This window comes from Rana temporaria (genome assembly GCF_905171775.1).
Source record: "Rana temporaria chromosome 2 unlocalized genomic scaffold, aRanTem1.1 chr2l, whole genome shotgun sequence".
Taxonomy (NCBI): Eukaryota; Metazoa; Chordata; class Amphibia; order Anura; family Ranidae; genus Rana; species Rana temporaria.
Window position 1 is genome coordinate 634,804 of NW_024404416.1, and position 62,697 is coordinate 697,500.

The window sequence follows — 62,697 nt, forward strand, 5'->3', positions numbered from 1 at the left end:
TTACTCTCTATAGCAACATACATGTATATAACTGGGTGCACGTTTCCTCTCCCCTACATCCGCTGAAGAAGTCCCGCCCTTGGGACGCAACGTTCGGTAGGGAAGTACGTGACGTCACCCGCTGCCATCTATCGGACCATGCTGTGTGCGTTTTTGTTTGCATTTGATTCCTAGCACTGGATATAGTGCTTTTTATGTAAGTGTATTTTCACTATTAAATGTTATATTGGTTATTGCGGAGAAACACTATGTTTTGTTTTTCTTACATCGGATTCCATGGCTGCTATCCATGTTGATATTACTTGAGATGTATTCCTTTCCTGCTTGGATTATGCTGTTACATGCCTGGGATTGACCCTTATGGGAAAGCGATTTTTTATTATCAGTGAGGTGAGCGGCCATTGTTACTATTGGTGGAGGTCTCCTGTTAACCCACGCTATATCACCTGCATGCCTCATATTGTCAGTCACTTATAAGAGAATCACCTGGATGATCTTTATTTGGACTTTTCCTCTAGCGCTGCACTATCTACTTTACATTGACTCTTAAGGAATTTATAAATTGAATCCTAGTGCATAGCTGCTGATTCTGTTTTACCTGTATATTGCGCTGATTTTTTTACTATTTCAAGACCACACTATACCTAGAGAACAGTGGAGGGGGTTAAAGCCTAATGCCGCGTACACACAACCGTTTTTCGGGTTGTAAAAAATTACGTTTTTAAGGTTCTAGAAAAAAACTAAGTTTTTTTCAACCCGATCATTAAAACGGCCTTGCCTACACACGATCGTGAAAAAAAATGCTCTAGCAAAGCGCGGTGACGTACAACACGTACGACGGCACTATAAAGGGGAAGTTCCATGCGGATGGCGCCACCCCTTGGGCTGCTTTAGCTGATTCCGTGTTAGTAAAAGACTATTGCAGAGGGAGTGACAGCAGCACTGCATCTGGTGGCAGGCTATGGGTGGCAAGCGACACTGCCATCCCATCAGTAAAAAAATGTTGGATTTCCAGACGGGATTCCTGGCAAGCTTGCCTTGCCAAGCCCTGTGTACAGACAGCCACTCCAAAGAATCGCCTTTCTTTTGAATGGCAAGAACGCGGTGACGTCATCGACTATGACGAGCCGGCGCTCGTCACTTTCGATGCCGTCGCTGCCATCTTGCTACACCCCACACTAACCTTGTATGCTACTGCGCATGCGTCGAAGTCTTATCGAGCATGCGCGGTTTCGTTACCAGGCAGGTAAGCATACAGACGACCGGTTTTCTCGGCAGAAAACACTGTCGGGAATCCCGACAGGAAAATAGAGAGCAGGGTTCTCTATTTTCCCATCGGGATTCAGGAAAACTGCCAGGTTGCATACACATGGCTGGGATTCCCGGCCAAATGCTCTCCTGGCAGTTTTCCTGCCGGGAAAACCGGTCATGTGCACAAGGTTTCTGACCATCTCCTGTACTATGTCTGCAGTCTCTGACCATCTCCTCTACTATGACTGCAGTCTCTGACCATCTCTTGTACTATGTCTGCAGTTTCTGATCATCTCCTGTATCATGTCCACAGTCTCTGGCCGTCTCCTGTATCATGTCTGCAGTTTCTGACTGTCCTCTGTATCATGTCTGCAGTCTCTGACCATCTCCTGTATCATGTCTGTAGTATGTCTGGGGCTCTTTCTAACAGACTCTCTAACAGAAGCCCTCTCTGTTGCCCCCCCCTCCAGGTCCCAAAAGTACTCTGCTTCTCTTCCTGTATTTTGTTTATTGTTAAGAGATCGTGTGAGGATCCCAGGATAATGAAGTCTCCTTTGGGGAGCATTTGTAAAGGGGAGAAGTTATCAAGATGACCACACCGGAAATATTTCTGCACCCAGGCGCCTGTGACCCTAGGATCGGCCCTGCCTGGGCACAGTGGTTTATTACAGGGATGGGGGCGCCCTAACCCCAAACCTAAGGGAAGGGGGGTGCAGTTTGGCATCCTTGCAATGGGCGCTAGATGACCTTTCCCCGGCACTGGTGTAAAGCATTGATGTGTGCCCATAGGAGATTTCCCTCTTCCATATGTGAAGAGTGGTGGGAAGTCGGGTGAAGTACAAAGGCTTGCTTGGTGTAAAATGTGCTCAGCAACATGCAGGAGACAACAAAAAAAATGGCTGCAGATAGATGGTAGATGTCTAAACACGCACAAAGAAGGATTTACTGCACTCACCTTTCCCTATACGATACATCATGCCCGCCATGAAGATAAGAAAACAAATGACTATAACCACTATGCCAGTGATAGCGTATCCACCCAATGCAGACCCTGCAAGGCAAAACATAGGAGGACATTGGTTCTTATCTAATGTCATGTCATTCACCATGAGCCTCTAATACGAGATGGAAAAACATGATGAACCAATCACAAGGGGCGGAAACTGCACTCCCTGCAGGACATCATACACCCCCCACTGCTAGGCATGGTGTTTGCAGCAGAAGGGTTTATACAGTGCTGGATTTATAAGGGTCAAAATGGAAAATTGCCCGGGCCCCCCAGTCTGCCCCCCAATACAGTCGCCCCCCCCAGGTCAGTCTGTCCCCCAGTACAGTCCCCCCCCCAGGTCAGTCTGTCCCCCAGTACAGTCCCCCCAGGTCAGTCTGTCCCCCAGTACAGTCCCCCAGGTCAGTCTGTCCCCCAGTACAGTCACCCCCCGGTCAGTCTGTCCCCCAGTATAGTCCCCCCCAGGTCAGTCTGTCCCCCAGTACAGTTGCCCCCCCCTGGTCAGTCTGTCCCCCAGTACATTTGCCCTCCCCCTGTCAGTCTGTCCCCCAGTACAGTCCCCCCCAGGTCAGTCTGTCCCCCAGTCTGTCCCCCAGTACAGTCCCCCCCCAGGTCAGTCTGTCCCCCAGTACAGTCCCCCCCAGGTCAGTCTGTCCCCCAGTACAGTTGCCCCCCCCCAGGTCAGTCTGTTCCCCAGTATAGTCCCCCCCCAGGTCAGTCTGTCCCCCAGTACAGTTGCCCCCCCCTGGTCAGTCTGTCCCCCAGTACATTTGCCCTCCCCCTGTCAGTCTGTCCCCCAGTACAGTCCCCCCCAGGTCAGTCTGTCCCCCAGTACAGTCCCCCCCAGGTCAGTCTGTCCCCCAGTACAGTCCCCCCCAGGTCAGTCTGTTCCCCAGTACAGTCCCCCCCAGGTCAGTCTGTCCCCCAGTACAGTCGCCCTCCCCCGGTCAGTCTGTCCCCCAGTACAGTTGCCCTCCCCTGGGCCAGTCTGTCCCCCAGTACAGTTGCCCCCCCCTGGTCAGTCTGTCCCCCAGTACATTTGCCCTCCCCCTGTCAGTCTGTCCCCCAGTACAGTCCCCCCCAGGTCAGTCTGTTCCCCAGTACAGTCCCCCCCAGGTCAGTCTGTCCCCCAGTACAGTCCCCCCCAGGTCAGTCTGTTCCCCAGTACAGTCCCCCCCAGGTCAGTCTGTCCCCCAGTACAGTCGCCCTCCCCCGGTCAGTCTGTCCCCCAGTACAGTTGCCCTCCCCCGGGCCAGTCTGTCCCCCAGTACAGTCGTCCTCCCCCAGTCAGTCTGTCCCCCAGTACAGCCCCCCCAGGTCAGTCTGTCCCCCAGTACAGTCGCCCTCCCCCGGTCAGTCTGTCCCCCAGTACAGTCCCCCACAGGTCAGTCTGTCCCCCAGTACAGTCCCCCTTAGGTCAGTCTGTCCCCCAGTACAGTCCCCCACAGGTCAGTCTGTCCCCCAATACAGTGTCCCCCAGTACAGTCACCCTCCCCAGGTAAGTCTGTCCCCCAGTACAGTCGCCCTCCCCCGGTCAGTCTGTCCCCCAGTATAGTCCCCCCCAGGTCAGTCTGTCCTCCAGTACAGTCGCCCTCCCAGGTCAGTCAGTCCCCCAGTACAGTCCCCCCCCCCCAGGTCAGTCTGTCCCCCAGTACAGTCGCCCTCCCCCGGTCAACCTGTACCCCAGTACATCCCCCCCAGGTCAGTCTGTCTTCCAGTATAATCCCTCCTTGGTCAGTCTGTCCCCTAGTAGATCCCCCCCCCCCCAGGTCCGTCTGTCCCCCAGTATAATCCCCACCAGGCCAGTCTGTACCCCAGTTAAAGCACCCCCTGCCAATATAATTAAAAACACTGGAAGCCAATTTGGAGGCGAGAGGGGAATAGGAGGACTGGTGCTGCAGGGCTGCAACTAATGTGTCCGGGTTTCAGGTGGACTTAAACCTGGACATAGGATCTAAAACCTGCACTGTCTGGGTAAATCCCAGGGGGAAACCCTACATTTAAAGCACCTGTGCAAGATAAAGGAAAACCTCTAAACATGGCCTGTTGGGTAGGGTGACCACATTTCCAAACTACCATTCAGGGACGCCCTCCCTTCCCAAAAATCAGCTTGTGGTGTAACAAATCACAGCACAGTGATTGGACACAAGAGGCGGAATTTATGATTTCTCCAATCACAGGCAGGGGGGCGGGGACTGTGCTCCTCCAGACATTCCCGGCTAGGATAAGTACTGTCAGTGAGTAAAGCGGTGATGTGGCGGCCTTTTTTGGGGGCATTAGTTTGGCTTAGGGGGTGGCTGTGTCAGTTTCATTCCAGGACACTGTGGGCCAGATCCTCAAAAGAGATACTCCGACTTAACTGCTGTTCAGTCTGTGTGTAACTTTGGAAACGATCCTCAAAAGGCTTTTTCCAAAGTTAGACAGAAGATCCGGCATGTGTAATTGAATTACACTGCCGAATCTTAGGATGCAGTACCGCATCCGCCGCTGGGGGCATTTCGAGTCGAAATGCCGTTGCTAGTATGCAAATTAGCACTTAAGGCGATCCACAAAGCTTTCTAGCTTCATTTTTGCGCCGTAAGTGTTATTTTGCAAGTGTAAAATTAGGGCTGGTTCTACAAAGTGTAAACTAGTCACACCTTGTAAAAGCCCATTCCAGCGACGGCATTTGGTATGCTTTCCCGAGGGAGAACTCCACGGCAATTTGTAAAAACAAAACCGGCATGGGTTCCCCCCCAGGAGCATACCAGGCCCTTAGGTCTGTTATGGGTTGTAAGGAGACCCCCCACGCCGAAAAATCGACGTAGGGGTCCCCCTACAATCCATACCAGACCCGTATCCAAAGCACGCTACCCGGCCGGCCAGGAAAGGAGTGGGGACGAGCGAGCGTCCCCCCCCCTCCTGAGCCGTGCCAGGCCGCGTGCCCTCAACATGGGGGGGTTGGGTGCTCTGGGGCAGGGGGGCGCACTGCGGGCCCCCCCACCCCAGAGCACCCTGTCCCCATGTTGATGAGGACAGGACCTCTTCCCGACAACCCTTGCCATTGGTTGTCGGGGTCTGCGGGCGGAGGCTTATCGGAATCTGGGAGTCCCCTTTAATAAGGGGGCCCCCAGATACCGGCCCCCCACCCTAAGTGAATGGATATGGGGTACATCGTACCCCTATCCATTCACCTGGAGGCAAAAAGTAAAAGTTAATAAACACACAACACAAGGCTTTTTAAAATATTTTATTATTCTGCTCCGGACGCCCCCCCTGTCTTCGTTATTAGCTCAATTACCAGGGGGGGCTTCTTCTTCCGCTCTCCGGGGGTCTTCCACTCTCCGGGGGTCTTCCACTCTCCGGGGGTCTTCCGCTCTCCGGGGGGGGCTTCTCCGGACTCCGGGGGGCTTCTTCCATCTTCTCCCCTCTTCCGCTCTTGACTCGGCGAACCCCGGTTCTTCTGCAGCTCTCCGGTGCCTTCTTCTTCAGCGCTGGCTGCCTGCTATGTTTGTGTGTTAGCTCGATTTCAAACAGGCAGCCGGCGCGGTCTTCTGTGGCGTCAGGGTCTTCTGGTCTTCTGTTCTTCCGATGTTGCCTCGTCGCCTGTTGTCGCTGTAATGATGGAAGCGCGCCTTGCATCACATTTATATAGGCATCACCGTCCCATCATGCTCCGGTAGGTACCCACGTGGTGGGTGCACGTGGGTAGGCACCCACCACGTGGGTACCTACCGGAGCATGATGGGACGGTGATGCCTATATAAATGTGATGCAAGGCGCGCTTCCATCATTACAGCGACAACAGGCGACGAGGCAACATCGGAAGAACAGAAGACCAGAAGACCCTGACGCCACAGAAGACCGCGCCGGCTGCCTGTTTGAAATCGAGCTAACACACAAACATAGCAGGCAGCCAGCGCTGAAGAAGAAGGCACCGGACATCTGCAGAAGAACCGGGGTTCGCCGAGTCAACAGCGGAAGAGGGGAGAAGATGGAAGAAGCCCCCCGGAGTCCGGAGAAGCCCCCTCCGGAGAGCGGAGAAGACCCCCGGAGAGCGGAAGACCCCCGGAGAGTGGAAGACCCCCGGAGAGCGGAAGAAGAAGCCCCCCCTGCTAATTGAGCTAATAACGAAGACAGGGGGGGCATCCGGAGCAGAATAATAAAATATTTTAAAAAGCCTTGTGTTGTGTGTTTATTAACTTTTACTTTTTGCCTACAGGTGAATGGATAGGGGTACGATGTACCCCATATCCATTCACTTAGGGTGGGGGGCCGGTATCTGGGGGCCCCCTTATTAAAGGGGACTCCCAGATTCCGATAAGCCTCCGCCCGCAGACCCCGACAACCAATGGCAAGGGTTGTCGGGAAGAGGTCCTGTCCTCATCAACATGGGGACAGGGTGCTCTGGGGTGGGGGGGCCCGCAGTGCGCCCCCCTGCCCCAGAGCACCCAACCCCCCCATGTTGAGGGCACGCGGCCTGGCACGGCTCAGGAGGGGGGGGGGGCGCTCGCTCGTCCCCACTCCTTTCCTGGCCGGCCGGGTAGCGTGCTTTGGATACGGGTCTGGTATGGATTGTAGGGGGACCCCCTACGTCAATTTTTCGGCGTGGGGGGGGTCTCCTTACAACCCATGCCAGACCTAAGGGCCTGGTATGCTCCTGGGGGGGGAACCCATGCCGTTTTTTTCTTTGAAAATTGGCATGGAGTTCTCCCTCAGGAATGCATGCCGCTGTCATTTTTTTTTTTTTCCCCGACGCAACTTTTTTAAGCCGTCGCGATCCTCAAAACTCGGCGTAACGTAACTTCGCGCATGCGCAGTACGGCCGGCGCGGGAGCGCGCCTCATTTAAATGGGACTCGCCCCATTTGAATAGGAACGCCTTGCGCCGGCGGAATTTTAGTTACACAGCCTGAAATTTCTAGATAAGTGCTTTGTGGATCAGGCACTTAGGTAGAAACTTTAAGGCAGTGTAACTTAAATTGGATTTTTTAAGTTACGTCAGGTTTTTGTGGATCTGGCCCTGTATTGTCCTGGAATGAAGGTGCCCCGGGACAGACCTGCAAAATGTGGGCCTGTCCCGGGCATTCTGGGACATGTGGTCACCCTACTGTTGGGGGGTACTTGAGGACAGGGTTGAGAACCACTGCCCTAGACCAGGGCTCAAAATTTCAAGTCCTGATCTACTAGCCAGGCCTCAAGGGTTACTCGCCAACAGTTGCCCCGCCATACCCTGCCCCTAATTTCGCCCCTAAACACGCCCTCATATATTATCTCATGAAATTACACTTAAATTTTATGCAGAATTTATAAAGTTATCAAAATATTAACAACAATTTTATCCATACCCAAAAATGCAGCCTGCCCGTGTCCGCCAGTGCAGCCTGTGTCCGCCAGTGCAGCCTGTGTCCGCCAATGCAGCCTGTGTCCCGGTCCTCAGTGCAGCCTGTGTCCCCAGTTCGGCATGTGTCCCCAGTTCGGCATGTGTCCCCAGTCCAGCATGTGTCCCCAGTTTCAGTCTGTGTCCCCCCCAGTTTCAGCCTGTGTTCCAGCGATCGTAGGGGATGAGAGGGGAGAGCCGCCACCGTCGCCTGGCTAATTAGAGCGCTAGGGAACATGACAGCTTTCATTACAATAGCTGTGTGTTTCCCCGCCGTGCGGCGCCATATACAGCCCCTCCCCAGGATTGGACGGTGACCTTTCTATCAAAGTGCCCGGACAAGGGGGAGGGGCTGTATATGGCGCCGCACGGCGGGGAAACACACAGCTATTGTAATGAAAGCTGCCATGTTCCCCAGCGCTCTAATCAGCCAGGCAGCGGCAGCGGCTCTCCTCTCTCTTCCCCTACGATCGCTGGGATAAAGGCAATACAACCCGGGCCGACGGCGGTGCTCGTCCTCCCGCTCCCAGGCAGCCCACACTCGCCCCCTCTCAAAATCCACTCGCAAAATTCGAGCAGGCGAGTGGATTTTTTGAGGGCTGCCCTAGACGATATAGTCCCCGGTGTTGTTTTACTGGTCTCTATAAATGAGTGTATCACCTCATCTTCCCCCATAGAGTACAATGCAGTGTGGTCAGAAGGTTCATGCGGTATATGGACTCTTACCTACATGGATGTCTACAGAGGAAAGTTCACGTGTTTGGTTGAAACGACGAAACCCTGTAATATACACACAGGAGTCTTTCTTCCCAGCCCGGGTCAGCTTCCAGCAGCCGCTCCGTGTGTCCAGGCGAAGTCTGGACATGTGGTAATTTATGGTAAGATTTTTGCCACAGTGAACCTCCATTAAAGTGTGTTCAGAGCCTTCACATTGTCTGTACAGGTCCAGGACGCCAGAAGACTGAGGACACGTCACATTACAAACGGTGATATGTGATCCAGCCGGTATGTAGACGTTATGTGATGACACTAGGGAGATTAGGATGGTCAAACGTCCTAGATAAAAACAATAAAGAGTGAATTAGAAAAAAAAAATAATAATAAAAAAATACATTTACCATAAGCTGAATGGTGCAACAAGGTCGCTAAATCTAAAAAAAAAAAAAGAAAATATCAGGTTCCTATAGCAGAAGGCAGTATGGCCACTTCCAAATTATCCCAAATAAAAACTCAGATGTGTAGGAAGGACCTCGACCATGGTACCCACATGGGAGGGATGGCACAAGTTCAAGCCTCAGCCAGGTAGAAACTTTGCCCGATGGTTCTCTCCCTGATGTGTGGCTGGTGGGTGGGCGGAAGACTGACCCCCAATCCACTCAACCACCTGTGTGCTTCACCCCCCTCACTCCCAAGGGTTCCAGTCCAGACCCTGGGAACCTTCTCCAGGCCCGGACACCAGTAGAACTCAAACTCTTCTAAGCAGCATTCTTACCAAATAAAGGCACTGCAAGGATAGATGTGGTTAGTGTTCGTTTACTGAAAGTCTGTCAGGGAAATGGCCGTGGTGTGGGTAATTCCACCAGTAACAATCATGGTCGCACCAGACGAATCATTGCACGCACGCAGGTGTGCGACGGCCCGTACTTGCCGGTCTTAGCGCGCCAAATCGTGCAGACACGCGCGCACAATTTGACAATTGCCAATGCATTCCCCGGCCTATTTAAACCTGCCACTAGAGCTTACAAGTTGCGGGATTATACTGTCAAGTCCCTGGTGTGGGGTTGGGTTGCTGAGAGGGCTCCCCTTGGGGCTGAGTGCAACATTCCCCTCGGAGTGATACTGGAGATACGGTGCCCAAAAGTGCACGTGTTGCCAGTAATGTTGCAGACTGGGCTGATTGGCATAAGGTAGCTGGGGTGCGCTGGGTAGCGGTGTTGGCAGCCGTGCAAGGAAAAGACCGGGTATGAGATGGCAGGGTAAACCAGGAACGGAGTCTGTAGCCAGACCATGGGTCATATACCGAGAGACAGTCCGAGGTGAGTACAGGAACAAGCCGGGTCATACACGGTGGGCAGTGGATCGAAGAAAGGTCAGCAAAGCCGGAGTCAGTGCGAGGAGATAGACGGGATCACAGGCAGGGGTCAAGTCTTGGGGGGAAAAAAGTGTGGGAACTCCCATCCAAAATCCACTCCCCCACCAAAAAAAAAAAAAAATGATACGCTCATATGCATAATTACTAAACCGCATGTTTTTTTTTTTTTCTCGATCCACTGTACCTTAGTAATCCTTTATGTTACTGGCCGCTTCCTGTATATGGATTCATCAGGTAGTGTGTGGGTATTCCGTCACTTCCTCTATGCCGCAATGTCTCCTGGGAGCTTTTGTCATTGTTCCCAGGAGACATTGCGGAGGTCTGCCGCGGGTTATCGCTGGATTTAGAAAGAACTTTAAGCAATTTCTTTCTAAATCCTGCGATAATTTGCGGCAGAACTGCCCCTGACAGTGACTCGAGCTGGGCATCGCCGCTTAGTGAAGGATTGGCTCGGCTGCTCTCGGTTGCTCTAGTCCTGCAAAGGGAACTGCGTTCCTGCTGTGAAAAAAGTGCAGGAACTCCGTTCCCACGCGTTCCCGCAGGACTTGAGCCCTGATCACAGGTCAAGATTAAGGCCAAAGGGTCAAGCCAGGGGTTCCAGGATATACAAGGCACAGGAACACAGGAAGCTGACGATTCTCCAGCAACTTGTAAGCGCTAGTGGCAGGTTTAAATAGGCCGGGGGAATGCGTACGCGTCTGACCCTAAAAAGACCCTAAAATGTGCATCATTGCATCAAAATAAAAAAATAAAATAAAGAGTATACCAGCACATTGCACAGATGTAATTCACCGCCATATAAAATAATGGCTGACCTGTGTACACGTGCTAATATTTGGTAAAGCATGTTCAGTGGGGTGGGCCCTAAAAGCTTTTTATTTAAAAAAAACATAAATAATCACATAAAATTAAGAAAAAATTGACTCAATCCCATTTCCACCACCGTACCCTCTGATGTGACCACAAAATATAAGTGTTGAATCTTCTGACTTCATAGATTTTTTTCAAAGCACAGGAAAGCTTACACATTGACTTATTAAACCACTAATTACACAATGTAAAAAAAAAAAATTGATATAAAAATTAATCTTCTGGATTATGGTGGTGAGGTCGGGTTCACAAAATCAAACCAAGGCAACTTCCCGTCTATCCTATAATCAGGCTCAGGAGCAGCACTGTGGAGGTCATCAGTGAAAATACAGGAAGTTGGTGGTGAGCACTATGAGTAAGTATCGGTTCTAATCTAAGAGCTGGAACCTCAGCTGATCACACATTCCACTTGTGATGTTCTTCTGAAAAGGAAATATCGCCCTAATCTTCTAACCACATAGCTAAACAAGTAATACACAGGATATGCTGGGTTGTTATGTCTCACTGCACATACGGCATGTTAAATCGGTGAGGAGGTCATCTTACAGAGGGTAGACCTTAATCAAATGTGTGTTCTGGATGGATCCAGGCTCTGGATGGACAGTTGGAAAAATGGCAGGGGCGGACTGACAACTCAGGGGGCCCCCAGGCAATAGAAGATTATGGGGCCCCCGGGCTTACAGATGGCCACCACGCCAGGAGGCAGTGCAGAGGCAGGGCAGCTAAAATCTCAGGATTTTCACATCAAAAGCATTTCGGTTTCAGACATATCAGGGACAGATGTAAAAAAAAGACAGATTTTTACATACTGTCCCTGGTTTTATTGAGCCTGGCAACCAAATGGTTCTATATTTAGGATGTATCCGGTCTATAAACCAGAGGCTCTGGATTAGGGTGACCAGATGTTCCCGGGTTTCCAGGGACAGTCCCCGGATTGAGGACTCTGTCCCCAGTTTTGTCCCTGGATTCAGGGATGATCCTGGACAGGTGCACCACGAGCTGGTGCAGAGAGGGATGCCCAGGGCCGACCCTATCATGGGCCATCTCGGACATCGAGGGGACGAGCGCCACCAGATTATACAGAGCCGGGATCTCCCGCTTATTCTGCTGTCAGACGAAGTCCCGCCTCCTGGGTCGGCTTCTATGATAGGCAGCACACTGGTGATGTCTATCATATTAAGCGGTACTTCGCCTGAGGACAGCGGCCATGCGGGGGTAAACAGGAGATCCCCGCTCTGTATAATCCGTCTCCTCTCCTCGATCGCTTTGCACTGATCAAAGGTAAGGATCGGCTGCTGGGCACTGAACAGGCTTGGCTGCTGGGCACTGAACAGGCTTGGCTGCTGGGCACTGAACAGGCTGGGCTGCTGGGCACTGAACAGGCTGGGCTGCTAGGCACTGAACAGGCTGGGCTGCTGGGCACTGAACAGGCTGGGCTGCTGGGCACTGAACAGGCTGGGCTGCTGGGCACTGAACAGGCTCGGCTGCTGGGCACTGAACAGGCTCGGCTGCTAGGCACTGAACAGGCTCGGCTGCTGGGCACTGAACAGGCTCGGCTGCTGGGCACTGAACAGGCTCGGCTGCTGGGCACTGAACAGGCTGGGCTGCTAGGCACTGGACAGGCTGGGCTGCTAGGCACTGGACAGGCTTCGGCTGCTGGACACTGAACAGGCTGGGCTGCTGGGCACTGAACAGGCTGGGCTGCTGGGCACTGAACAGGCTGGGCTGCTGGGCACTGAACAGGCTGGGCTGCTGGGCACTGAACAGGCTGGGCTGCTGGGCACTGAACAGGCTGGGCTGCTGGGCACTGAACAGGCTGGGCTGCTGGGCACTGAACAGGCTGGGCTGCTGGGCACTGAACAGGCTGGACTGCTGGGCACTGAACAGGCTGGGCACTGAACAGGCTGGGCTGCTGGGCACTGAACAGGCTGGGCACTGAACAGGCTCGGCTGCTGGGCACTCTTCAAATGTGCTTTAAAATGTATGGTTTTCCCTTTTATGAACAAGAAAATGATGACGTTATGTGGTTGAGCTTGTATAATCATGCTATGGGGCTGGTATAAAATATTCTCAACAATTCATAGATCACCTATAGCAAATAAATATCAAGAAAGAAATTATACAATTGCGATGAGATGGTATTGGAGTCCAGTAGCATTAAACAAAATAAATAGTGAACAAACAGATATTTGTTGGAGATGTAAGGTCGAAAGGGAGACCATGGACCATATTTGGTATGGATGCCACTTAGTGAGAAATTTATGGGGAAAAAGTACGTGAAATATATTGGCAAGTGTCGGGAGTAGAGAGGAATCCAGGTTTAGATTTTTCACTGCTATCCCTGACTCCAGATTCAATAGGATATGCTTCATCATATGACAACAGCAGCTAGAACAATTATAGCTCATAATTGGAGAGAAAATATAAGCCCAAACATAGCAGATTGGATATGTGAACTGAGCGAAATACAATATATGGAAAAACAGATAAGAAAAGAAGGTTATATAAATAGTCAAATGTCAGAACTACAGAAAAAATGGGATGAGTATTGGCTATCGGAAGAAATGAAAGAATATTTATAAAGGTATAGTAGGATAAATATATATATATATATATATTGGCCCGGATTCAGAGAGCAATTGCGCCTGCGTAACCATAGTTATGCAGCGCAATTGCTGACTTGCGCCGGCGTTACGAATGCTCCTGATTCAGGAACATTGTAACGCCGACTGCAGCCTAAAATCTGCGTGGCATAAGGCTCTTATGCCACGCATATTTTACGTTGCATTCTTTCGATGGCCGCTAGGGGGCGCTCCCATTGTGCTCAGTGTATAGTATGCAAATTGCATACTAACACCGATTCACAATGTTGTGCGAGCCCTGCGTACGCAAGTTACGTTGTTTCCGTACGGCGTGTTTAGCGTAAGACTGCCCCTTCTAATAGTAGGGGCAGCCAATGCTAAAGGATACCCGTCGTTCCCGCGTCGCCAAATTTGAATTTCACGTCGTTTGCGTAAGTGATTCGTGAATGGCGCTGGACGCCATTCACGTTCACTTGGAAGCAAATGACGTCCTTGCGACGTCATTTGCCGCAATGCACGTCGGGAAAGTTTCCCGACGGAGCATGCGCTCTACGCTCGGCGCGGGAGCGCGCCTAATTTAAATGATTCCCGCCCCCTACGGGATCATTTACATTAGGCGCCCTTACGCAGGGCAATTTTAAAGAGCGCACGCGCAATTTACGGAGCTACTGCTCCGTGAATCGCGCGCAGCGCAGATATTTTGCGGGGGCGCAGGGCAAAAACGCTGCCCTGTGCCTCCGTAAAAAAGGGGCAAATCTCTTTGAATCCGGGCCATTAATTTTTTTTTGTATGAATGAGGGTATGAATGGGAATGGAAGAGAATGGGAGTATATATATATATATATATATATATATATATATATATATATATATATATATATATATATATATGGTAAAAGGTATTGGGTTTTAAGAATAAAGTAGCTAATATTTATCAAGATTCCGTATATTGAAAAAAGGAATGATGTAAATTTTTAAGGAATCATGTATAAATGTATAATTTTTTGTATTTGGTAAAAAGATTAATAAAAATAAATTGAAAACAAGATAATGATAATAAAACAACCCTGCATATTGTATATATCAGCCCCCCCCCGATTTCCCCTCCCCCCATATAGCCTGGACCTACCTAAGATCACCCCCAGGAGAAGGATTTTGGGCTCCATACCGTCTCCAGATAGGGGAAAAAATTCTGATACAATGTGGCTGATATCTCGAGTAAAAACAAACTCAAAACCACAGAGAAGCCAGGAAACAAAACAATCATCACACCAGATCCACAGAGAGGATGTATCATGTACTTGTATCTTCCGGGGGGCAGATCTGTCTCATTAGACGCACGCTAATACATATCATTAGATAAAATTGGACAAAGTTAATGGTTTCTTAGAAGTAGAAGCACTCAGGTAATAATTAATGCCCGGGACCTGCAGTGTCCAATCACCAATTGACAAACAACTCTGTACAGAGTCAAGGATCTCTCTGTTTCTTATCCCTGCTTTGGAGGGGCAGGTTCTGTAGAGGGAAGGTGGTTCTGTAGTTCTCAGAGATTGAGAACCAGCCACTCGCATGTAATCTCTCATGCAGCGATTATCTACACGTTTAACGGCTTAAGGACCGCCTCCTGCCCATTTACGTCGGCAGAATGGCACGGCTGGGCACAAGCACGTACAGGTACGTCCTCTGCTAGTGCCCAGCCGTGGGTTGCGACCCGGTCCGAAGCTCCGTGACCGGGACTGCGGGACCCGCGGACCCGATCGCCGCTGGAGTCTCGCGATCGGTCCCCGGAGCTGAAGAACGGGGAGAGCGGTGTGTAAACACGGCTTCCCCGATCTTCACTGTGGCGCCGTCATCGATCGTGTGATCCCTTTTATAGGGAGACACAATCGATGACATCACACCTACAGACACACCCCCCTACAGTTGTAAACACACTTCAGGTCACACATAACCCCTTCAGCGCCCCCTTGTGGTTAACTCCCAAACTGCAACTGTCATTTTCACAGTAATCAGTGCATTTTAAATGCATTTTTCGCTGTGAAAATTACAATGGTCCCAAAAATGTGTCAAAATTGTCCGATGTGTCCGCCATAATGTCGTAGTCGCGAAATAAATCGCTGATCGCCGCCATTAGTAGTAAAAAAATAAATAATTAATGAAAATGCAATAAAACTATCCCCTATTTTGTAAACGCTATACATTTTTGCGTAAACCAATCGTTAAACGCTTATTGCAATTTTTTTTACCAAAAATAGGTAGAAGAATAGGTATCGGCCTAAACTGAGGAAGAAATATGTTTTTTATATATTTTTGGGGGATATTTATTATAGCAAAAAGTAAAAGATATTGCATTTTTTTCAAAATTGTTGCTCTATTTTTGTTTATAGCGCAAAAAATAAAAAACGCAGAGGTAATCAAATACCACCAAAAGAAAGCTCTATTTGTGGGGAAAAAAGGACGCCAATTTTGTTTGGGAGCCATGTCGCACGACCGCGCAATTGTCTGTTAAAGCGACGCAGTGCCGAATCGCAAAACCTGGCCGGGTCCTTTAGCTGCCTAAATGTCCGGGGCTTAAGTGGATAAGAATACAAATATATAAGGTCGTGCTAATCAGTCATGTTTATACAAGTAAAAATAACTGAAATGATTGGAAACGGTCCACAAGTGATGTGACGTATTAAATGAAATCCTGATGCCAGTCTCCACCATCCACCACCGTAGTGACCTTTAGACATGTGCGGTTCGTTTCGTACGAACCGGAAATTTGTACGAATTTATGGAAATTCGTACATTCGGAAGCATCCGAAATCCGAATTGCTATGCTTCCAAATTTTACGAGATATGACATTTCGTTGACGAATTTCTTACAGAACGGGTCGAACGTTCGTTTATTATGAGGGGCTCCCACCATCCCTGTTCTGTGCTGACTTCCTCCTGGGGCTGTACCCCTGCTGTGCTCATTATGAGGGGCTCCCACCATCCCTGTGCTGTGCTCATTATGAGGGGCTCCCACCATCCCTGTGCTGTGCTCATTATGAGGGGCTACCACCATCCCTGTGCTGAGCTCATTATGAGGGGCTCCCACCATCCCTGTGCTGTGCTCATTATGAGGGGCTACCACCATCCCTGTGCTGTGCTGAGTTCCTCCTGGGGCTGTACCCCTGCTGTGCTCATTATGAGGGGCTCCCACCATCCCTGTTCTGTGCTGAGTTCCTGCCGGGTTTGTTTGTAGCCCGTTAGTTTGTATTTCGCAATTCGTGTCCGAAATTCAATTTGGATTAAATATGAATTTTCGTCAGGTTCGTTAACTTTTTGTAACAATTGCAAACATTGGTTGTGATGAGCTGCTAACTTCCTGGGTTTGCTTTTTAAATTCATCATAACGAACGTTCGTAATTTTACGAAAATTTTACGAATCTAACGAAAATTTGTATTTCGTACGAATCCAAATTGCATTTCGGACACAAATTTCGAAATACGAATTAGTGGTGTGACAGGAAGTCAGGTAAATCTGTGGGTGTTGTCACAGACGGGACATACATTTCTGCCTTGTTTAGACAATACACCAATTGTTATTAGGCGTCGGCTGCAAAAGTATCTAAGGCAGAAAAGGTCTAAGGGCGTTGGAAAACTTCAGCTGTTCAGAATGAGGCAATTAAGGCCTCTATAAGTAATCCAGAGGATTACCAATGAATTGCTGCATCCTGAGGCTTTGTGAGGAAGGAGAAGCAGTGTACTGAAAGTCTTCTGAGGAGGTGAGGAGAGGATTGATTTTTCTGTGTGATAAAAATCAAAAGACTATTGTTTTTCTGCTGTATGACCAGCAGTGTCTGCCCAGCACTAAGCTGTGCCAGACTCCATAGATAGGTTCCTGTGTGGAAGGTATACGCCCCAAGTGGCCAGGGTTTATTTTATGTTTGATTTTGTTTATGCTGTTTGGATGCTTGCACTTGTTTCCAGCAAGATGGAAGAATAAACCCAAATCTTTGTTTTCAACCGTCTTCGACTGCCAGTCTGTATAAATTCAGTGTGTGGTGAACCCATCCAAGGGGTAACACACCCCGCTACCGAGCTAACCCCTTACAGTGGCTAATACGGAACGGAATGAAACAAAACAAATTTATTGACAGCGCCCATGTCTAGTGACCTTTTAAACATCGGTGCCTTCACCAACAGATCAAAGACTCGCTTACCAGCTCCTGTTGATCCCTCATTACAAGGGATCGCTAGCGCTTGTGGCTTTAGCCCAGCCAAGGCCTTTCTTCAGGTCCAGATGGTCTGCTACACAGGATCACCCAGCTGCCGCTAATAACATGCGCCTTTTGATTTTAGTGTGTCGGCCGACACACAAAACAAACCCGTCCTTCTAGGGCACGCGTGGGATTGGTGACGTCGGTGCGTCGCTCCGCCATATGCGTTTCGTCGTAGGATGACGTGGTCCTATACAAGTGATTGGCCCCGGACATAGACTGACAAAGTACCCAAATTAACCACTTCACCCCAAAGGTTTTACCCCCTTAATGACCAGGCCATTTTTAGCATAAAAAAATAATAATTCCAGTATACACTGGGTATAAAAAAAATAACTCACCTTTAAAATAATCACATTTTGTCTTCTCCCCCAACCACTGTGTGCTCATTGGTGGACATTCCACGCCTTCTCCCCCAACCACTGTGTGCTCATTGGTGGACATTCCACACCTTCTCCTCCAACCACTGTGTGTTTATTGATCGACATTCACCACCTTCTCCTCCAACCACTGTGCACTCATTGATGGACATTCCCCGCCTTCTCCTCCAACCACTGTGTGTTTATTGATCGACATTCACCACCTTCTCCTCCAACCACTGTGTGCTCACGCCCAGAGTGGCCAAACACTGAAGCTCATTGGTGGACATTCACTGTCTTCTCCTCCAACCACTATGTGCTCATTGGTGGGCATTCCCCGCCTTCTCCTCCAACCACTGAAGCTCATTGGTGGACATTCACTGTCTTCTCCTCCAACCACTGTGTGCTCATTGGTGGACATTCACCACCTTCTCCTCCAACCACTGTGCACTCATTGATGAACGTTCCCCGCCTTCTTCTCCAACCACTGTGTGTTTATTGATCGACACTCACCACCTTCTCCTCCAACCACTGTGTGCTCATTAATGGGCATTCCCCACCTTCTCCTCCAACCACTGAAGCTCATTGGTGGACATTCACTGTCTTCTCCTCCAACCACTGTGTGCTCATTGGTGGGCATTCCCCGCCTTCTCCTCCAACCACTGAAGCTCATTGGTGGACATTCGCCGTCTTCTCCTCCAACCACTGTGTGCTCATTGGTGGACATTCCCCGCCTTCTCCTCCAACCACTGTGTGCTCATTGGTGGACATTTCCGCCTTCTCCTCCAACCACTGTGTGTTTATTGATCGACATTCACCACCTTCTCCTCCAACCACTGTGTGCTCATTGGTGGACATTCCCCGCCTTCTCCTCCAACCACTGTGTGTTTATTGATCGGCATTCACCACCTTCTCCTCCAACCACTGTGTGCTCATTGGTGGGCATTCCCCTCTTTCTCCTCCAACCACTGTGTGCTCATTGGTGGACATTCACCGACTTCTCCTCCAACCACTGTGTGCTCATTGGTGGACATTGCCCGCCTTCTCCTCCAACCACCACTGTGTGCTCATTGGTGGACATTCCCCTCCTTCTCCTCCAATCACTGTGTGCTCATTGGTGGACATTCCCGCCTTCTCCTCCAACCACTGTGTGCTCATTGGGGGACATTCCCCGCCTTCTCCTCCAACCACTGTGTGCTCATTGGTGGACATTCCCCGCCTTCTCCTCCAACCACTGTGTGCTCTTTGGTGGACATTCCCCGCCTTCTCCTCCAACCACTATGTGCTCTTTGGTGGACATTCCCCGCCTTCTCCTCCAACCACTGTGTGCTCGTTGTTGCTGTGTGCTTTGGGTCATTGTCATGTTGGAAGTTAAACCTTCTTCCAATTGATAACTTTGCCAGCAGAGGGCAGCAGATTTTCCTTGGGAATTTGATGGTATTTTGCCCCACCCATTTTTCCTTCTATCCTGACAAGTGCAGCAGTCCTTGCTGCAGAGACACACCCCATCACAGGATATTACCTCCCCCATCACATGAAAATTACCCCCACCATATCAGGACATTACAACCCCCCATAACGGGACATTACCATCCCCTTCATGCTTTACTGTAGGAATGGTGTTATTTGGATGGATTTCCGTCAGACATATCGTTTGGTGTTGAGGCCAAATCGTTCCATTTTAGTCTTATCTGACCAGAACACCTTTTTCCATGTGGCCTCAGAATCTTCAAGATGCACTTTGGCAAAGCTCAGTGGTGACACCATGTGGCCTTTCTTGAGGAGTGGCTTTTTTTTTCTTGCACCCCTCCCCCAGTTCAAGCCACATTTGTGGAGAAGTTATGATATTGGTGTCACATGAATACAATGACGACTCTTTGTCCGGGTTGCTGTAGGCCTCTTTGTGGCCTCTCTGACCAGTTTCCTCCTGGCTCTTTCATCCAGTTTAGAGCGACGTCCTGATCCAGGGAGGGTCTGTGTTGTACCAAATACCTTCCATTTCTTAATAATAGACATCATTCTGCTTCTAGGCATTGATAAAGCCTTTGTATCCATCTCCTGACTTGTACCTGTCCACAACTTTATCCTGGTGGCAGCGCCTTGCAACCCATAAATGATTGTTGGCTTCAGTTGCACTACCAGGGACCGAAATGCTCCAGGAAAGCTCTCTTCATGCTGAGCTAATCAAAATGACCACTGCTGATCACAGTTGAAAATCAAGTGGCTTTGTGTGCCATTGAGAAGGTGATTAGCTACACCTGATTGAGTTTACAAGTCATTTTTAGGAGAGGGGGTGATCCTTTTTCCAACTCAGTGATTCTGTTTTTACATTTTTTACATTTTTTTCTGACATGTTGGTGTTATATCTTTCACTTGGATGCTATACGCTCCAGATACGCCGTCATATCTCTGAGTCTGAGGCGTCGTATCTTGGCGCCTGATTCAAAGAATCAGATACGCCAACATTTCTCTAAGATACGACCAGCGTAAGTCTCCTATGCCGTCGTATCTTAACTGCATATCTACGCTGGCCGCTAGGGGCGTGTACGCTGATTTACGCCTAGAAATAAGTAATTCACGAAATATGCCTATTCACGAACGTACGCCCGGCCGACGCAGTACAGATACGCGGTTTACGTTAGGCTTTTTCCGGCGTAAAGTTACCCCTGCTCTATGAAGCGTACCAATGTTAGGTATGGACGTCGGAAAAACATGTCAAATTTTTCACGTTTTACGTCGATTGCGTAAGTCGTCCGTGAATAGGGCTCGCCGTCATTTACGTTCACGTCGAAAACATTGGCTTTTTGCGGGTTAATTTGGAGCATGCGCACTGGGATACTTTCACGGACGGCGCATGCGCCGTTCGTAAAAAGCGTCATTTACGTGGGGTTACAATAGATTTACATAACACACGCCCACATCTTTCACATTTGAATTAGGCGGGCTTACGCCGGCCTATTTACACTACGCCGCCGCAACTTTGCTTTGTGAATACGGCACTTGCCTGTAAAAGTTGCGGAGGCATAACGTAAATAGGATACGTTACGCCCGCACAAAGATGCGCTCTCCTACGTGAATCCGGGCCATAGTGTTTTGCTTTTAGGCCAAAAAGTTGAATTTTGGTGTCATGTGACCAGAGCCCCTTCTTCCACATGTTTGCTGTGTCCCCTCCCCCACATGTTTGCTGTGTCCCCTCCCCCACATGGCTTCTCACAAACTACAAACAGGACTTCTTATGTCTTTCTTCCTCCAATGTCTTTCTTCTTGTCACTCTTCCATAAAGGGCAGATTTGTGGAGAGACCACTAATAGTTGTCCTGTGGACAGATTCTCCCCCCTGAGCTGTGGATCTCTGCAGCTCCTCCAGAGTTACCATGGACCTCTTTGCTGCTTCTCTGATTAATGCTCTCCTTGCCCGGCCCGGTCAGTTTAGGTGGACAGCCATGTCTTGGTAGGTTTGCAGTTGTGCCGTACTCTTTCCATTTTCAGATGATGGATTGAACAGAAGCTCCGTGAGATCTTCAAAGCTTGGGAGATTTTTTTTATATAACCTAACCCTGCTTTATACTTCTCCACAACTTTATCCCTGACCTGTCTGGTGTGTTCCTCTGCCTTCATGATGCTGTTTGTTCACTAAGGTTCTCTAACAAACCTCTGAGAGCCGGTTCACACTTTCGCGGCACGACTTCAGAGGCGACCTGCAAAACGACTTCTGTATAGATATCAATGCAGGTTAATGCAGAAGTCAATGCAGGTCGCCCCGAGCCGCCCCCGAAGTCGTGTAAGAACCTTTTTCTAAGTCGGAGCGACTTGCGTCGCTCCGACTTAGAACAGTTCCATTGCATTGAATGGGACGCGACTGGGACGCGACTCGTCAGGTGGCTGAGCCGCCTGACGAGTCGCCCCAGTGTGAACCGGCTCTGAGGGCTTCACAGAACAGCTGTATTTATACTGAGATTAAATTACACACAGGTGGACTCCATTTACTAATTAGGTGACTTCTGGAGGCAATTGGTTCCTCTAGATTTTAGTTAGGGGTATTGGAGTAAAGGGGGCTGAATACAAATTCCCTCCCACACACACACACACACTTTTCACATATTTATTTGTAAAGTAATAGGGCCAGATTCACGAATATTTACGGCGGCGTAATGTATCCCCTTTACGTTACGCCGCCGCAAGTTTTCGGCGTAAGTGCTTGATTCACAAAGCACTTGCCTGTAAACTTGCGGCGGCGTAGCGTACAGCCGTCCGGCGCAAGCCCGCCTAATTCAAATGGGGCGTGTACCATTTAAATTAGACGCGTTCCCGCGCCGAACGTTCTGCGCATGCTCCGTTAGGAAATTTCCCGCCGTGCTTTGCGGGAAATTACGGCGCCCCGACGTGTTTTTTGAACGGCGACGTGCGTAACGTACTTTCGTATTCCCAGACGTCTTACGCAAAAAAAAAAAAAATTAAATTCGACGCGGGGACGACGGTCATACTTTAACATGGCTGGTCTAAATCTAAGCCATGAAATAGCAGCTGTAACTTTGCGACGCGAAAAGCCGACTAGCGACGGCGTCAGAGAATGTGACGAACGCGCGTACCCTCGTTGATCGCCGTAAACAGCTAATTAGCATACCCGACGCTGTAAAACTACGCAAACTCCACCCAGCGGCCGCCGGAGAATTACACCTACGACCTGAAGGCGTACGCCTGTCGGATCTTAGCCAAAAGCCGTCGTATCTTGGTTTGTGAATTACAAATAAAGATACGATGCGGCAAATTTGAAAGTACGCCGGAGTATTAGTAGATACTCCAGCGTACTTTTTCTGTGAATCTGGCCCATAGTTTTTTGATGTGACTTTCATATTTTTATAATTTTATTACTGCTTTAGTCATTTTGTAGGTTGACCACTAGAGGGAGTAAATGATAAACTGCTCTCGGTCTATTTGTCAATTTTTTCGCAATTCGCCCAAAATTAACAGACATTCAAACAAAAAGCAATAAAGTTTATAGTTTGGTGTTGTATAAAAAGGCAACTCCTTGCAATTAGCTCTCTAGGATTTTTCTTTCTCGAACCCCAAAAAGTAACAAGCCATGGAATTAGAAATAATGGCGATGTCCCCAGAGAACGAGGACCATGAGAATGTTCACATAGAACCAGGGACTGTTTGTAGACTGCCAGCCTCTGATAGTTCTGCAGCCACGGTTTCCCGCTCTTCTGCTCGCGTTTTTCGGTTTTGTGACGCCTGAAAAACAGAAAAAAAAAAGAGAATCGAGAAAACTGAAAGTCACCAGTGTGTATTTTGTATTGTACATGTGTGATGTCACAGTGGCAGCCAAATCAGACAAACAGCATTGTACAAGGTTTTTACTGAATGAATGAAGGGCGACTTGACAACGCACAAAGAAAGAGTATTTATTATCATTGGGGTAGATTCAGGTACTGCTGCGCACTCTTACGGAGGCGCAGCGTTACGTTTTTACGCTACCCCTCCGTAAATTACTTGCGCTACGCTTGATTCAGGAAGCAGTAGCTCCGTAATTTGCGGAGGCGTTCCGTAAAAGTGGCCGGCGTAAGCGCGCGTAATTTAAATGATCCCGTAGGGGGCGTGGATCATTTATATTAGGCGCGTTTCCGCGCCGAACGTAGTGCGCATGCTCCGTCGGGAAACTTTTCCGACGTGCATTGCGGTAAATGATGTCGCAAGGACGTCATTTGCTTCAACGTGAACGTAAATGGCGTCCAGCGCCATTCACGATTCACTTACGCAAACTACGTAATTTTTAAAAATCGCGACGCGGGAACGACGGGTATACGTAGCATTGGCTGCCCCTGCTAATAGCATGGGCAGCCTTAGGGCAGAAACCGACGAACGCAAACAACGTAAAATGCGAACGCCGGGCGCGCGTACGGTTGTGAATCGGCGTGAGTATGCAATTTGCATAATCTACGCTGACCACTACGGGAACGCCACCTAGCAGCCTGCGTAAGAATGCAGCCTAAGATATGACGGCATAAGAGCCTTATGCCAGTCATATCTTAGGCTGCAGTCGGCGTATCGAGGTTCCTGAATCAGGAGCATTCGATACGCCGGCGCAAGTAAGCAATTGCGCTGCGTAACTATGGTTACACAGACGCAATTGCTTTTTGAATCTACCCCAAGGTTTTTACTGAACGAATGTAGGGCAACTTGACAATGCACAAAGAAAGAGCATTTATTATCATTGGGGTGGATTCAGTAAGCAATTGTGTCTGCGTAACCATAGTTACGCAGCGTAATTGCTTAGTTGCGCCGGCAAAACGACTTTTCTGTATTCAGGAACCTCGTTACGCCGACTGCAGCCTAAGATATGACTGGCATAAGGCTCTTATGCCGTCGTATCGTAGGCTGCATTCTTACGATGGCCGCTAGGTGGCGTTCCCGTTGTGGTCAGCGTAGAGTATGCAAATTGCATACTAACGCCGATTCACAACCGTACGCGCGCCCTACGTGCGCATTTTACGTTGTTTACGTTCGTCGGGTTCCGCGTAAGGCTGCCCCTGCTATTAGCTATTAGCAGGGGCAGCCAATGCTAAGTATACCCGTCGTTCCCGCGTCGCGATGTTTGAAAATTACGTCATTTGCGTAAGTGAATCGTGAATGGCGCTGGACGCCATTTACGTTCACGTTGAAGCAAATGGCGTCCTTGCGACGTCATTTGCTGCAATGCACGTCGGGAAAGTTTCCCGACGGAGAATGCGCACTACGTTCGGCGCGGGAACGCGCCTAATTTAAATAATCCACGCCCCCTACAGGATCATTTAAATTACGCGCCCTTACGCCGGGCAGTTTTAAGGAGCGCCAGCGCAAATTACGTAGCTACTGCTTCATGAATGAAGCGTAGCGCAGGTAATTTACGGAGGCGCAGCGTTAAAACGGTACGCTGCGCCTCCGTAAGAGGGCGCAAGTCGTACCTGAATCCACCCCAATATTATTATTATTATACAGGTTTTATATAGCGCCAACAGTATGCGCAGCGCTCAAAAAAATAAAAGCAGACATTATGCAATCAGTATTGAACAGAGACAGACAGTCAATAAAACCTTTACAGTAACTGAGATGCTAGGGGTAGTTCCAACACTTGAGCACTAGGTGGCAGTATATTATTACAGATAACTGAAAAAATGTTTGTCTTATTAAAAAATGAGAAACATCTAAAAGTGGGGAAGACTTACCTTCCCTTTTCGGTGAAGATAGATTTGGAAAGACACCAGGCTCAATACTACTATTAGGACCAGAGCTACGCGAACGGGAAAGAGCTGCACATACAGGATGGACCAAGGATCTGTGGGGGAAACAGACAATATAGAGAGATAAGGTAGAACATCTTGACCACGTGGCTACTGTACAGCACACAGAATTTCAGGGCCGATCCTGGGCGGGTACATGGGGTGCATCCTGCCCCAGCGCTTGCAGCTGAGGCAGAGGGAGGGGCGTCATCAGGGGGCGGAACAGCCCAGGCTGCTTTGGCTTCTGTACGAGGAAACTTTATAAGTCTGGAGCCTGGAGGGGTGGGCGGAGGCAGAGGGAAGACTGGGCGCCGCGATCTCCAGCAATAAAAAACAAAAATATCCCAAGACAAGCACACTTTTTGTTCACTTTCAGGTGCCGCCATTCATTGGGGCCCAGGCCCCAGCAGCCAGGGCCCAGCCCCCAGCACCAGCAGTCAGACCCCAGGACCAGCAGCCAGACCCCAGAAGCCAGGACCCAGCCCTAAAAGCCAGGCCCCAGGACCAGCAGCCAGGGCACAGCAGTCTGACCCCAGGACCGGCAGCCCAACCCCAGAAGCCAGGACCCAGCCCTAGAAGCCAGGCCCCAGGACCAGCAGCCAGGGCCCAGCCCCCAGCAGCCAGGCCCCAGAACCAGCAGCCAGGGCACAGCAGTCAGACCCCAGGACCAGCAGCCCAGCCCCAGAAGCCAGGACCCAGGACCACCAGCCAAACCCCAGAACCAGCAGCCAGGGCACAGCAGTCAGACCCCAGGACCAGCAGACCAGCCCCAGAAGCCAGGACCCAGCCCTAAAAGCCAGGCCCCAGGACCAGCAGCCAGGGCACAGCAGTCAGACCCCAGGACCGGCAGCCCAGCCCCAGAAGCCAGGACCCAGCCCTAGAAGCCAGGCCCCAGGACCAGCAGCTGGGAATCAAACCATCGTCCCTAGCACCAAAGTCAAAAGTCTCGGAGTCACCTTTGACTCCGACATGACAATGGATGCACAAATAAGTTCAGTAGTCAGCGGATCTCACCATCTGCTATGCCTACTACGTAGACTCATCCCCTTCATCCCAAAAGAAGACTTAGCAGTCGTGGTGGGAACAATTATTAACTCCAGACTCGACTATGCAAACGCCCTTCACCTCGGACTCCCAAAATACCAAATTGCTCGTCTACAAGTCGTCCAGAATACGGCGGCACGACTTGTAACAGGAAAAAAACCTTGGGAATCAATCTCTCCGTCCCTCCACTGGCTGCCCGTAAAAGACAGAATTACGTTTAAGGCACTATGCTTGACACACAAATGCGTGCAAGGAAGTGCCCCCCAATATCTATGTGAACAATTAAAACGTCACAACCCCAATCGCGTTCTCAGATCCACCAACCAAAATCTACTCCAGATACCCAAGGCCCGATACAAGTCCAAAGGAGAAGGAAGATTTGCAGTCCAAGGACCTAGACTATGGAACGCCCTACCAACCAGTATCCGAATGGAAGTGAATCATCTTCACTAACCGACAATTTATTTATATCTCAACTGGATCCACACAAGTTCAACCCCTGAACCACCCTGCTCACCATATCGGTAGAGGACGGTACGTAGAGTGCTGTGACCCAGGTGACAGGCCACGTTCTCTCCTTCGGTCTCCTTGGTCAGGGTCAGTATGGACACCTTGGTGAAAGTTCCGTCCTCGTTCTCTGTCAGGTTCTCATGGGTCTGTTCTTCACCCAGCGGGACGCTCCAGGAAATGTTTAGATCTGAAGAATAAAACCTTTCCGCCTGGCAGATCAGAAGATGATTCTCAGTGTCCTCTGTCAGGGTCACTACCGGGGTGGCTGGAAATTATAACATAGAATTGGAAAGAAAGAAAATAAATGTGAAATTCAAAAAACTTTTAGAAAAAAAAACGGGCAATGCCACCAAAACTAAAAGCCTTTGCAATATGGTTCAGAAACTGACTGCAGGGGGGATTAGAGTGTAAGCTCCTCTGGTACAGAGACTGATGTGACTGGCTCTGTGTTTTCTGTACAGCGCTGCGGTATATGTCAGAACTATATACTGTATATACTTGAGTATAAGCCGACCCAAATATAAGCCGAGGCACCTAATTTTACCACAAAAAAAATGGAAAAAATTATTGACTTGAGTATAAGCCTTGGGTGAGAATGCAGCAGCTACTGTAAGCGGAAAAGAGGGCCAACAATGCCCATTTGCAGCCTCACTGTGCCCATTTGCAGCCTTACTGTGCCCGTTGCATGCCTCACTGTGCCCATTGCAGCCTCACTGTGCCCATTGATGCCTCACTATTTCCATTACATGCCTCACTGTTTCCATTGCATGCCTCACTGTGCCCATTGCAGCCTCACTGTGCCCATTGCACGTCTCCCTGTGCCCATTGCATGCCTCACTGTGCCCATTGCAGCCTCACTGTGTCCATTGGATGTCTCACTGTGCCCAATGATGCCTCACTGTGTCCATTGCATGCCTCACTGTGCCCATTGATGCCACACTGTGCCCATTGCACACCTCACTGTGTCCATTGCACACCTCACTGTGTCCATTGCACACCTCACTGTGTCCATTGCACACCTCACTGTGCCCATTGTAGCCTCACTGTGCCCATTGCAGCCTCACTATGCCCATTGTAGCCTCACTGTGCCCCATTGCACGCCTCACTGTGCCCCATTGCACGCCTCACTGTGCTCATTGCAGCCTCACTGTGCCCCTTGCACACCTCACTGTGCTCATTGCAGCCTCACTGTGCCCTTTGCAGCCTCACTGTGCCCATTAATGCCTCACTGTGCCCATTAATGCCTCACTGTGCCTACTGCAGCCTCACTGTGCCTACTGCAGCCTCACTGTGTCCATTGCAGCCTCGCTGTGTCCATTGCTTGCCTCACTGTGCCATACCTGATCACCCCGTGTCATGCATTGCAGACGGCGGCCATCCAGTGTACAAAAGTCACGCTTCCTCCTCGTCCTCATCCGTGATAGGTGGAACACTCAGTTTCCCATTAGTGTTCAGTGTTCCACCTATCACAGACATCCTCTCGTCCTCATCCGTGGGATGAGGACATCCGTGATAGGCAGAACGCTAAACAGTGACTCACTGCTGGGAAACTGAGTGTTCCCCTATCACAAACAAGGACGAGGAGGAGGCGTGGCTTTTGTACACTGGATGGCCTCCGTCTGACTGCATGACGCGGCTCATCGGGTATGCAGATGGACACAGACTCAAGTATAAGCCGAGGGGGGCATTTTCAGCCCCAAAAAAATGTGCTGAAAAACTTGGCATATACTCGCGTATATACGGTACATGTATAATAATAATAATAATAGTGGGTGACTAACCTTAGTTAGATAAATGTCAAAAGCGTTCATGCAGGCTAGCTGAGATGTCCCCATATTTTCTGTAATAGAATAATTCCTGCTCCATCTAGTGGCCAAAATGTGGTATAGATCTCTGAAATACCTCAATGAGAAACTATACTGCAGTTTGGCCACTAGACGGAGGTGACAATCATAGGAATGAAGCTATTCCAAAAATATGGGTACATTTAGCCCAGTGTTGCACGAATGAATTACATTTCAGGATTGTCATGGACCTTGCCTTGCAGTGCTGGAATGTTTCTACTTGAAATCCTAATTCATGTATTTCAGAAGATGGGACATTATTGACAGTTCATTGCAGGAGATACTGGACACATTACAAGTGGTTTAGTTGTCCTGACTAGGTCAATAGACAATGACCCTTCAATGCTTAGCTCAGACTATTGAAATGCTAAGTGGAACCGGCTTGTGAAATACCTTTTATTGTGTTCTGCAGGTTAAGAGCGGGTGTCAGAGACGACACGTCTCTAGGAGATAATTACCTCCACTAAATGACTTTCAGAATGTGTGTTTGAAGATGTATGTGTTTACGCTAAAAGACTTTGTATTGTTCTAAAGGTCAGAAGCCTCCTGTCAGGAGTATTGAATTAGCGTGGTAATATCTAAAAGAATGTAACCTCTCAGAGGTAGTAATTAAGTTCTGCTAAATAGACCGGGCTATTGTGTACATTGATTACCCCCTGGGGCTTCTTTCTCAATACACATAATGGGCCGGATTCACAAAGAGATACGACGGTGTATCTCCTGATATCTACAGATACACCATCGTATCTCTGACTTACACTGGTCCTATCTATGCGCCTGATTCATAGAATCAGATACGCATAGATAGGGCTAAGATCCGACAGCGTTACAATGTGTTACACTGTGGGATCTTTTTTTAAATTTAAAAATGGCGCCGGGGGCGTTCCTGCTGATTTACGATAAATAATATGTAAATCAGCGAGATACGCAAATTCACGAACGTACGCGGACCCGTCGCAGTGTTCTTACGTTGTTTCCGTAGCGGTTTTCCGTCGTATACTTACCCCTTCTTTTATCAGGCGCAGCCAATGTTAAGTATAGCCGACGTTCCCGCGTCGAATTTAAATTTTTTAACGTCGTTTGCGTAAGTCGTTCTCGAATACGGACGGACGTCGTTTACGTAAGCGTCGCAACCACTGACGTCCTAGCTACGTCAGTGGGAGCAATGCACGCCGGGAAATTCCCCGGACGGCGCCTGCGCATTTAAATCGGCGCGGGAACGCGCCTGATTTAAATAGTACACTCCCCTAGCCGCGGAATTTGAATTCCGCCGGGGGATTTAGGATCCGCCGTCGCAAGTTTGGAGGTAAGTTGTTTGTGAATTAGCCACTTGCCTCCTAAACTTGCGGGAGCGGATCTTAATTCACGTAGAACGAGCGGATCTATAGATCCGCTAGGCTACGTGAATCTGGCCCAATAGTCTTTCTATCCAGCTATTGGAGCAATCCCTGTTGACTATTTCAAGTCCTCATTTGCATGGTCAAGGAGGACCTGAGTGAGAACTGCATATACTTTACAATTGACCAATAGGAAAGCGGTTGTTGAGGGTGGGATGTTCCAAATTCTGTATAAAAGTGTGCTGTGTACTTGAAAATAAAGAGTCCTGTTTGAACATACATACAGCCTGCCTGGTGTTTGTTCTTAATGGGTCTGAACGGCACATAGCTGTAGTTCGGATCCCGGAACCTTGGATGACTGGACCATCAGACGTTGCAATCTGCAAGATGACTCACTGGTAGCAGAGGAGTGTCGAGAGAGCAGAATCGGGCGAGCAAAGGATCTCGTCACAAGGATTGTCAGCTGTTTTTGGAACGGTTGCGTCTAATGTTGTTGTCATTTCCAAACCCACCTTTATCTACAGCTTCTCACCTGTGATCACAAGATGTGTCCCGTTCCCCCTGTAGGAGTCCAGAGAGCTGTCCCGGTATGAGCAGATGTAGAGCCCGTTGTCTCTGGGGGTGACCGGAAAGATGACCAGGGAATGAGGCGTGATGGTGACCCTGGGGGTCTTCTCCAGTGTGACCTCCTGGGACCTCCTTCGTTTCCAGTATGAGTGGAGCATCTCCACCTTCTCATCACCGCTGATATTACAGAACATCTGAGCCCTCTCACCCAATGACAAGAGGAGAACTGGCGGATGCTGAACCACCTTCACTGAGCCAAGGCCTGCAAAGATATTCCACCATTATATATGAACATACACAACACATAATATTAAGGGTGGGGTTCAAAACCTGATAGTCATTTTTATCTCATCAGCTTTAATGGGTGAAGAAGGTTCAAGACAGGCTCCAATAATTTGGAATTTAATGTCAGTGTGACGAATCCTCTGTTCTCAAACAGCACTAGGTCCGCTGTCAATGCTTCCTCTGCCCAGAACCAGCACCATCCAAGACTCTCCAGCCCCCCCAGTCACCAGACAACACCTCAGTGTAGAGTGGCAAACAACAAACTGCTTTATTTTCACACATGAACACAACAGATATCTCATGTCAAAGTACTCCCCCCCCACCCACTGTCTGCAGTCTCTGACCATCTCCTGTAGTATGTCTGCAGTCTCTGACCATCTCCTGTACTATGTCTGCAGTCTCTGATCATCTCCTGTACTATGTCTTCAGTCTCTGATCATCTCCTGTACTATGTCTTCAGTCTCTGATCATCTCCTGTACTGTGTCTGCAGTCTCTGACCATCTCCTGTACTATGTATGCAGTCTCTGACCATCTCCTGTACTATGTCTGCAGTCTCTGACCGTCTCCTGTACTATGTCTGCAGTCTCTGACCATCTCCTGTATTATGTCTGCAGTCTCTGATCATCTCCTGTACTATGTCTTCAGTCTCTGACCATCTCCTGTACTATGTCTTTAGTCTCTGAAATCTCCTGTACTGTCTGCAGTCTCTGACCATCTCCTGTACTATGTCTGGAGTCTCTGACCATCTCCTGTACTATGTCTGCAGTCTCTGACCATCTCCTGTACTATGTCTGCAGTCTCTGACCATCTCCTGTACCATGTCTTCAGTTTCTGACCATCTCCTGTACTATGTCTGCAGTCTCTGACCATCTCCTGTACTATGTCTGCAGTCTCTGACCATCTCCTGTACCATGTCTGCAGTCTCTGACCATCTCCTGTATCATGTCCGCAGTCTCTGACCATCTCCTGTACTATGTCTGCAGTCTCTGACCATCTCCTGTACTATGTCTGCAGTCTCTGACCGTCTCCTGTATTATGTCTGCACTCTCTGATCATCTCCTGTACTATGTCTTCAGTCTCTGACCATCTCCTGTACTATGTCTTCAGTCTCTGAAATCTCCTGTACTGTCTGCAGTCTCTGACCATCTCCTGTACTATGTCTGGAGTCTCTGACCATCTCCTGTACTATGTCTGCAGTCTCTGACCATCTCCTGTACCATGTCTTCAGTTTCTGACCATCTCCTGTACTATGTCTGCAGTCTCTGACCATCTCCTGTACTATGTCTGCAGTCTCTGACCATCTCCTGTACCATGTCTGCAGTCTCTGACCATCTCCTGTACCATGTCTGCAGTCTCTGACCATCTCCTGTACCATGTCTGCAGTCTCTGACCATCTCCTGTACTATGTCTGCAGTCTCTGACCATCTCCTGTACTATGTCTTCAGTCTCTGACCATCTTCTGTACTATGTCTTCAGTCTCTGATCATCTCCTGTACTATGTCTTCAGTCTCTGACCATCTCCTGTACTATGTCTGCAGTCTCTGACCATCTCCTGTACTATGTCTGCAGTCTCTGACCATCTCCTGTACTATGTCTGCAGTCTCTGACCATCTCCTGTACTATGTCTTCAGTCTCTGACCATCTCCTGTACTATGTCTTCAGTCTCTGATCATCTCCTGTACTATTTCTTCAGTCTCTGACCATCTCCTGTACTATGCGCTAGATTCAGAAAGACTTACGACGGGCGTATCAGTAGATACGCCGTCGTAAGTCCGAATCCACGCCGTCGTATCTTTAAGCGTATGCTCAAATTGAGATACGCTTAAATGTTGCTAAGATATGACCGGCGTCGTATCTTAGGGTGCATATTTACGCTGGCCGCTAGGTGGCGCTTCCGTTGATTTCAGCGTAGAATATGCAAATGAGCTAGATCCGCCGATTCAGAAACGTACGTGCACCCGGCGGATTTTTTTACGTTGTTTACGTAAGCCTTTTTCCGGCGTAAAGTTACCCCTGCTATATGAGGCGTAGCCAATGTTAAGTATGGATGCCGGGACAGCGTAAAATTTTCCGTCGTTTACGTCATTTGCGTAAGTCGTTCGCGAATAGGGCTTTGCGTAAGTTACGTTCACGTCGAAAGCATTGGCTATTTGGGGCGTAATTAGGAGCATGCGCACTAGGATACGTTCACGGCCGGTGCATGCGCCGTTCGTTAGAAACGTAATTTACGTGGGGTCACACTTAATTTACATAAAACACGCCCACATCTTCCATATTTGGAAGACGCCAGTCCTTGTACGCTACGCCGCCGTAACTTCGGGCGCATAATCTTTCTGAATACCATACTCGCCTCTCAAAGTTACGGCGGCGTAGCGTATAGGAGATACGCTACGCCCGCCTAAAGATACACAATTGTATCTGAATCTGGGCCTAAGTCTTCAGTCTCTGACCATCTCCTGTACTATGTCTGCAGTCTCTGACCATCTCCTGTACTATGTCTGCAGTCTCTGTCCATCTCCTGTACTATGTCTTCAGTCTCTGACCATCTCCTGTACTATGTCTTCAGTCTCTGACCATCTCCTGTACTGTCTGCAGTCTCTGACCATCTCCTGTACTATGTCTGCAGTCTCTGACCATCTCCTGTACCATGTCTGCAGTCTCTGACCATCTCCTGTACTATGTCTGCAGTCTCTGACCATCTCCTGTACTATGTCTTCAGTCTCTAATAATGACATTGTTGGAAAGCGTCAGAGCATTAAAAAGTTCTGCGGACGCCCATGGCTCTATACACCTTCCAATAATGCTGATTTATTGAGAGAATTATTGATAAACGCCCTATCTATTCATAAAGGTAAAAGGCATGAGATGGCTGTACTTACCTTGGATGGTCCCGAGGAGGAGGAGGAGGATAAGGTCCATGGTGTCTCCAACAGATGAACGAGATATATAATAAAGATAAACACCTCTAATCAGGACAATGGCGGCTCACTAACCTACTGACGATCTGATCAAACCACATGATGCGTTTCCTCTTCTCTCCGTCATCAGCGACCTCCAGCGCGAGTTTCTGGGTCATTCGCTTGCTTGGGGACAACATGCAGAATTAGGCCAAGACACCACTAACTACCAAAAGGTTCCTAATAACTAACTGTTATCAGCCAACATGATCGAGCGTGATGTGATTGAAAAATAACATTAAAAATACGTAAAAAATACCTAAAAAAATGTGGCTTGTTTTTGGTCTCTTTAGTTCGTTTTTATTAACCACTTCAATACCGCACACCGTCAAATGACGTTGCTGACTTTCGAGGGGATATCTGAATTATGGGTGCAGCTACAGGCATCATTCAGATATCATTCTTTGCAGCCGGCGATTCTGCGCACCATAAGAGTGATCATAGCGCCCATCCGGTGCTTCTCCGGGCTTTCCCGTGCCATCGGGGGCCCGGAGAACGAATCGGCTGGCACCGGATGACGACGATAGAGATTTCCGGTGACCAGATGGTCACTAGTCATCTCTATGACCGTCAAAGACCCGGGCGTGACGTTATGGGCGGTGCTCCGTAGGCATTCAAGGGGCTACACAGGTACGCAGGCAAAAAGATGCCATGCGGTGCATCTGCGCCGGCAAGATAAGGTCCGCAACCTTATTCTTGTAATGTGGATCAAGGAGAGTTGCCAGCCAGTAATGATCCCTCTCCTTGAAGGCACGAATACGAGGATCCTTCGGCAGGCTTTGCAGGATCAGGGAGGCCATACAGCGTAGGTTTGCAGAGGCATTCAGGGCACAGTCCTCTGGGTCACTGATCCACAGCCACCTCGTCCCAGCCACGTACAAGTCCATGGGTTTCTTGGGACTGTAATTGATCCCTTGAAGACTGCTGCTGATGCTGAGGGCTAGTTATTCCACGCAGCGTGTGCTCCAACATGTTAATAAGAGGGACAGTCTCACTGATGCATGCACTGTCACTGCTCACCATCCTCGTGGCCTCCTCAAATGGTGACAGGCAGTGCATGCATCCCTGATCATGGCCCACTGGCGTGGGGAAAAAAAACAAGCTCCCCTGACCCAGTTCTGCTGCCATATTGGCACAGATACACATTGATGGCCCTCTGCTGCGTGTGCAGCCACTGCAGCATGGCCAACGTAGAGTTCCACCTGGTGGGAATGTCACAGATTAGGCGGTTCTTGGGCAGGCTGTATTCCCTTTGGAGGTCTGTCAGGCAAGCAGTGGCATTATATGACCTCCGGAAATGCACACAGACTTTACTGGCCTGCTTCAGGACATCCTGTAAGCCCGGGTACCTGCCCAAGGACTGCTGCACCACCAAGTTAAGGACATGAGCAAAACAGGGCACATGGGTCAGTTGTCCCTGTCGCAGGGCGGATAGGAGGTTGGTGCCATTATCGCTAACCACCATCCCTGGCTTAAGCTGGCGTGGCGTCAACCACCTCTGAGCCTGCCCCTGCAGAGCTGACAGAACCTCTGCCCCAGTGTGGCTCCTGTCCCCCAAGCACACCAGCTCAAGCACCGCATGGCATCTCATTGCCTGCGTACCTGCGTAGCCCCTTGAACGCCTACAGAGCACCGCTGGTTCCGAGGACACATCAGCACAGGAAGAGGCCACAGAGGAAGAAGAGGAGGGGGTGGAGAGAGGTGTGTCACAACCAGTAGTAGTGTTTTGGAGGCGTGGTGGCGGAACAACCTCCAACACTACTGTACCTTGCCCTGCGCCCTTCGCAGCTGCCAGCAGAGTCACCCAATGCGCCGTGAAAGATAGGTAACGTCCCTATCCATGCCTGCTGGACCATGAGTCAGCGGTAATATGCACCTTACCACTGACCACCCTGTCCAGCGAGGCATGGACATTGCCTTCCACATGGTGGTAGAGAGCCGGAATCGCCTTCCGTGAGAAAAAGGGGCATTTTGGAAATTGCCACTGAGGTACCGCACATTCCACAAACTCACGGAATGGGGGCACAATCTACCAACTGAAAAGGCAGCAGTTGAAGTGCTAGCAATTTAGCTAAGGTAGCATTCAACCGCTGGGCATGTGGATGGCTGGGAGAGAACTTCTTTCGCCGCTGCAGCAGCTGGGGCAGGGAAATTTGCCTGGTACAACCTGCCATCGGTGTACCGATAGTAAATTGCCCGCATGTACTAGGCTGTGACACACCTAATTCTACACCTTCAGTCCCATCGGTGCAGGCTTCAGAGAGGACTGAGGGTATAGTGGGGTTGGAGATCCCAGCTGATGAGGGGCAAGGGGAGGTCCGCTTTGTTCTTTGGTGTGGGTCTTTGAGGTACGCTTGCCAATGAACTGCATGGCAGGTCGACATATGTCTGGTCAAGCATGTGGTGCCCAAGCGGATGATGTTCTGGTCACGCGAGATACGTTTGAGACATATGTTGCAAATAGCAGCGGTGCGATCTGATGCACTCGTCTCAAAAAAGGCCCACACCAAAGAACTTTTGGAATAACACTGAGACACAGCAGCGTCCCGCACATGCGCCCTTAAGCTGGCCCCTGGAGGGCATCCTGCCTCGTTGGAGATGTGCCTGTGCCTCCTCCTCCTCTCTCCTATCAGGCACCCACGTAGAGTCAGTGACCTCATCATCCCCTCCCTCCTCATCACTGGAGCAAACCTGGCAGTATGCTGCAGCTGGGGGAACATGACTGCCAGATTGCTGTACTTCTTGGGCACCCCCTCTCTCTGGGCTCACATTACTGCCTTCCTCTAGCTGTGTACCATCATCAGAGCCTTCAAAACGCTGTGCATCCTCATGCAGCATGTACCCAACACTGTGGTCAAACAGTCTGGGGGACTCCTCAGGAGAACATGGTGGGACTAGGGAAGGAGTGACTGATGCCATTGAGCAGAGGGAAGATGACGCCTTGGCAGCTGCTTTGCCAGACAAAGTACCCTGAGCCTGGGTGAGAGGATGAGGAGGATGAGGACGGCTTGTGGTCATCCACTCTACCATGTCTTCCGCATGTTGCGTCCTAACGCGGCCAGCTGTCGAAAAAAAGGACGAGCGTGTCCCACGGCCACGTGCTGATGAGGATGCACCGTGTCCACGACCAGCACTGTTGCCTCTAGACGCAGAGTCGGCTCGTGACTCTCTGCCTCTCCTTGTTGTCCTTCCAGACATACTAATGGCCTGCAGAGGACAAAGGCAGTACACACACCTCGTAGCTTTAGGTGCAAACTGCAGAGGACACGTGCAGTACACACCAAGTAGCTTTAGGTGCACACTGCAGCGGACACAGGAAGTACACACTACGTAGCTTTAGGTGCAAACTGCAGAGGACACGGGCAGTACACACCAAGTAGCTTTAAGTGCAAACTGCAGAGGACCCGGGCAGTACACACCACATAGCTTTAGGTGCAAACTGCAGAGGACAAAGGCAGTACACACACCACGTAGATTTAGGTGCACACTGCAGAGGACACAGGCAGTACACACCAAGTAGCTTTAGGTGCAAACTGCAGAGGACACTGGCGGTACACACCAAGTAGCTTTAAATGCAAACTGTAGAGGACACGTGCAGTACACACCACATAGCTTTAGGTGCACACTGCAGAGGACACAGGCAGTACACACCAAGTAGCTTTAGGTGCAAACTGCAGAGGACACGGGCAGTACACACCAAGTAGCTTTAGGTGCAAACTGCAGAGGACAAAGGCAGTACACCATGTGAGAATACTGCAGCTAGCACAATCACCTGCCTGCCAGTAAATTAGGAAGAGCTAATCTAGCTAAACTATACAGTGTATAAATATATGTACAACACCTGGGATGTATATATATCCTCTACACACAGTAACTTCAACTGACTAGCCTGCCTGCTCTATCGGCCTGCAAAAAGTGTCACTCTCTCTGTCTCTCTCTGTCTCGCTAACCACCGCCGCACCACACTACACAAGGCCGACCTGCAGACGGCCTTTTATAGTGTGGGGCGTATACTAAACCCCCTGAGCCATAATTGGCCAAAGCCACCCTGGCTTTGGCCAATTATGGCTCTCCGTTTTTTGCGTGCTGTGATTGGCCAAGCATGCGGGTCATAGTGCATACTTGGCCAATCATCAGCCAGCAATGCACTGCGATGCCGCAGTGAATTATAGGCCGTGACATGCCACTCGAATATGGCGCGAACGGCCCGTAGCGTTTGTAATTCGAACATGGGTCGACTCGAACACAAAGCTCATCCCTAACCAACACCAGTGCCTAAGGCCCGATTTTTCTGCCCCTGTTCAACAGGGGCATGTAATTACAATTCTTGATATATTTCACAGCAGGGCCCGTTCCTGCACCCACCAAGAGTAACTGTGAGGACTTACAGTGTTGTGGCACCAGCGCCACCACCAAAGGCCCAATTTTTCTACCACTGTTTACCAATGGCATGTAATTACAATTCTTGATATAATAGTTCACAGCAGGGTATATGTATATATTTTTTTTATTTTTTTTTGTAAGTGGCCCAGGGCCCCAGATGGTAATCCCCCTTTTTTTTATTTTAATAAAAAACATTTTATATATATATATATATATATATATATATATATATATATATGGGCCCAGAGGTCCCCAGGGCCCTGGATGGCAACCCCCCCTTTTTTTTAATACAATATATATATATATATATATATATATATATATATAGCGCCCCCCTACTTTCAGTATGGGCACTACACTAAAGTTAGTGGGGAATGGGAGAGTTACTTTGCTCCCATACACGAATTGTTTAAATTTCTGGGACTTCTGTCATTCCAGAAATGTCCGCTGGGTCAGTCTGTGGTCCAGGGATGCAACATCATCCCTGGCCAGCAGTTGGCGCCAGGGGGATTCTGGCAGAGAAAGTTTTCCCCAGCAGCCAATTGGAGAAGTTTCTTCCTCGCGGGGCATGCTGGGGAGGAGTATATCTGTGACAGGTGTCATGTGTTCTAAAATCTTTGCGGGGTCCCGTTCCAGGTGCGGCATCCACCTTCAGGGTGCGCGCATCCATGGACCCCTCCGGCGTGGCCCACCTGGCCAGAGTTGCAGTTTACGAAAACCCTCATTCGGAGGTACAAGGGGACCCCAGTGACTGGCTGGGTTCCCGCTTCTATTGAAGGGATCCCAGGCTGAGAGCCGCGCGATTGGAGAGTCGGTTTGAGGAGAATCCGGAGGCAGGTCGTCCAACAGAGCCTGAACAAACCAATTGGGGATCCGGTGACCAGAGTACTGACAGGTATGTTTGCTGTCATCTGGTGACCAACGCAGAAATCTACTGGGAGGATTCGCTCTATTCATTTACCTAGCCCAGTTATTGTAATTGGCCCGTGAGACAGGCCCGCATCCTCCCAGAAATTCTAAGTGACACCTTGGTTGCCAGACTTGTTAAAAAGGTACTGTCCGGGGGCACTTTACCCACTCAGTTGGAGTGGCGACGTGTTACAAGTTGGTACTATGCAGAACAGTACTGACTGCTCCATTTAATATCCAGGCCTGATACTGCAAAGTTCTCTCCTCTCTATTTTTCATCAACTTTGTCCTTCCCAATTGATGTTGATGTTGGCCGTGTTGGGCCTGGAAAAGAAAAGCATTGAGAAAACCTTTATTCACTGTCTGGACCTTCGCTCACTGCTTTTGTTCTCACTACTACACCCCTAGACAACGCCAGGGTAACTTAGCAGGCCGGTCCCAAAACAAATCAGCGGCCCCTTTGGGGGTGAGCGCTACATATATATCAATTAGCGGCAGCACCCCCCCGTTTCTCAATTTGCGGCAGCCCCCCGTTCTCAATTTGAGGTGGCAGCACCCCCCGGTTCTCTGCTCCAGGGGGGCCCATGCCTGAAGCTGTATAAGGGGACCCATAATTCCTGATGGCGGCACTGTCTGGAAACAGTCTGCCCATTCTTCTCTGACATCAACCCGAGAGATGGTTGTGTGTGAAAATCCCAGAAATACTCAGACCAGCCCGTCTGCCACCAACAACCATGCCACGTTCAAGGTCACTTCAATCCCTTTTCTTCCCCGTTCTGATGCTCGGTTCGAACTTTAGCAAGTCGTCTTCACCACGTCTAGATGCCTAAACGCATTGAGTTTCTGCCATGTGATTGGCCGATTAGCAATTTGTGTTACCAATCAATTGAACAGGTGTACCTATTAAAGTGTCTGGTGAGTGTAGAAGGCAATGTTAGGGTGCATTTCCCTATTTCGGCCAGCAGGGGGCGGAGCTCGCACCTGGGAAGAGTCTGCACAGCCCAACAGGAAAGAAAAGGTGAATCAATGACAGTTGCTGGACGGTCAGAGCGTGTGCAGTAGGCGATCGGAGATTGGTGAGCGGCTTCTGGAATGTGGTCATTAATGGATGAGTCAGGCAGGTGAGATCACCGGAGACCTTCCATCTCCTCACCTCTCTATTACTTTCTATCCAATTAAATGTCAAAGTGTTTGTCGACTTTTTATGGATCTGAGATTCTGGCTGGAACCCGACAGACAGGTAGATGTGAATCTCTACAACCAGTTCTCTCCATGGAGGGGGGAGGAGAACCGTCCATGCGGAAGGTTTGAGGAGACGGATCGAAGAGACCGAGTACAACGAAGGCTGGGAGATCAGACTACATAGCGACTGGCAGCTCCGGGAGGGAGGATGTGGTGACGGCAATCAGGTAAAACATTTACACTTTACAAATCATTACAGGGAGTTTGGAGTTTTACGTGAAACCCCTCCTAGGAATCTAGTGTGAGTATTCGCTAAAACCTCATAGAAGTTTCAAGGTCATCTCTTTAAGGCACCTGCAGGGCCATTTTAATAGCATCAGGGGCCCCTGGGAAAAGTAGTGCTATGGGGCCCCTACAAGCCTGCCCCAATGTATGCACCTACTCTCACGAATGAAAGTACAATGGCCCAGATTCACAAAGCACTTACGCCGACGTATAACAAGTTACGCCGGCGTAAGTGCAAATGTGCGCCGTCGTATCTGTGCGCCAGACCCACAAACAGATATGCGCCTAAAACCAGGCTTACACCCCGCCGACGTATCTTGCTCACGCCGGCGTAGGGTGGGCGCACATTTAGGCTGGGTGCATGGTGCCGCTCCCATTGATTAGCTATTCAAACATGCAAATGAGGGAAATACGGCGATTCACGAACCTGCGTGCGCCCGACGCAGGCTGCGCGAGGTGCGTGTAAGTTGTACGTCCGGCGTAAAGTTATTCTCCATAAAGCAACAGACATGCAAAGGTCTGCACCAGGGAACACAAGCCGGCGTATTTTACGTTGGACGTGTGTCTGGCTGGGCGTACGTTACGTTCACGCCGTACGCAGTAATCTGGCGTAGTTTAGGCAGTTGTTCCGACGTGGTTGTAAGCAGAGGGATGCGTCCACGTCACGGCACATGCGCAGTTCGTGATATGCATCTGTCTGGCGCTTGGCCCATCATTTGCATGGGGTCACGCCTCATTTGCATGGGTCACGCCCACTTCCACCTACGCCGGTCTACGCCTTCGAATTGCCACGCCACGCTGGCGCAGCGTTGGGAGCACTGGCTTGCTGAATGCATTGCTTGCCTCTCTGCGCTGCGTTGGCGTAGCGTACATTGGTTACTCTACGGCGGCGTAATGTGCATCTGGGCCAATATTTCTACTTTACAGCGTGTCACTTGCCACCGTCACCTGCCACCAGATTCAGCAGAGCTGGGGGTTACAACTAAGTGAGGGATTAGCAGAGCTGGGGGTTATTACTGAGTGTAAGATCAGCAGAGCTGGGGGTTATTACTGAGTGTAAGATCAGCAGAGCTGGGGGTTATTACTGAGTGTAAGATCAGCAGAGCTGGGGGTTATTACTGAGTGTAAGATCAGCAGAGCTGGGGGTTACTACTGAGCAGTATATCAGCAGAGTGTGGGGTCACTACTGAGTTGAAGATCAACAGAGCTGGGAGTGTACTACTGAGTGGGGGATCTGCAGAGCCGAGTGTTACTACTGAGTGGGGGATCTGCAGAGCTGAGGGTTACTACTGAGTTAGGGATCATCAGGCTGGTCATTACTACCTCTCTTCTTGTTGTTTGTTTGCAGTCTGGAATCAGGTTTCTGTTCCCCTATGACGCTTGCCCTCAGAGCCCCTGGACATTGGGCTCCCATCCTTTTCAAACCATAATCATTTTTTGCATGGACTCTCAGAGACTCAGAGTCCTGTCATGATACCAAATGCTGCTAATTGGCAGAGAACATGAGTTATTAGCTTTTTGCGCATATACCTGTATTTTTTTGGTCGTTACTACTGAGTGGGGGATCATCAAAGCTGGGGGTAACTACTACTACTGAGTGGGGGATCATCAAAGCTGGGGGTAACTACTGAGCAGTGGATCAGCAGAGTCTAGGGTTACTACTGAGTGGAAGATCAGCAGAGCTGGGGGTTACTACTGAGTGGGAGATCGGCAGAGCTGGGTGTTACTACTGAGTGGGGGATCTGCAGAGCTGGGTGTTACTACTGAGTGGGGGATCTGCAGAGCTGGGTATTACTACTGAGTGGGGGATCTGCAAAGCTGGGTATTACTACTGAGTGGGGGATCTGCAGAGCTGGGTGTTACTACTGAGTGAGGGATCTGCAGAGCTGGGTGTTACTACTGAGTGAGGGATCTGCAGAGTTAAGGGTTACTACTGAGTTAGGGATCATCAGGCTGGTCGTTACTACTGAGTGAGGGATCATCAAAGCTGGGGGTAACTACTGAGCAGTGGATCGGCAAAATGTGGGGTTACTACTGAGTGGAAGATCTGCAGAGCTGGGTGTTACTACTGAGTGGGGGATCTGCAGAGCTGGGTGTTATTACTGAGTGGGGGATCTGCAGAGCTGGGTGTTACTACTGAGTGGTGGATCAGCAGAGTTATGCGTTAATACTGAGTTAGGGATCATCAGGCTGGGGGTTACTACTGAGTGAGGGATCATCAAAGCTGGGGGTAACTACTGAGCAGAGCTGGGGGTTACTACTGAGTGAGAAATCAGCAGAGCTTGGGGTTGCTACTGAATGGGGGATCAGCAGAGTTGAGGGTTACTAATAAGCAGGGAGTCAGCAGAACTGGAAGTAACTACTAAGCAGGGAATCAGAAGAGCTGGGGATACTACTGAGTGAGGGATCAGCAGAGCTGGGGGTACTGCTTAGTGGGGGATCAGCAGAGCTGGGGGTAGTACTGAGTGGGGGATCAGAAGTGCTGGGGGTACTACTGTACCAGGGATCTGCTGAACAAGGGTACTAACGAGCTGGGGATCTGCTGAGCGTAGGTACTAATGATCTGGTGATGTACTAATGAACTGGCGGTATTACTGAGTTGGGGGAACTAATGAGCCGGGGGGTTCTACTGAGCCCCTGTTATACAAATATAAAATCAACACACACAGGGCTTCATTAAAGCATCACAGGAACATCAAAAAAGAATGTTGAAGCGGTCGGCACGTTTTTATGTGTGTAAATTAACCCTAAATCTGCGCCCGCGACCCATGGCTGGGCACGTAAAGAGGACATACCTGTATGTGCTTGTGCCCAGCCGTGCCATTCTGCCGACATATATGTGCAGGAGGCGGTCCTTAAGTGGTTAAAGTGGATGTAACCCCGCCCTCTCATCCTTTCTGAAATACTCCCATAGTGCTGATCTATAAGGATATAGATGCCTCCTGCATGTATCCTCACCTGTCAAATGTCTGTTCTGTGGGTGGGTCTGTTGTCTGGAGCTCTGTGGGTGGAGTCATGATGTCTGTAGACTCCCCGCCCACCTTTACACTCCCCTTGCCAACATGCATTTTCTCTTGTGTATTCCTTACACTGAATTCTGCTATGATCACTAACATCCAGTCAAAATCCAGAAAAGTAACCACATGACTTCAGAAAAGGAGTGGGGGGGTGGGAATTAAAAAATAATGCCTGTCTCCAGGCTAGTGCATGAGATATGTAAATAACCTGTCACTCACAGCAAGGGGGGCGGAACGGACTAAGGTTTTTCCGTTAAGTCCATTTTATTTCACTGAACAATAAAAGAGGATTGCTCAGAGCTGGATTAACTCTGTGTGGCAAGACTGGGCACAGATGATAGGAAATCTTATACTCTACATTGTGACATCAAAAAGTTTTATTTTTTTGTTTTTCGGGTTTACATCCACTTTAAGTGTTTAAAGCAATGTTGGGGTAAAGTACCAGGGACAAAACAGTTGACACGTTTCAGCCACGCAGGCGGAAGATCATGAAAACCGTCAATTATGGATTTACAACCAAGTGTCCTCGCACCCTGCACACCTGAAGAAGAGGTTCAGTAGAAAACACTCATCAAACACATTACTAGAGGTTTACTCTATGAGGGCAGGGCCTACATCAGGAATTATGGGGCCCCTTACACAGCTTCAGGCATGTGCCCCCTGGAGCAGAGAACCGGGGAAGGGGGGGGGGGGGTGCTGCCGCCTGAAATTGAGAAGGGGGGGGGGGGGGCTGCCGCGAATTGAGAAGTTACAAAAAGAAGAAGAAATAAAGAAAAATATATATAAAAAAAGGGGGTAGCCATCTGTGGCCCTGGGCACCTCTGGGCCCTTTAATATATTTTTTTTTTATGAAAAGAAATTACAAAAAAAGGGGGGTTGCCATTCGAGACCTCTGGGCCCTTTAATATATTTTTTTTTTATGAAAAGAAATTACAAAAAAAGGGGGGTTGCCATTCGAGACCTCTGGGCCCTTTAATAAAAAATAAATAAAAAAACAAATATAAAAAAAATCAAAATAAACATTTATAAAAAAAAAGGGGGGGGTTGCCATCCAGGGCCCTGGGGACCTCTGAGCCCTTTAATAAAAAATATATATTTAATTTCTTTTTTTTATATATATTTTTAAATTTTTATATATATATATATATATATATATATATATATATATATATATATATATATATATATATATATATATATGTATATATATTAAAAATAAATAAAATTATTTTTTTATATAGAAAAAAGGGGGGTTGCCATCCAGGGCCCTGGGGACCTCTGAGCCCTTTAATAAAATATATATATATATATATTATGTCTTTTTTTTATATTTTTCAATTTTTTTTCTTTTATATATATATATATATATATATATATATATATATATATATATATGAAATAAAATTATTTTTATATATATATATATATATAAATATATATATATAAAAGGGGGTTGCCAGCCGGGCCCCTGGGGACCTCTGGACCTCTAAAAAAAAAAAGAAAAAATTGGCCCTTTCATAAAAAATAAAAAAAAAATATATTTAAAAAAATATATATTTTTTATAAAAAATAAATAAAAAAAGGGGGGTCGCCATCTGCGGCCCTGGGGGGCCTCCAGACCCCTAAAAAAGAAAAAAAAAGGGGGTTGCCATTCGGGCTCCTGGGGACCTCCGGGCCCCTTACAGGTGTACTGCCTGTACCCCCCTGATGGCGGCCCTGTATGAGGGTTCAGGTGAGAGATCTCTGGACACCTTTTAGAGACAAAAATGAAATCTATAACCAGTGATGTCACTGACTATATTATTTGTGTCTTTATCCAGATCCAGAATCTGCATCCCCCACCAAGATGAGTCTCCTGGTGACGGTACGACCAACAACCAACTCTATTTATTCAACAATTGGACTAACCCAACGTCTCCTTCATGGTGTTCTGAGTGTCATTCACATATTAGTGAAGTGCCGGTGACTTGTCGTTAAGGTTCCCCTAACGAGATGGTTCCTGTAAGGACTGCGCAGGCGCAATCCTTGCCGACGGAAATCTCCGAACCTCGGCCGGCATCCAGGCTCATTCTTTAACGTCCCCGTGGATTGGAGGATGTTAAAAAAAGAGCCAATAGGCCGAGCGAGCGGAGCGAGCCTTCCAGGCGAAGCGAGGACGTGAGGCCGACTGGCCACTTTCCTCAAAGTCCACGTCGCCCTGGATGCCGGCCGAGGTTCGGAGATTTCCGTCGGCAAGGATTGCGCCTGCGCAGTCCTTAAAGAAACCAGCTCGTTAGCCGGAACCATATCGGCAGATCACCGGAATAAGAAGAATTTGGTTTTCAAATCTTTAATCAGAATGATCAACTTGCCACATACTGTATAAGGATTGGGTGTCACCTGTACGGGTGATACTGAATAAATCTCTTTTCTTCTTCTTGTTTCAGTTGCTGTGGGTGGGATGTACCATCATCCAGTCTGTGGGGGCCCCAGGTAATGATCCCCCTATAAAAGAACTAATTCTGTGTGTCTCTCTCCATGAATAGGCGCCCCAATGTCTCCTCATTCCACTTAAAGGAAAGACATATTATGGGTCAATGAAATTATTACTAGGGTTCAGGGGTGGACTGGCCATTGAGACTACCGGGGGTTTCCCGGTGGGCCGATGGCTCAGTGGGTCGGCTTAAGTGACAGCGGACCCTCGCCCCCCTCCGCTCCTCTGTCTCTCCCTCCCCGCAGTGCTCACCTCCTCTCCCTCCCCGCAGTGCTCACCTGGGGGGGGGGGGGGCAGAGAAGCAGGGGGAGGACCAGAGGAGCAGGGGGGACGACAGAGGAGCATGGGGGGAACCAGAAGGAGCATGGGGGAGGGGACAGACAGCTGACTCAACAGCTATGGCCTGGGAGTTTCTCACTTCTGCCTAATCTTGTCCCATGGGGGGAGGGGGGGACCAAACTGATTATTTTCCCCCGGGTGAAATAATGTCTAGCTTCCCCACTGGTACTGCCTATAAGAGTACCAGCCGTTCTACTCTAATAAAGTAGAACGGCTAGTGGCTAGTGAAGGGGGAGAGGGGGCTTGGGTGGCTTGGTGGCGGGGGGCGTCAGTTGTCCGGCCGCCATAGGAGAGACCTGTCAAAGTGGGCCAGTCTGGATGAAGTCCAGGGCCATGTTTGTGTCCCAGTCCAGCCCCGCTAGGGTTGCACCGATACCGGTATACAATGCTGTATCCTGGCCTAGGCCAACAAGACCCAGGCCTAGGGCAGCACCATGCAGGGGGGCGGGGGCATGCACGGAAAGAGTCCCTGCCGGCTTGCACTACACTGTTAGTGTAACGCCAGTCTTATGGAACAGACTGGGCAGAGAGGCAGGACGCATGCGGCACGCTCTGTGATCAGTGAGTCAATGAGACTCGGCTCATCACAGATCGGGGTAAGGGGTCGATCCCGACCTCTTACCACGTGATCAGCTGTCAGCCAATGACAGCTGATCATGTGATGTAAACAGGGCCGGCGAAGGAGAGGTGCCACCTGCATAACAGTGCTGCCTACCAGTGACCACCAGCGCCACTTATCAGTGCCCACAGTGCCACCCATCAGTGCCCACAGTTCCGCCCACAGTGCACCATCAGAGCCCACAGTGCCCGCATACCCCCACAACAGCCGGGCAAGGGTTGTAGGGATGAGGCCCTTGTCCCCATCAACATGGGGGAAAGGTGCTTTGGGTTGTGGGGCGCAGAGCCCCCCCTGCCCCAAAGCACCCATCCCTCCATGTTGAGGGCATGTGGCCTGGTACGGTTTAGGAGGGGACGGCGCTCTCTCGTCTCCCATTTTTTCTTGCAGCCTGCCAGATTGCGTGCTTGGGTAAGGGTCTGGTATGGATTTTTGGGGGGACCCCTACGACATATTTTTTTTAATTTGGCGCATGGTTCCCCTTAATATCCATACCAGACCTGAAGGGCCTGGTATGGATTTTGGGGGGACCCCCACGCAATTTAAAAAAAAAAAGTTGGTTCGGGATTCCCTTTAATTTTTATACCAGACCCAAAGGGCCTGGTAATGCACTGGGGTGGGAACCCATGCCGTTTTTTTTTTCAATGAGTTTTATGTATATTGCCGGGACCCGACATTGCGTTACAGCCGTGATCAGTTTTAAATTACTTTTTTTTCCTTTAGAAATGTCATTTTGTGCAGGGACTGTTCTAAACACGGGAAACATGTGCTACTTTACAGGCATACTATAGACACCCCCCAGGCATGACATTTAAAGGAATATTTCACTTTTATTGTTTCACTTGAAGCATTATTAAAATCGCTCCGGGAAAAAATGAAATTTTTAAAACTTTATTTGCATTGATACATGTCCCCTGGGGCAGGACCCGGGTCCCCAAACACTCCCCTGGGGCAGGACCCGGGTCCCCAAACACTCCCCTGGGGCAGGACCTGGGTCTCCAAACACTCCCCTGGGGCAGGACCCGGGTCCCCAAACACTCCCCTGGGGCAGGACCCGGGTCCCCAAACACTCCCCCTGGGACAGGACCTGGGTCCCCAAACACTCCCCTGGGGCAGGACCCGGGTCCCCAAACACTCCCCTGGGACAGGACCCGGGTCCCCAAACACTCCCCTGGGACAGGACCCGGGTCCCCAAACACTCCCCTGGGGCAGGACCCGGATCCCCAAACACTCCCCTGGGGCAGGACCCGGGTCCCCAAACACTCCCCTGGGGCAGGGCCTAGGTCCCCAAACACTCCCCTGGGGCAGGACCCGGGTCCCCAAACACTCCCCTGGGGCAGGGCCTAGGTCCCCAAACACTCCTCTGGGGCAGGACCCTGGTCCCCAAACACTCCCCTGGGGCAGGGCCTAGGTCCCCAAACACTCCCCTGGGGCAGGACCCGGGTCCCCAAACACTTTTTAGGACAATACCTTGCATATTAGCCTTTAAAATGAGCACTTTAGATTTATATATATCCCATAGACTTTAATGGTGTTTGCATGTTCGAAAAATGTTTTTGCCTGTTCGCATGTTCTGCTGCGAACCAAACCGGGGGGGGGGGGGGGGGGCGTTCGGCTCATCCCCAGTCAGGAGCTTTTTCATACAGACTTGTAAAGTCACAGACAGGTCCACATACATCTCTAAATGTATTTCTGTCCTCCTCCCAGTGTCCACCTATCTGTACGGCTCGGTCCAGCTGCCGTGCTCGTTCCCCTTTGTACAAGAACCGGAGGGCCTGACGGTGGTTTGGCAAAAAGTAGAATCTGATGGAAGCAAATTGCTGGTTTATAAGCTCATGTATGGCAAAGACCTTCTCAGTGACCAGGATCCGCAGTTCAAAGGGCGCGTGGAACTCTCCAAAAAGTTCTCGCTGGGGAACCTGGACCTGACGCTGAGGAACGTGACCTTCCAGGACGAGGGGAAGTATCTCTGCAAGGCCGCCCATGAGAAGGAAGACGGAGAAGTGTCGGTGGAGCTGGCTATCAGTGGTGAGGAGGACACGCCATGCATGGAATTCATAGACATGTGCACCACAGAAATATTTGTTTTGTTTCATTTCGGATGTTCTCCTTAACCACTTCAGTCCTGGAGGCAGGGCCGTCATCAGGAATTATGGGGCCCCTTACACAGCTTCAGTCAGGCATGGGCCCCCTGAAGCAGAGAACCAGAGGGGGGGGGGGGGTGCTGCCGCCTGAAATTGAGAAGCGGGGGGCCCTTTACAAAAAAAAAAATTAAAGAAAAATATATTTAAAAAAAGGGGGTAGCCATCCGGGGCCTTGGGGACCTCTGGGCCCTTTAATAAAAATAAAAAAATAAAATAAAAATATATATAAAAATATATATATTTTTTTTAAAAAGGGGGGTTGCCATCTGGGGACCTCTGGGCCCTATATATATATACAAATTATTATTATTTTTTATAAAAAGAAATTACAAAAAAAGGGGGGTTGCCATCCGGGACCTCTGGGCCCTTTAATAAAAAACTAAAAAAACTCTGGGCCCTTTAATAAAAAAGGGAGTTTCCATCCAGGGCCCTGGGGACCTGTGGCCCCTTCAGAAAAACATAAAAAAAAATATATAAACAAAAATAAAAAAATAAACATTTATAAAAAAAAATAAAAAAGGGGGTTTGCCACATGGGGCCCTGGGGACCTCTGAGCCCTTTAATATATATATATATATATATATATATATATATATATATAGATATAAATAACTAAAAAGAAAAAAAAGAAATAAAATAATATAAAAAAATTAAAACATTTTATAAAAAAGGGGGGGGGTTGCCATCCGGGGCCTTGGGGAATTTATATATAAAAAAAAAAATACAAAAAATATATAAAATAAAGATATTTTTTTTTTTTTATTAAAAAAAGGGGGTTGTCATCCGGGGGCCCTGGGGACCTCCAGACCCCTAAAAAGAAAATGGCCCTTTAAAAATAAAATAAAAATATATCAAATGTTTTTTTTTTTTTTCTAAAAAAATAAATAAAAAAATATGGGTTGCCATCTGGGGCCCTGTGGGCCTTCGGGCTCCTGGGGACCTCCGGACCCCCTTTTTTTTTTAAAGGGGGTTGCCATCCGGGCCCCTGGGGACCTGGGTACTGCCTGTACCCCCCTGATGGCGTCCCTGCCCGGCGGATTTGGCTGCCCAATGACCGGGCCATTTTTTGCGATTTTTTTTTTTTACCAAAAAGATGTAGAAGAATACGTATCGGCCTAAACTGAGGAAGAAATTTCGTTTTTTTATATATTTTTGGGGGATATTTATTATAGCAAAAAGTAAAAAATATAGCATTTTTTTTCAAAATTGTCGCTCTATTTTTGTTTAGAGCGCAAAAAATAAAAACCGCAGAGGTGATCGAATACCACCAAAAGAAAGCTCTATTTGTGGGGAAAAAAGGACGTCAAATTTTGTTTGGGAGCCACGTCGCACGACCGCGCAATTGTCAGTTAAAGCGACGCAGTGCCGAATCGCAAAAAGCGGCAGCCAAATGGTCCGGGGCTGAAGTGGTTAAATATAAATACAATGTATCTCTTTAGAATCGGTTTTCACTTCTGAAATGTTTTCAATCCCAAACGCATTTTTCTTTCAGGTTTAAATGTAACGGACCCCGCCGTTATCTTCACCTACATAGGCGGGGATCAGTACCTGCGCTGCCTGAGCTCCGGGGTGTTCCGGGACCTGCAGGTCAGCTGGTATGATCTCCATAAAATAGACTTATCCCCCAACGCCACCAGAAGCGTCACAGATCTCGGAGACGGGAGGAAGATGGTGGAATCTGTTCTGACGATGGAAATGATGCCAAACGTTGCCTACTTCTGTCAGATCCGGGAAGGGAGGCTGCAAAGAACCGTCCGCGCTGTGGTCTCAGGTAGGGATCCACGTGTAGCCCCCTCAATGTTCCTGGCGCAGGTCAATTTTTGTTTTGCCCCTCAGAATTAGCATGGGTTCGTTTTGTTTAGGAGGCTGTGCTTCAAGTGTTGTGGCTCTCTTACCTTCCACGTCTTCTGGGATTCTCTGGATAGTTCTAGAACTTAGGGCCAGATCCACAAAAGGGATACGCCGTCGTATCCCTGTTTCTATCTATGGAACTGATCCACAGAATCAGTTTCCAATAGTTAGGCAGAAGAATCCGACATGTGTAAGACACTTACACTGCCGGATCTTAGGATGCAGTACCTCGGCCGCCGCTGGGGGCATTTCGCGTTGAAATGCCGCGTCGGGTATGCAAATTAGCACTTACGGAGATCCACGAAGCGGTTTCCCTTCATGAAGTCTCCGTAAGTTGTTAGTTTGCAAACGCAAAATTAGGGCTGCTTTTACAAAGTGTAAAGTTAGTACACCATGTAAAAGTAGACCCTTCTTTCCCGCGACGCTGTCAAATTTTTTTTTTACATTTTATTTTTTTCCCGCCGCATCTCTTTTTTTTCCCGACGCAACTTTTTTTACCCGGCGCGATTCACAAAACTCGGCGTAACGTAATTTCGCGCAATGCACGTCGGGAAAATCGCGTCGGGAGCATGCGCAGTACGTTCGGCACGGGAGCGCGCCTAATTTAAATGGGACTCGCCCCATTAGATTAGGAACGCCTTGCGCCGGACGGATTTAAGTTACACCGCTCAAAATTTCTAGGTAAGTGCTTTGTGGACCGGGCACTTAGGTAGAGATTTTGCAGCGGTGTAACTTAAATGGCAAAAGTTAAGTTACGGACGGTTTTTGTGGATCAGGCCCTTAGTTAGCGGGGGAGCAGAGGCTACAGCCTGAATATTTAACCACTTCCCTACCGTAGGATGTCATATGACGTCCTGGTATTGAGGTAGGGATATCTGAATGACGGGGCAGCTACAGGCATCATTCAGATATCCTTCTTTTCAGCCGGCGATTCTGCGCAACATAAAAACGATCATAGCGGCGGAAGTTCCGCCACTTGATAGTCCTTATAGACGGCAGGAGGGGACATCCCCCCCCTCCTGCCGCCATCCGGTGCTTCTCTGGGCTCTCCTGTGCCATCGGAGGCCCGGAGAACGAATTGGCCGCCGCCGGATGAGGAGGATAGAGATTTCCGATGACCAGATGGATTTGCTGTCCAAGGCCCTCGACTTTGGAACACTTTACCAACCTCCATTCGGTTGGAGGAGAACCACTTGGCCTTTAGGAGAAAGATCAAAACCCATCTCTTCTGAGCTCAAGGGAGAAATGGTCAAACAAGCGCCCAGAGGTGATTCAGTTCGCATGTGCATCGCTATATAAGTTTTTCACTCACTCACTCACTCACTGGTCATCTCTATGACCGTCGTTATGATGTCACGCCCGGGTACCCGGAAGTAATCACGATCTCATGCTTTCCAGCCTGGAGGAGAGATGTGGGGTCTTATTGACCCTGCATCTCTCCATAAAGAGTACCTGTCACCACTGGCGTAGGAAGGGGGGGGGCAGGGGGTGCTGTGGCCCCGGGCGCGACATTTAGGGGGGCGACTTTCCGTGCCTCCGGCTAATTTTAGTTTCCCGTGTCACCGAGACACGGGATGTCCGGAGCGGCCAGCGGCCACCATGTGTAATGTCCAGCGCCCTGTGATTGGGCATATGGGGGTCATGTGAGGAGTGGGGCTGGAAGTCCCGCCTCCGCACATGACCGCCATACGTCCAATCGCAGAGCGCCGGGAAAGTCTGAAAATGGCGGCGGCAGGTATGGAAAGTGTGAGCCGCCGGCGCCGTCTTCCCCTCCGCTCTGGTGCTCTGCTGTACGGCGCTGCCACTGTGTGGAGGCAGTTGCCGCATGGATGGATGGTGCTGGCGGCCGGCGGGGAAGAGAGTCGGGACTCCGTCCGACGGTCCGAAGCACTTCTGCACATCCAATGCTGGGGTCCTGTCCGTCCTGAGGAGAGTCCTGGAGAAGAGCAACACAGGTAAGGAGGATTCAGAGGATGGATTTCTACTGTAGGAGTTAGGTGGGTCAGTGTGTCAGTGCAGGGGTCAGTGTGTCAGTGCAGGGGTCAGTGTGTCAGTGCAGCGGTCAGTGTGTCAGTGCAGCGGTCAGTGCAGGGGTCAGTGTGTCAGTGCAGGGGTCAGTGTGTCAGTGCAGGGGTCAGTGTGTCAGTGCAGGGGTCAGTGTGTCAGTGCAGGGTCAGTGTGTCAGTGCAGGGTTCAGTGTGTCAGTGCAGGGGTCAGTGTGTCAGTGCAGGGTCAGTGTGTCAGTGCAGGGTCAGTGTGTCAGTGCAGGGGTCAGTGTGTCAGTGCAGGGGTCAGTGTGTCAGTGCAGGGGTCAGTGTGTCAGTGCAGGGGTCAGTGTGTCAGTGCAGGTGTCAGTGCAGGGGTCAGTGTCAGTGCAGGGTCTGTGTCAGTGCAGGGGTCAGTGCAGGGGTCAGTGTCAGTGCAGGGGTCAGTGTCAGTGCAGGGGTCAGTGTCAGTGTAGGTGTTGGGTCAGTGCAGGGGTCAGTGTCAGTGCAGGGGTCAGTGTCAGTGCAGGGGTCAGTGTCAGTGTAGGTGTTGGGTCAGTGCAGGGGTCAGTGTCAGTGCAGGGGTCAGTGTCAGTGCAGGGGTCAGTGTCAGTGCAGGGGTCAGTGTCAGTGCAGGGGTCAGTGTCAGTGCAGGGGTCAGTGTAGGTGTTGGGTTAGTGCAGGGGTCAGTGTCAGTGTAGGGGTCAGTGTAGGGGTCAGTGTAGGTGTCAGGTGTCAGTGTAGGTGTCAGGTGTCAGTGCAGGGGTCAGTGTCAGTGCAGGGGTCAGTGTCAGTGCAGGGGTCAGGGTCAGTGTAGGTGTTGGGTTAGTGCAGGGGTCAGTGTCAGTGCAGGGGTCAGTGTCAGTGCAGGGGTCAGTGTCAGGGTCAGTGTAGGTGTTGGGTTAGTGCAGGGGTCAGTGTCAGTGTAGGGGTCAGTGTAGGGGTCAGTGTAGGTGTCAGTGTAGGTGTCAGGTGTCAGTGCAGGGGTCAGTGTCAGTGTAGGGGTCAGTGTAGGGGTCGGGGGTCAGTGCCATTACCATTACCAGTTGAACTTTCACTTATACACGATCGGCGGCTCTATAGCCTGCCAATTGTGTATATGTGCTGGCTGCGTGCCCCCCTACCCCCCTCCAGTACTGCCGCCACCCCCCCTCCTGACCCCTCACCTTTAATCCCGGGATCCGCTGCCCCATCTGCGGCCCGGGATCGGCTTGGGAGGGTGTCAGGAGGTAAGATGGGAGGGAGTCCAGCATGTTCCTCCATGCTGATCTCCCTCCAGGCTGTGAATGCAGAAGTGATGTGTATTACATCCGCATTCACCTGTCAGTCATCAGGCTGCTATAGCCAGAGAGAAGAAGCAGATCTGTGCTTCATCAGCTTCTTTTGGGGTCCCCAGGTGACATTAGGGGTCCTAGAGACCCCTAATGTCTCCATAAAAAGGACCTGTCAGTGTACCTGTGCTATTATATAGGGGGATTTTTATCTCTGTTGTAATTGAAGGGGGGGAAGGGAGGGAGGGGGGAAGATATCCTATCTCACCAAGTCAATCGGAAGAAACAGTAACCAACAACTAAGATGCCGGTAATTAAATGCCTATCTTATAACGTAAAAGGCCTCAATAGTCCATCAAAGAGACATAAGGTACTAAAGGAACTAAAGAGGTACAGGTCAGATGTAGTCCTCCTACAAGAAACCCATCTTACATTAGGATCAAACATAAAGCTATATTCCCCTGACTTCCCCATATGGTACTATGGTGACACCATTACTAAAAGGGCCAGAGGGGTAGCAATCGGGATAGCTAAGGGGGTTAGGTTTGTGTTAACAGACCGATTGACAGACCCAGAAGGGAGATTCCTCTTTTTAAGGGGAAAACTAGAGGAGGAAGAATATACTCTTGTAAACATATATGCACCGAATACCTCCCCGATGAAATACCTCCAGGGAATCCTGGGGAAATTAAAAGACTTCAGTAGGGGAAAGATAATATTGGGCGGAGACTTAAACTTCTGTATGGACACAAAGGCCGATAAAACACACCAGACATTAGAAACCCAAGAAAGGCAATTAAGAAAGGTAAAGGGGAGTCTACATAGAAGTCAATTAGTAGACACATGGAGGATCTTTAACCCAAGCAAACGAGATTATACATTTTACTCTCATGTTCATGAGAGTTACTCCCGGATCGATCACATTTTCATTGAGCATAGAATGTTAGATGCGGTGGTCGAGACAAAAATAGAGACCATGACGATTTCCGATCATGCTCCAATTAGCATATCCATAAATATCATAGGCAATCAAAGGACCTATCTAAATTGGAGACTAAATGAGAAACTACTAATAGAAGAGAAAAGTTTAACGAGGGTTAAAAAAGAATTAGAGGAATATTTTAAGATAAATAAGACAGATGAAATTTCGGCAGCAACATTATGGGATGCCCATAAGGCGGTGATTAGAGGGGTGTTAATCTCCGAAGGGGCAAGGAGGAAAAAAGAAATGAACAGTAAAAAGGAAAAATTAGTAGAGGAGATCTTCAATTTAGAACTAACACATAAGAAAAATGGTAAACAACGAGATATTTATTTGGACCTAGTTAATAAGCGGAACGAACTTAAAGAACTTATTGATCGGGAAACAAGAAGGGAATTTAACTTGGTGGCAAGGGAGAGATATAGGTGGGGAAATAAAACAAGCAAACATCTGGCCCGGATGGTACAAAAAAAGAAATCAAGGAATTATATAGATAAAATTAAAAACGAAAAAGGAGAGGACTTGCACGCAACAAAAGATATTGCTGAAACATTTAGATTATATTACGAAAAATTATACTCAGTAGAACAAAAAAACTGGCAAAAAGGGGAGAAAGACAATAAAATCTCAGCATTCTTAGAAGAAGCAAGGTTATCAAAAGTCAGTCAAATAGACGCAGAGGAGATGGACAGGCAAATAACGGAAAACAAAATTAAAGTAGCATTATCAAGTTCTGCCTCAGGTAAAAGTCCGGGGCCAGACGGCTTTACAGTAATGTATTACAAAAAATTTAAGGAGATACTTCTGCCAAGGCTATGCCAGTATTTTAATGGGCTTGGAAAAGAGTACGAACTAAGTAAAGAGGCATCAGAGGCAACCATCACCGTTATTCCTAAGGAAGGGAAGGACATCGGAAATTGCTCAGGATACCGGCCGATATCTCTGCTTAATACAGATTTAAAACTATTTGCAAAGGTATTGGCCGGGAGAGTTAAACAGGAAATGGCGAGATTGGTGTACCCGGACCAGACAGGTTTTGTCCAGGGAAGAGAGGGGAGAGACAATGGGGTTAGAACACTGTTAATCCTCCGGAAAATGAAGGCGGCGAGGTCCCCAGGTCTACTCCTGTCGATAGACGCAGAAAAAGCGTTTGACAGGGTAGACTGGGGACTCATGTTGCTCACCCTGAAGGAAATGGGGTTTGGACAGAGGATGATGGAGTGGATTGGCACCCTCTACAGGTCCCCCACGGCCAAAATAAAAATAAACGGAAGTCTCTCTCAAACCTTCTTAATGAGAAACGGTACAAGGCAAGGGTGCCCTCTTTCGCCATTACTGTTCGTGCTCGCATTGGAACCCCTGCTGGCTAGGATCAGAAACTCTCAAAAAATAAAAGGGGTAAAAATAGGAGAGGAAGAACATAAACTTGCAGCTTTTGCAGACGACGTCCTCTTCTATTTAATGGAACCCAAAACATCAATACAAAACCTTCTAAACCTATGTAGCGAATACGGAGAAATCTCAAACTTTAAATTAAACATCACAAAAACGGAGATTATGAGTATAAACATAAGCAAGATAGAAGAGCAACTCCTGAAGATGAAGTACAAATTTGCTTGGGTTAAAGAACTCAAATACCTAGGAATACTGCTAGCAAAATCTACTAGGGAGATGTATACGATAAATTTTATCCCCTTATTAAATGAAATTAAGACAGAAACAAAAAGGGTGGAAAACAGGGCAATATCATGGTTAGGACGAATTAATTACTGCAAAATGGTTATTCTACCAAAAATTTTATATAAATTCCAGATGATCCCCATTGCCCTCCCCGGGACATTGCTCTCGGCCCTTAGAAAATTAATAATGAATTATATATGGAGAAATAAGAAACACAGGATAGCACTTCAGACCCTAAAACAACCAAAAAAAAAGGGCGGATTAGCGGTCCCCGATGTCAAGAGATACTATGAGGCGGTGATATTAACAAGAGTGGTGGAGTGGGCCAGAGCTAGTAAAGAAAAAAGGTGGGTTAGTGTAGAAAATGAATTATCACAGGCAAGGTTAGACAAGATAATTTGGAACCCTCCCCAATTTAGGACAATAGATAAAAACGCACACGAGATAACTAAAAATGCACTTAAAGTTTGGGACACGGTATATAAAAAAATTGTGAAAGAGTATAATTCCCCTCTTATATCACTAAAGAATAACGATTATTTTGCACCAGGTAAAACACAAGTGGGGGGAAATTGGATTAAAATAGACACTATACAATTAAGGGACATAATGAAGGAAGGGCACATTTTAACACTACAGGAGTTGAAATTAAAAAACTTTTTCCTGGAAATTAATGAATGGAGATATCGGCAACTAAACCATTTTATCCAAGATCTTCCACACCCATTGAGGTCGGGAGATCAGTTATTGGAATTGGAAAAAATATGCTCTACAAAAAATGCCAGAGGATCTATCTCGGGACTATATAAGATGTTACTGAAGATGGAAGAGCAGAACATACCCCCATTCATTAAAAAATGGGAAAGGGAACTAGGGACACACAGGGATAGGAACACAATAGAGAAAATTCTGACCCTGACACACTCCTCCGCGGTGGATAGCCGCACAGCAGAGATGTGTTTTAAATGCATAGCCGGATGGTATATGACACCAGACAAATTAAAAAAGTTTAAAGAGGGACAGACTGGAGAGTGCTGGAGGGGATGCGGTTTACCAGGAAATATGGCGCACCTGTGGTGGGGATGCCCTAAGATAAGGAGGTACTGGGAAAAAATATTGGCCTGCGTCGAAGAGATTACAAAGAAAAAGATAAAGATGGACCCTTGGGTTGTCTTGTTCCACGGGGGGAAAGAAGGCATTAAAAGTTATAAAAAATCGCTAGTACCGCACCTACTGAATGCTGCCAAAAGATTAATTCCAAGGGGCTGGCAAGAGGTGGAATGCCCATCGATCTGGGAATGGATCGATGCGGTTGAAGAAACGTATAAAATGGAGGAACTGCAGGAGGACATGGAGGGTAATAACATATTACAAAATATGAAATGGGAAAATTGGAGAATGTTTAAGAAATCGTGGAGTTACGCGGAAAAGTTAAGAGAAGATATTTAAGGCCACTATAGAAAAATCAGAGAGAAGTAGAGGTATAAGGAGATTGTTTTGGTGAGATAGGAGGGGGGGGGGTAAGGGGGGGGGGTAAGGGGGGTGAAGTATTAAGGGAAAAACTTTTGTATATGCCTAGCAAAAGAAGTTAAAAATGTATTCAAGAAAATAATACATATATATATTTAAAAAAAAAAAAAACACAAAAGAGGGAAAATAAAAACAACTTACATAAGAAACAGAGACACTAATGATGCAAAACCGAAATAGAGATGCAATGGGCTGGTACGCAGAACATGAGCATGTAAATGCACACTCTATGAGGTGGAGTCTGAAGTTAAAAAAAAAAAAAAAAAAGAATCAGTTACGCATAGATTTCTATTAGATCCGACCGGCGTAAGTCTCTTACGCCGTCGGATCTTAACTGCATATTTACGCTGGCCGCTAGGGGCGTGTACGCTGATTTACGCGTCGAATATGTAAATCAGCTAGATACGCAAATTCACGAACTTTTACGTTAGGCTTTTCCCGGCGTAAAGTTACCCCTGCTATATGAGGCGTATATCCGGCGCACCAATGTTAAGTATGGCCGTCGTTCCCGCGACGAAATTTGAAAAATGTACGTCGTTTGCGTAAGTCGTCTGTGAATGAGGCTGGACGTGATTGACGTTTTTCACGAACGGCGCATGCGCCGTCCGTGGAATTTCCCAGTGTGCATTGCTCCAAAGTACGCCGCAAGGACGTCATTGGTTTCGACGTGAACGTAAATGACGTCCTTGCGGCGTACTTTGGAGCAATGCACACTGGGAAATTCCACGGACGGCGCATGCGCCGTTCGTGAAAAACGTCAATCACGTCGGGTCAGGGTTGATTTACATAACACACACCCACCTCTTCACAATTTGAATTAGGCGGGCTTACGCCGGCCTATTTACGCTACGCCGCCGCAACTTTCTTTTAAGAATACGGCACTTGCCTGTAAAAGTTGCGGAAGGCGTAACGTAAATAGGATACGTTACGCCAGCACAAAGAAACGCCATTCTACGTGAATCTACCCCTAAGTTTCTTTTTCCGGTGAGTTCGGCTCTCATGGTTGCTTCTTTGCGTTGCAGATGGAAATACGCCAATCGCTATTATTGAAAACTCCGCCACCTGGACCACAGCCTGGAAAATGATCCCGGTGCTCCTCACCTGCACCGCCATCAGGATCTGCATTGTGTGATCACCGGACATTACAATACTTCACATTGTCTGCAGGATTACATTGTATTTCCACCTTTGCCGCCATATTGGGATAACACCTCCTTCGTTTTTGGTACATGCCCCCATACATTTAATGCTTGTAAATATCATGTAGCAAGGAACACGTCATTCTTATATTTAATCAAATATTTGCTTAGCTTTAAGGACAGATCTAGTCCACCAAGGTAGGCTTGTGCCATCCCTGAATCGCGTTTTGCATGACGCAGTGACGTATCCCGTAAGGGTGGAGCTTGAATGCTTACCCACGTCAGTCCATGCTGGTGCCGGTGTTTTGAGGAGAAATGCCCTCTGTCGAATAATGCCCGCCTGGAACTGCGCATGCGCAACGTTTATGCAGTACGGAGCCGCTGAAAGCCTTATGCCGCGTACACACAATCAGATTTCAGATGGAAGTTTCCGTCGGAATTCCAATGAAGCTGACTTTCATCAGTCTTTGCCTACACACGATCAGACTAAATTCCGACCGCACAAAACGCGGTGAGGTAAAACGTGGATTTTTTTCCGATGGAGTTCCACACAGACGATTGGAATTTCCTATCGTTTTTTTGTTCTATTTTTTACACCGATGGAAAATAGTCCAATGGGGCCCACACACGGTCGTTTTTTCTGATGAAAAAAGTCTGATGGAAAAAATGATCGTGTATACACGGCATTAGAACATCGAAATTTACGATCAGCTGTAGACAACGCCTGCGCACAATAGCCGAGATTGTGCCACGCGCTCCCGATGCTAGTGCAAGTCTGCAAGGGGCGGATTACTTCATGATGGGTGCGTGTGAGGGGCGAATGCCTTTAGAAGGGGGCGTATATTTTAATGATGGGCAGCTGATCGTCAATTCCGATGTTTGGAGGCTTTTGGCGGCTCCCTACTACGCAAGCGCTGCGCATGCGCAGTACCGAGCGTACATTATTCGACAGGGGGCATTTCTCGTCAGAACACCGGTTTCCATCGCTTGGACACTGAGTGCGGCTTGCTTCCCTTGCCTGCGGCCAGGGCAGGACTCTGATTGCTGGAAGGACTCGTCACACAAGAGGACTTGCTCTTCACCGCCATGTTCTGCCGTCACATTTGTAACTGAATATTTATCAATAAACATTTTGTAATACTTTCTGCACTATGGATTTCCTTGCTCCTCCCCCTCTGTTGTGTTTGCTTGACAATTTATACAATATACACTCACCGGCCAATCCCATGAAAGCAACTCGATGCATTTTAGGCACCTAGGCATGGTGAAGACGACTTGCTGAAGTCCAAACTGAGCATCAGAATGGGGAAGAAAGGGGATTTAAGACCCCATTTTTTTCCCTAGGGTTCTGGGTAATTTTCTAGAAAAAAATTATGATTTTTTACATGTAGGAGTGAAGTGCCAGAATCAGCCCAGATAGGAAGTGGTTAACCAAAAATCTACCTCTAGCTTTGGAACCTTATGTGTTCCTTTCCCAGGATCTTCTTTTAACTTACCATTCCCGCCGCAGGATACTGCTGGAATACACAGCCAGACCCAATCTTCACCCATCACGGCGGGCCAGATCTCAAACAGACCTTTAAGGCAGTGGCGTTGCTAGCGGGGTGCGCGGGGTGAGGTCAATACCCGCTAGAGGGGTGACACCATCCCGACTCTCTAGAGGGCCCTGGCCGGAACATCTCCAGCGCCGCAGCCGTGTGTCCTGGTCTGTGTCCTTCTTCCTCCTACTTCCCTGCTGCTGAGCCTGTCGCTGTCTCTGCCCGAGCGGCACGGCTGCAAACTTTTCTCTCCTCTCCAGCTGCTGCTACAGTTTACCTAGCCACCCGCCCTGCCCTGGCTGGTTCTGTAACGGTCGTGAGAGTGTCAGCTTGCATTGAGGAGGTTACCACCGCCGGCCCGAGCCTGAGGTGAGGGGAGTCTGCACTGCATCTGCACTGCTGATGGAGGGGGTCTGCACTGGGGGGTGACTATGCTGATGGAGGGGATCTGCACTGGGGGGGGTGACTTTGCTGATGGAGGGGGTCTGCACTGGGGGGGACTATGCTGATGGAGGGGATCTGCACTGAGGGGGGTCTTTGCTGATGGAGGGGGTCTGCACTGAGGAGGTAGGTCTATACTGATGGAGAGGTCTGTACTTTATGGGGGGTTATACTGAGGAAAGGGGGTCTGTACTGAAGGGAGGCTATAGTTGGCAGGGGGGTGACACCAATTTTTTTTGCACAAACCCTAGTGACGCCACTGCTTCAGGGACCCTGTCCCCCTTGTATACTGGGGTCCACACCCTTGGACCTGTATAGCACCCTGTCAGGACAACCTTTGGAGCCTGGTTCCAAGGGTCCAGCCCTCAAAAGAGGAGCATTACAGGCAAAAAAAAAAACACTTTTTCTACCTCGAGGCTCCATCTTGGCCTTTCTTTTGGCACCTTGAATGGATCCGACTGCATAGCCCCTTGATCCTGCCAAGGATTTCTCCAACAGGGTTATCCTTCAATCCACCGTGACCATCACCTTGAGACACTGGCGAAAAAAACGGGAGGTACTTCCTGTATGGGAGGGGTCATATAGAGGAGGGACTTCCTGTCTTTTGGGTGTGCCAGTGTCTATTCTCCTATAGGTGGCGTATTACCCACATAGTAATTACTATGGCTGCTCTGTGTCCAGTGATGTACGATAAAGAAAAATCTATTCTTCCTCTGTGCAATATATATATATATATATCGCTCCACCACCAAAACCCTTCCCAAAAAGTGGTAATAGGGGGACACGCTTACCGACTTCCCATGACCACCTAAATTATAGGGTGGTCATGAAATGCACAAACAAACATGATTTGGCTTCTATGGGTTTCTATAGGGTTTGATATTTGCCTGACTCTGTCACGTACCTGGTGGAGATTGAGCTGTAGAGGGGGCTTCTCTTGCACCTCCTGTCCAACACCCCCTGGTAGTGATGACAGGGAGTGGAGGACACAGAGTGCCACGAGGGCCGCTGTAGCAGATGGCTCTGGCTAGGTCTTGGCAGGAACCAGGTGACTGAAAAGCACTGGGCCGGAACTGAGAGCAGGATATCTCCACGCTTTGGAGTTGTTGATCCGGTCGGAGGTATTGCCAGCTGAGAGAAGAGGCGATTTGAAGATCGCGCTCCCCTGAGTCCACGCGGTGGACATTTAGGCGCAACTGATCCACCACCATATGGTGAGCTGGGTCAACACTGGCCGGTAAGAGTATTCATTTCTCTCCCTACTGCCCAAAGGTGAAGGCACTCCCGGGTGATACTCCAAGCCGCACATCTTATCTTGTCTAAGTCCCCTTCACACTTCTACGACTTGTAGCACAATTTTG

The 62,697-nt window shown here is 48.9% G+C and overlaps 1 protein-coding gene across 3 annotated transcripts; it reads left to right on the plus strand.

The window, feature by feature from the left end:
- The first annotated feature begins 39,877 nt into the window (after positions 1 to 39,877).
- On the plus strand, positions 39,878 to 59,481 carry LOC120921658. Of its 3 annotated transcripts, none has more exons than XM_040334173.1 (6): positions 39,878 to 39,984; positions 45,168 to 45,211; positions 45,774 to 45,819; positions 48,483 to 48,803; positions 50,412 to 50,690; positions 59,241 to 59,481. In XM_040334173.1, exons 1-6 carry the CDS (start codon positions 39,972 to 39,974, stop codon positions 59,348 to 59,350), a joined length of 813 nt encoding a protein of 270 aa, XP_040190107.1. In that variant the 5' UTR covers positions 39,878 to 39,971; the 3' UTR covers positions 59,351 to 59,481. The 3 variants fall into 3 exon arrangements, with proteins under 3 accessions (XP_040190107.1, XP_040190109.1, XP_040190108.1); XM_040334175.1 differs by lacking the exon at positions 39,878 to 39,984 and adding an exon at positions 40,034 to 40,272 and having other exon boundaries at positions 45,174 to 45,211; XM_040334174.1 differs by lacking the exon at positions 39,878 to 39,984 and adding an exon at positions 40,034 to 40,272 and having other exon boundaries at positions 59,241 to 59,479.
- The last annotated feature ends 3,216 nt before the right edge of the window (positions 59,482 to 62,697 follow it).

What these genes read in the sequence shown, in the direction of transcription:
- LOC120921658 (XM_040334173.1), top strand. An exon ending in AGATGAGTCTCCTGGTGACG is followed by an intron (nt 45,212 to 45,773) that starts GTACGACCAACA and finishes TTCTTGTTTCAG; the next exon opens with TTGCTGTGGGTGGGATGTAC. An exon ending in CGTCCGCGCTGTGGTCTCAG is followed by an intron (nt 50,691 to 59,240) that starts GTAGGGATCCAC and finishes TTTGCGTTGCAG; the next exon opens with ATGGAAATACGCCAATCGCT.